The sequence below is a fragment of the Oncorhynchus nerka genome, linkage group LG23 (assembly GCF_034236695.1).
Source record: "Oncorhynchus nerka isolate Pitt River linkage group LG23, Oner_Uvic_2.0, whole genome shotgun sequence".
In the NCBI taxonomy this organism is placed as follows: Eukaryota; Metazoa; Chordata; class Actinopteri; order Salmoniformes; family Salmonidae; genus Oncorhynchus; species Oncorhynchus nerka.
In genome coordinates this window covers 44,638,391-44,710,479 of record NC_088418.1, presented here as the reverse complement: position 1 = coordinate 44,710,479, position 72,089 = coordinate 44,638,391, and the positions used below count along the sequence as shown (strand labels likewise).

Below are 72,089 nucleotides of genomic sequence, written 5' to 3'. Positions count from 1 at the left end.
TCAAACCACATACCCAAGCCAACTCACATTTGGCTTCTGTCATGGCTGCCAGTATTTCTTGAGGAGCAAGCCAAAAATGAGGCCAAATCCGAGTGTGCATTTCCCCTTTAAAATTAAGTCACTCAAAGACTTCCTGCCTGTCAGCCTTGCGTCACTATGTATCCCTCCACCCCTTTCCCCCTGTTTTTATCCTCACCCAGACTATGATTAAGAATGGGGAAATGGTGCTCAGCAGTTGACTGGGCATGAAGAATTAGGTAATTAGTCCACTGGGCTGGGAAATAAGAAAAATGGCCGGCCACAGCCATCACTTTCTAGCTGCTTAAACACAAGGTACGCTCTGTGTAGTTGCATTCCACCTTGTGATGTGCTGTGTTCCACTGTTTTTTCACAAGCCAGGTAAATAAAGACAAGAGACATAGCACAGAGCACAAGCAGGAAATGGTATTTCATCAAATCAATTCAAATGTATTTATATAGCCCTTCTTACATCAGCTGATATATCAAAGTGCTGTACAGAAACCCAGCCTAAACCCCCAAATAGCAAGCAATGCAGGTGTAGAAGCATGGTGGCCAGGAAAAACTCCTTAGAAAGGCCAAAACCTAGGAAGAAACCTAGAGAGGAACCAGGCTATGAGGGGTGGCCAGTCCTCTTCTGGCTGTGCCGGGTGGAGATTATAACAGAACATGGCCAAGATGTTCAAATGTTCATAAATGACCAGCATGGTCAAATAATAATAATCACAGTAGTTGTCGAAGGTGCAACAAGTCAGCACCTAAGGAGTAAATGTCAGTTGGCTTTTCATTGCCGATCATTGAGAGTATCTCTACCGCTCCTGCTGTCTCTAGAGAGTTGAAAACAGCAGGTCTGAGACAGGTAGCACGTCCGGTGAACAGGTCAGGGTTCCATAGCCGCAGGCAGAACAGTTGAAACTGGAGCAGCATACTTAAATTCACACAGGGCCCCGGATAAGACAGGAGAAATACTCCAGATATAACAGACTGACCCTAGCCCCCCGACACATAAACTACTGCAGCATAAATACTGGAGGCTGAGACAGGAGGGGCCAGGAGACACTGTGCCCCATCCGATGATACCCCCGGCGAGGGCAACAGGCAGGATATAACCCCACCCACTTTGTCAAAGCACAGCCCCCACACCACTAGAGGGATATCTTCAATCACCAACTTATCATCCTGAGACAAGGCCGAGTATAGCCCACAAAGATCTCCGCCACGGCACAACCCAAGGGGTGGCGCCAACCCAGACAGGAAGATCACGTCAGTGACTCAACCCACTCAAGTGACGCACCCCTCCTAGGGACGGCATGGAAGAGCACCAGCAAGCCAGTGACTGCGCCACTGTAATAGGGTTAGAGGCAGAGAATCCCAGTGGAGAGAGGGGAACCGGCCCGGCAGAGACAGCAAGGGCGGTTCGTTGCTCCAGAGCCTTTCCGTTGACCTTCACACTCCTGGGACAGACTACACTCAATCATATGACCTACTGAAGAGATTCAGTAAAGACTTAAAGGTTGAGACCGAGTCTGCGTCTCTCACATGGGTAGTGTTGTGGAAATAATCAGAATTTGTTGGTAACATATGTAAGATGTTTTATATTCATCATATGTTTGTAAGTTACTTCTCATCAGAATGGTATTTTTGTATAATACTGTGGCGAGGTTGCAGTTATCTGTTCTATGTCAAGATTAAGTTGCATGGGCCGCAGAGAGGGGAGAGGTCAAGGGATCATCAAGCGTGTATCTCTTGGCTTCACAATGTCTGTGTGCCAGTCAGTGTGTCTCTGTGATCTTGTCAAGATAGGATGGATTTGATATATGCCTGTTGATATGGAGGGTTGGTTTATGGTTCTGAGTTTGAGAGAGGAGACAAAGCTGAACAATGAATTATGCCAATGCTGTCTTATCCTGTGTATCTTTGCTATAAAGGATCCCATTTTGCCATTGTGTTGAGACTCTCAACTTTTCATTAGAGATACTGAACTGTTGAAAGTCAAAATGCTATTGCAATGTGGAGGGGGCTCTCAAAGAATTCACTGAGAGATACTGAATTACCTGAGAGTCACAGGATTGTGATAGAGCTCATATAATTAAAGATGGACTTTGATAACTAACTCTGACGTGTGTGTGGTTTGCTCCCATGATTTGGTAAATAGAGGAAATTTCCACGACAGTAGGCAGACCATTCCATAAAAATGGAGCTCTATAGGAGAAAGCCCTGACTCCAGCTGTTTGCTTAGAAATTCTAGGGACAATTAGGAGGCCTGCGTCTTGTGACCGTAGCGTACGTGTAGGTATGTACGGCAGAACCAAATCGGAAAGATAGTTAGGAGCAAGCCCATGTAATGCTTTGTAGGTTAGCAGTAAAACCTTGAAATCAGCCCTTGCCTTAACATTTCATCCAGGTTTCTGCCCCTGTTTGTGTGAGTCACTCACTCTGTGGGCTAATGGATCAATTGTGCAGCAGGATTAGTCAGGAGAATGGTAAATAAGAGATGTGATCTCAGACAGAACACCCTATTCCCTATATAGTGCACTACATTTGACTAAAGCCCACAGGGCTGTGGTCAAATGTAGCGAGCTAAATAGGGAGCTATATATATTGTCTTCTCAACATTGTCACGACATCTCTAACAACTCACTCTCCTCCTCCTGCTGTGATAGCAGGGTTGTTGTGACTCAGTGCAATCAAACAAGTCAAATACTGTACAGGAAAGATGTACAGAAAAACAACATATTGCACATACTTGCTGAGGGAGATAAAAAAACTGCTTCCCAAATGGCACCCTATTCCCTATAAAGTGCACACCTTTTGTACACTATATAGGGAATAGGGTGACATTTGGGACATAGCCCCCACTCAGCACAGACAAACCCAATGTCGTCGATTCCCATCAGTGTGGCCTTTGGCAAACTGCCAGTCCCAATGAGAGGGCTCTGACCCATTGAGTGATCCATCGTTCATGGCGTCTATTAGGTCAGTCTCGGGACATCAAAATGGCAATGAAGCTTTAACCTTTAGCCCTCTTCCTGTCTTGGCTGAATTGAATTACAGCGCTGAATTGAAGTTGGGAAATGTTATTCACAAGGTCGACAGGGCTGGAATATCTGAGGTTCTAAGGTGCAGAAACACTTGGCTGTCTGCCTCTAACTCCTTCCTGTCTCTCAACCCTTATTTTCCCTCCTCTTTTCTCTCTGGTCTGTGTTTCTTTTTATTCTTGTCTGCTTGTCTTTGTCTGTCTGTGTCTTTTTTGTCTTTATTTTGATCACCTCTCTTCCCTTTTCTCTCTCTCTCTCTCTCTCTCTCTCTCTCTCTCTCTCTGATGACATTGTGTGTGGGTATGATGATTGTTTATCTCAAATAGACAGCCTTGAGGTCCAGATTAATCTTCTGCCCAGGGTGAGAGAACAAAGCGGAATAGGGAAGAAGATGAGGGAGGACGTAAGGGGACACTTGGGGGTCAGTGGGGGAAGGAGAGGGGAGAAGGCGAGAGGGGACAGGATGGGGAGGAGAATGATGGTGTATGAGGGTCAGTGAAGGCTGTTAGGGGTCAGGAGGGTTGAGTGAGTGAGCACTTCAAATCTGCACTAAATCAAGAGAGTGAAGCAGAATCTACTGTTATTGCCAAAGGGTCAAGTTGGTTTTATTCAGATTTGATTCAGATTGTCAAGGTTGCGAACCTTCTTGCGCATCAAGAAGGACACAGGGAGATCAGAGCCACGGACAACAGGCACATGAAGCGAATGATGAAACGTGATTACATTGTGAGAGCAATTTCACAGAGACAGAGGAGAGAGAGAAACGGAAGACAGAGAAGGAGAAAATGAGAGAGAGAAAGAGAAGGGGGCAGACAGAGAGAGAGTGAGAAAGAGAGATAAAGAGAGAGAGGAGGAGGTGAGACAGACACCTGAGATGCAACTGAAATTTTGCTGGTGGGGAGAGAGCGAGAGAGGATGGAGGAAGCTTGCCTTGAAGTGCTGGGCATCTTATTCTGACCTGCATTATCTGAATTAGCCCATCAGAATTATACCTACGGAGTAGCGTCTTCTATGGAGGAACTTTGAATGTCTTTTAATGTTGTACTAGAGAAAACGTTAGCTAGCTAACAAGCTTGTGTGTGCAGAGCAGCACTAGAATTCAAAACCTTTATGTAGTTAATAAATACAATGAGAAACGTGATAACTATAGCTCCGACACCTGAGGGTAAACACGATGCCAAAGACTAGGCTTGACAGCTTCGCCACTGGAAGGACATAAGTACAGATGTAGGCCCAGTGGCAGTGATCAATGTGAAGAGCGCCAAAGCGATGTGTGGCACTGTGTGTGTGTACTGTATGTGTGCGTGTGCGCGTGTAAGTGCATGTGTGTGAATGCGTGTTAAAAGTAGTATAGTGAAGCGAGGGAATTTGATTCCACTTTTTCATTCAGCCGCAGCACGACGTACTGTAGGGCAGAGAGAAAGGTCAGTATCGAAGCAGCTAGAGAAGACAACAGTTGAATGCACATTTCTATTTAAGAACTACTGTTTCTATAAATGTATGCTTCCAAGAATAAGAGCACATTGTCCGCTACAGTAGTTCTCTGTTGAAATGGGCTGTACCTTAAAAGCACAAACATTTCTATACAAATGAACTAGTGCTCTCGGGGTGGCAGGGTAGCCTAGTGGTTAGAGTGTTGGACTAGTAACCGGAAGGTTGCAAGTTCAAACCCCGAGCTGACAAGGTACAAATCTGTCGTTCTGCCCCTGAACAGGCAGTTAACCCACTGTTCCTAGGCCATCATTGAAAATAAGAATTTGTTCTTAACTGACTTGCCTGGTTAAATAAAGGTTAAAAAAATAAAAAATACAAATCTGTAACATCGAATGAAGCTTACACTGCATCTGCTATATTCCAGATTTGACAGAGGTTTGATACCTCTGTCCCTGCTATCCATCATCTCTTCGTTCTACCTTATGAATGAGCATAAAAAGCCCCTTTCGCTTTCATCTCCCTCAAAATGCAAATGACAGGCAGAACGGTGGCAGTCAGGGGCCTTCAGAGCTGACCATTTGCATAGCGACTGTCACCGGGGCCGTGCACTCTAATAGAAACCCTCTGACAGTGATAAAGAAGACGGTGGAGAGACAGACCAGCAGGAGACCCTCTGTATTTGAACCTTTATTTAACAAGGCAAGTCAGTTAAGAACAAATTCTTATTTACAATGACGGCCTACCAGGGAACAGTGGGTTAACTGCCTTGTTTAGAGGGGCAGAATGACAGATTTTGACCATCTCAGCTCGGGGATTCGATACAGCAACCTTTAGATTACTGGCCCAACGCTCTAACCACTAGGCTACCTGCCAGAATGCAACCTTCACAAAGCCTTAATATAAAACCACAGCAGGTATGATAAGAGTGAGCCGACCTGGCACATGTTTCTTGAGGAATCAGTATGGAAAAATGTCCACATAATAACGGATTTGGATTCAAAAGCCACCAACTAAAGGGATTGATCAAAAAAACAAAAAGCAAACTCTGATTTTTTGACACATTTTTCTGTTTAAGAAGAAGAATTTATTTAAAATGTAGCCGGTGTGAGTCACTGAAAACACACACGACAACAGCAAGTCACAGCGTGTGTTAATCTCTCAAAGCAGGACCCCGATCTCTCCCCCTCTCCCTCTCTATGGCTACATATCTCATCTCCTCCTTTCTCTTTTTATCTGCCTGAATAACAGACAAATAACGGGAAGCGGATTGGAGGCTGCCCGCCTAGATCAGACGGCTTTCAACCACATAACCAGCAAGGAACTCTGAGAGAGATACAGTGCCTTCAAAAAGTATTCATAACCCTTGACTTATTCCACATTTTGCTGTGTTATCGCCTGAATTCAAAATGGATTAAATATCTTTTTTTCTCAACCATCTACACACAATACCACATAATGACAAAGTGAAAACATGTTTTTTAATTTTTTTTATTAAATACAGAAATATATCATTTACATACAGTACCAGTCAAAAGTTTGGACATACCTACTCATTCAAGGGTTTTTCATTCTTTTTACAATTTTCTACATTGTAGAATAATTGTGAAGACATCAAAACTATGAAATAACACATATGGAATCATGTAGTAACCAAAAAAGTGTTAAACAAATCCAAATATATTTTATATTTGAGATTCTTCAAAGTAGCCACCCTTTGTCTTGCTGACAGCTTTACACACTCTTGGTGTTCTCTCAACCAGCTTCACTTGGAATGCTTTTCCAAAAGTCTTGAAGGAGTTCCCACATGTGTTGAGCACTTGTTGGCTGAATTTCCTTCACTCTGCGGTCCAACTCATCCCAAACCATCTCAATTGGGATGAGGTCGGGTGATTGTGGAGACAAGGTCATCTGATGCAGCACTTCATCACTCTCCTTCTTGGTCAAACAGCCCTTACACAGCCTGGAGGTGTGTTGTGTCATTGTCCTGTTGAAAGACAAATGATAGTCCCAGTAAGCGCAAACCACAAGGGATGGTGCATTGTCGCAGAATGCTGTGGTAGCCATGCTGGTTAAGTGTGCCTTGAATTCAAAATAAATCACTGACAGTGTCACCAGCAAAGCACCCCCACACCATCACACCTCCTCCTCCATGCTTTACGGTGGGAAATACACATGCGGAGATCATCCGTTCACCTACTCTGCGTCAAATTTAGACCAAAGGACAGATATCCACCGGTCTACTGTCCATTGCTCATGTTTCTTGGCTAAGTCTTCACTATTATTCTACAATGTAGAAAATAGTAAAAATAAAGAAAAACCCTAGAATGAGTAGTTGTGTCCAAACTTTTGATTGGTGCTGTAAGTATTCACAGCCCTGAGTCAATACTTTTAAGAAGTCTTCTGGGTACGTCTCTAAGAGCTTTGCACATTTGGATTATGAAACATTTGCCCGTCGTTCTTTTCAAAATTCTTCAAGCTCTTTCAAATTGGTTGTTGATCATTTCTAGACAACCATTTTCAGGTCTTGCCATAGATTTTTAAGTAGATTTAAGTCAACACTGTAACTCGGCCACTCAGTAACATTCGACCATGAACAGGGTCGAATACTTATTGATTTAATTTTTTATTAATTTGATTTGCTGGTCATTTACTAAAGTTACCGGAACTTTCAGTCATTTTGGTAATTAACAGGTAATCTATGGCAATCTATGGTTTGTAAGGTATACATAAATAACGACATAAAATGTAATAATGCATAGTATTCATTTGTGTCCATATTGTCCATTAGTTTAGACCATATTGGTTCAATGATAAAAGCATCTAATCAACAATGGCATTTTTTTCAATTAACTCTGCAACTCTTGTAAACTACTGAATTTAGTTCACAACTGCCACCTGCCACCTGCGCCAAAACATTTAGAACAAACACATATTGACATAGTAAAAAAAATGTAAGTGTGTAAAAAAAATATAAAGGATATTTCATGCTGTTACCCTCATATTAAACATCAGTGGAATTCACTAAATTGATGGTTTGCATTTAGGATCCTGTTTTCCAGCTTTTTCATTATATATTTTTGAATTGGAAATCATCTTATTTGATTACTTTCTATATTTGAAATGTGAAAAGGCCACACAGAAGGACAGAGGTAATTACAGACACCTGTGATAATCTGAAGTACCACAAAAGGCCACTAGATGTCATGTGATAAAATTCCCCAAAAATGTAAAAGTTACCAAAATTCTTGAAAGTTACCAGCAATATGCCCTCTCTTTGCAACCACAACTTGAGATTAAACCATGCATAAAATATGGATGAAGCAATTAATCAAAAAAGAAAATTCTAAAAGGAGACAAGTAGAGAATTATGAGGAGCCTTTAAATGGCTTTTTGCAGACATTGTGGGAGCCACTAATTGGAGTAAAGCACAAACACACACACACACACACACACACACACACACACACACACACACACACACGCACACACACACACACAGTCTCCAGACACAACAAACACATCCTAAATGAAATAAAACATGAAAAGAACATCCGGAGTACACAGTTCAAATTGAGCATTTGGAAGTCAATGGATTCTGAAAGGTTCCATAAATATCACCTGTTCTGGGACATGTAAATCAATGTTGATGAGACTAAGTTTTGGCACTTAATCAGATGTTTGCCAAGGATGTAGTGTAATCCATTCAGATATGATCACCGAGCGGGCGCCCATCTGACCATGGCCGCGGGCCACTTTAATAAGGAGCAGGGAGCCTGTCCAGGTGAATAATGATTTGAATGACACACACACACACACACACACACACACAAGCACGCACGCACGCACACCACAACAACAAATGGAGCCAATTAGCGGGGGCAGTGAGAGGTTCACCTTATAGCTGAGAGTATAGAGAGCAGACAATTCCATCACGTCATACCTCATATATGTACAGTGTACCATTAGAAGGAACACACACAGACCAGGTGCCGATACAACGGATCTCATAGGACCAGAACAAATGCAGCATGACAGCTCCTAATACATCATATTATGTGTCCCTTGTTTTACAGTGACCTGCACAAAATGGACCGGTCGTAACATGCATCATTATGGAAACACAATGACCCTGAAAAAAGCACTATCAGTAGAGCATCAACAGTGAACATGGTTTCAAAATAGGTCGGCATGTGGGAGGGGAGGTGACAATAGGAGCAGGAGGGAGAGCAGAAAGAAATAGAAGGAGCAGATTGAGAAAGAGACAAGAAGCGAAAGAGACACAGAGAAACAAATATGTGGAAAAGGAGATGCAGGCACAGATATTGAAAAATAAAGTATGTGCAGTAAAGGGCAGGAGGGAACATTAAGAAAACAGAGAAACTATGACAACCATCAAGGGACCCAGGAAGAGAAGTAGAAATGGAAAAAGACACACATTAGCTATGTTTCCATCCAATTGGCAACAGATTTGTATTATTCTACAATCCGCATTAAAAACAAAGGCACATTTCCCTACCAGAGATTTGTTTCCATCAAACAGACTTATTGTGGATAAAAAGCTGTGCGTGATGACGTAGTGCACATCAAAATAACTTTTGCAGTTAAATTCCCATGTACCGATTCAAATAATACATGTTAAATGGGTTTCCATCGCATTTTCAACTCTACTGATGGCTTTGTCAAAAACAGTAGCATTATACACTGTGTACAAAACATTATGAACACCTGCTCTTTCCCATGACAGACTGACCAGGTGAATCCAGGTGAAAGCGATGATCCCTTCTTGATGTCACTTGTTAAATCCACTTCAATCAGTGTAGATGAAGGGGAGGAGACAGGTTAAAGAAGGATTTTTAAGCCTTGAGACATTGATTGAGTATCAAATCAAATCAAATCAAATTTTATTTGTCACATACACATGGTTAGCAGATGTTAATGCGAGTGTAGCGAAATGCTTGTGCTTCTAGTTCCGACAATGCAGTGATAACCAACAAGTAATCTAACTAACAATTCTAAAACTACTGTCTTATACACAGTGTAAGGGGATAAGGAATATGTACATAAGTATGTGCATCGTTCAGAGGGTGAATGGGCAAGACTAAATATTCAAGTGCATTTGAACAGGATATGGTCATAGCTGCGGGAAAGGGTATATAACAAAGTATTGAGATAAACTTTTGTTATTGACCAAATACTTATTTTCCACCATAATTTGCAAATAAATTCATAAAAAATCCTACAATGTGATTTTCTGGATTTTTTTTCTCATTTTGTCTGTCATAGTTGAAATGTACCTATGATGAAAATTACAGGCCTCTCTCATCTTTTTAAGTGGGATAACTTGCACAATTGGTGGCTGACTAAATACTTTTTTGCACGACTGTATATATATATATATACACACAGTACCCAGTGGCAATCTTAGCATGTAAATCTTGGTGGGGCAAAAAATAGAAAAGTGGGATGCATGCCAGCAAAGCCACTACACAACACTAAACAATACATTAATTGCACTATAACGGTGACAAACGGTGCCAACAAACTGTTAAGGTCTACATGAAGTTGTCCCAACAGCAGAGTCCCAACAGGTGTCCCACACCTTACCACTGCTACACCTGGCTATCAGCGGAGCCTTGTCTGGCAGCGAAACAGTTCATTCAGCCTCATTTACTGCCTTTAAAAAAAAACAGCTGATATGGCTTCTAATGACAATTGAGATGTACAACTATGGCGTAAGGGGATGACAAGCGGATAAGAGGCAATCCGTAATTCCGATTAAGACATTAAATGAGCGAGCTAGTCAATATAGCTATATGTTTAGCACTTTTGAAATGTACAGTGACAGAATTCAGTATGGGCTGTTCTTCATGGGTAACTTTTGTCATCAAAATCTGGCATTCTCTAGATTTATGGTGCTTTCAATACAACTGGAGGCCGGATTTACAATTACGACTTGGATGACCATTCAAAACATATTTTCCCCAGTAGTTTAGTGGGACTATCATTTGTTTTTCAACAGGACAATGACCCCAAACACACCTCCAGGCTGTGTAAGGGCTATTTGACCAGGAAGAGTGATGAAGTGCTGCATAAGATGACCTGGCCTCCACAATCACCCTCAGAGCTACAAAATGGTATATCATACATGACAGTTGAGGAACAGTGGGAAAGTCATTTTTGCTTTGAAAGATGATAAACTTGTAAACTCACTTTTGAGAAAAGGGCCTTTGAATGTTTTGGTAATACTATTGTAGAGCCTTTCATTGTCTACCCCCATTCAGCATCGTTCACACCCTCTTAAGCTTTAGCCCCACCCATCTCTTTAAGGGTTGATCAGAATGTACTAACAGCAGTCAAGCACCCAAGCTAACTTGCCAGCTACTTCCAGACATCTAAGTAAGAGAGAACATCTCACTGAACATTACTCACCCTGGCAGAGCTGGTTAGGCTGTTATGTTATCCAGAGCGTTGGTGACTGTGCAACTGTGCTGTCAGATTGTCTGTTTGTAAATTCAGAGCATTTTGTGTTCAGAGCGCACACCGGACGCTCTGGCTGATGAGTTTACTGATGTTTACTGACACCCCGCCATATTCAACTGGCGTTGAAGGTTCGTAAATTCATCAGTTATTCTGCGCTCTCAGGCACACTCAGACGAGAGTGATCTGGAATCGGAGTAGATGGCCAGACTGAATTTACGAACGCACCCAAAATGGTTGCTTGCATAGTGGAGTCTTTCGTTAAGACATGTAGCTAGCTACATAATAATCACAACTCGTGACCTTACTACCCTGCATGAATCTGCAGGTTGCTAACCAACCAGGTTCAATGTTAGCTAGCTAACATTAGGCTATAGCTAGCTAAGCAAATGGCTCCGCGATACGAATAATAAGGTCATACACATAACGTTAACTAGCGAGCCAGCCAGTTAACGTTAGCTAGCTAGGTAAACAATGAACCATAATCACAACTAATGATGTTACAACCCTGCATGAATCTGCAGGTAGCTAACCAACCAGGTTCAATGTTAGCTAGCTAACATTAGGCTATAGCTAGCCAAGCAAATTGCTCTTTCTGTCAAAATTAGAAATGTGTAATATCTGAAAATGTAGCTAGCTAGACTATCTTACCCATATACTGTACATCATTCATGGTTGGACGCGTCTCCTGTTGGATGCCATGGTTGCCCTTAGTTTGAAGACGTAATCCGGAGACAGGTGTTTTCTCAATCTCCTTAGCTATCATCCTCAAATTCCACTGATTTCAAAACTCAGTCCTCCAGAAAGTGGAGAGCAACACTTATGCAGTTTTAATACACAATAAAAAAATAAAGCAGCATTAGACAGGATTACCTAGACATACTGACCAGCTCAAATAGGCAGAAGCCGCTATATGGTAGACCAATCCAAACTCATCTCTTGGTATGACCAGCCCACTCATTATCTCAGCCAATCATGGCTAGCGGGAAGTTTGCTGCCTTTTTTTGGGCTAAACCAACTAGGCTCGTGATTTAACAATTTGATTTGTATTTACAGATGGCATACACGTTATTATCAAGTCACATGAAAGCTCACATGTTTGAGAAGGCATTTCTGCCTCCCAAAAATGCGTTTTGATAAAAAAAATATATAATGTTCGGCTCTCATGTGAAATAGTGACTCGCAACATACGCCTAGTTTACTGAAACGGTCACATATGTGGGAACTCCTTCAAGACTGTTGGAAAAGCATTCCTCATGAAGCTGGTTAAGAGAATGCCAAGATTGTGCAAAGCTGTCATTAAGGGTGGCTAATTTGAAAAAACAAAAATATAAAATATATTTTGATTTGTTTAACAATTTTTGGTTACTACATGATTCCATATCTATTTCATAGTTTTGATGTCTTCACTATTATTTTACAAAGTAGAAAATAGTGAAAACAAAGAAAAACCTTGATTAAGTACTGTAGGTGTGTCCTACATATACTCCTGGTTGAGTATATACTGTATAATTATAAAAAACACATTTTCCACAAAGGTAGTGCGCTGGGCCTTTACTAGTCCTGTATTAGCAGACTGATATAGCTGTCTATAGAGCAGGCAACAAAATACATTCTGGAAAGGAACAAAGAGGCAGGAAGCCAGGAAAGAGGCAACCAGACAGAGAATAGAGAGGGGTGGAGCTAGTCAAACGTAGGCGATCTCTGTGGAAACGGCTTAAGCGGAGAGATAAAAGGGGTGAGTGAAGAGGTGAAGGAGGGAGAGGTGGAGGAAGAGGAGGGCTCAGAGACTCAGCTCTCCTATCTGTGTGTGGTGGTGGGGGGCGGAGGGGGGAGGGGGGTCCGGAGGAGGGTGGGGAGAGAGGTGGATGAGCATTTCGCAGCTTCGCTCTCACCCCCTTCAAACATGCAGTTTACATCTACAAGTTTTCATATGACCCCTTGCTGAAATCTGTCAATTAAAAAGCAGAGCTATTTAGAAGGGCAGGAAGTGATTTAATAGATCAAACACACTCGTCTGACACTTTAACTTCTTCTCTCTCCTTTCTTCTCGCTAAGTAAACCTTAAACATGTAAACGGCAACGACGCACATGTGTAACAGAACCTCATTGCAGCCTTGAGCTGTGATAAAGACCCTCAGGCACACATTCATCTTCACGTGTTATCTTTAAAACCAGAGATCAAAGACAGACAGGAGCTGCTGTTTGAAGTCTAATTAAACTATCGTTCTCCCCCTTGGCTTGCGAGCGGCCGACGGCGAGCAACACCGTAGACTACATAGAACAGGGTGCCATTTGAGACACCTCCATAGTGTAATCAGTGCTGCTTTTATTTATGTTTTACTTCACCTTTATTTAACCAGGTAGGCTAGATGAGAACACCTTTATTTAACCAGGTAGGCTAGATGAGAACACCTTTATTTAACCAGGTAGGCTAGATGAGAACACCTTTATTTAACCAGGTAGGCTAGATGAGAACACCTTTATTTAACCAGGTAGGCTAGATGAGAACACCTTTATTTAACCAGTTAGGCTAGATGAGAACACCTTTATTTAACCAGGTAGGCTAGATGAGAACACCTTTATTTAACCAGGTAGGCTAGTTGAGAACACCTTTATTTAACCAGGTAGGCTAGATGAGAACACCTTTATTTAACCAGGTAGGCTAGATGAGAACACCTTTATTTAACCAGGTAGGCTAGATGAGAACACCTTTATTTAACCAGGTAGGCTAGATGAGAACACCTTTATTTAACCAGGTAGGCTAGATGAGAACACCTTTATATTAACCAGGTAGGCTAGATGAGAACACCTTTATTTAACCAGGTAGGCTAGATGAGAACACCTTTATTTAACCAGGTAGGCTAGATGAGAACACCTTTATTTAACCAGGTAGGCTAGATGAGAACACCTTTATTTAACCAGGTAGGCTAGATGAGAACACCTTTATTTAACCAGGTAGGCTAGATGAGAACACCTTTATTTAACCAGGTAGGCTAGATGAGAACACCTTTATTTAACCAGGTAGGCTAGATGAGAACACATTCTCATTTACAACTGCGGCCTGGCCAAGATAAAGCAAAGCCATGCAACACAAACAACAACACAGAATTACACATGGAATAAACAAACATACTGTCAATAATACAATAGAAAAAGTCTATATACAGTGTGTGCAAATGAGGTAGGATAAGGGAGGTAAGGCAATAAATAGGCCATAGTGGCGAAATAATTACAATATAGCAATTAAACCCTGGAGTGATAGATGTGCAGAAGATGAATGTGCAAGTAGAGATACTGAGGTGCAAAGGAGCAAAATAAATAAAATAAATAACAATACGGGGATGAGGCAGTTGGATGGGCTATTTACAGATGGGCTATGTACAGGTGCAGTGATCTGTGAGCTGCTCAGACAGCTGGTGCTTAAAGCTAGTGAGGGAGATATAAGTCTCCAGCTTCAGTGGAGACTTAATATTTTTTTGCAATTTGTTCCAGTCATTGGCAACAGAGAACTGGAAGGAAAGGCGGCCAAAGGAGGAATTGGCTTTGGGTGTGACCAGTGAACTATACCTGATGGAGCGTGTGCTACTGGTGGGTGCTGCTATGGTGACCAGTGAGCTGAGATAAGGCGGGGCTTTACCAAGTAAAGACTTATAGATGACCTGGAGCCAGTGGGTTTGGCGACGAATATGAAGCGAGGGCCAGCCAATGAGAGCATACAGGTCACAGTGGTGGGTAGTATATGGGGCTTTGGTGACAAAACGGATGGCACTTTGATAGACTGCATCCAATTTGCTGAGTAGAGTGTTGGAGGCTATTTTGTAAACGACTTCGCCGAAGTCAAGGATCGGTAGGATAGTCAGTTTTACGAGGGTATGTTTGGCAGCATGAGTGAAGGATGCTTTGTTGCGAAATAGGAAGCCGATTCTAGATTTAATTTTGGATTGGAGATGCTTAATGTGAGTCTGTAAGGAGAGTTTACAGTCTAACCAGACACCTAGGTATTTGTAGTTGTCCACATATTCTAAGTCAGAACAGTCAGTAGTGATGCTGGACGGGCGGGCAGGTATGGGCAGCGATCAGTTGAAGAGCATGCATTTAGTTTTACTTGCATTCAAGAGCAGTTGGAGGCCACGGAAGGAGAGTTATATGGCATTGAAACTCGTCTGGAGGTTAGTTAACACAGTGTCCAAAGAAGGGCCAGAAGTATACAGAATGATGTTGTCTGCATGAGGTGGATCAGAGAATCCCCAGCAGCAAGAGCGACATCATTGATGTATACATAGAAAAGAGTCGGCCCGAGAATTGAACCCTGTCGCACCCCCATAGAGACTGCCAGAGGTCCGGACAACAGGCCCTCCGATTTGACACACTGAACTCTATCAGAGAAGTAGTTGGTGAACCAGGCGAGGCAATCATTTGAGAAACCAAGGCAAACACACAAACCAATCAAAAACCAGACCCTTACTGTCTGTCGATGAACATTCCATTCATGTTTAAAGGAAAGAATAAACCAATAGAAGTAGAGCTCTGTAGAGGATAGAGCAAGGTTGGACCTAATGGAAATGACTCACTCTGTCATACTGTTCTAACCCAACACATGGAGAGCAGAGAGGAGACACTATAAGCTCATCTGACTCAGAACAGAGAGTAATAATTTGGTACTCACACACAAAATAACCCCAAATCATACCTTCCTGTCACAGTAACCTTCCAATATACTGTCACTGTAACCTTACATTCTACACGTTTTCCCTGATTTCCAGACGTATGTAGGCATCCTGGAGTACTGCAATGTGACTTCAAGCAGAACAGCTCCCAGTTGAATTCAATTCAACAACTGTCTCATCTACAGAATAGCCCGTCACTTAGAGCAGGGATGGGCAACCCCCCTTTTGTAGGCCCATGGATCCATTTCCAAAACACTCAGCCGGGGTCCCAACAGTTGAGAGTTAGAATAATAGAATACACAAGGTGCCATTTCGAAATGTGGTTGTGCATCAGCAGTTTACCTCTTGTTGTGCCTGTCACTCAATTAGCTCATGTCAGCTAACATTTTAGGATTGGTAAATGAGTCTAGCTAGCTATCTAAATTTGTAGTAATCGTGGTTGAAATGACCGACCAGTGTGCACCCATTGATTTTGTTAGTCTCTCTCACTCCGCCCCGTGGATTTTCTTTACAATTGCATGAAATTAGTTATAATAATGGCAAAATCTTCTCTCTGCCCCATGGCAAAATGTGTAGCATTGCAGGACATTTACTCTAAAACGTTGTTTTTCTTTCCGCTGTCAAGCGGGGGCTGCTAAAATGTTTGCCCGCAAGGTGGGGGGAGCCCCCCCAACAAAATTTCACTTAGGGCCCCCAAAAGGCTAGGGCCAGCTCTGACTGCATGTGTGGGTATGGATGTGGGTACGCAGATCCGCGGGCCACATAGGGGCAAGGGGTCAGAAGAGACAAAGTGTCACAGTTATAATTTCCCTCTGTCACGGTGCTCTACTATGACTTGCAGTGGGGTTACTCCCTCACAGCTTAAATGCAGGAAGCGGCAGCTGAGCCTGCCTGACATGTCCAGGGAAGGTCTGACTCCCGGATTAGCTATGTGTGATTTCCATTCTAAGGCCAGGTTGAAGCTTTCAATAAGAAACATTCATGTGTTGAAAATTCCAAATTGTTTGCATTGTCAACTTACACACAGCACTGACACACCCACTTACCCTACCAGACATGCCACCAGGGGTCTTTTCACAGTCCCCAAACCCAGAATGAATTCAAGGAGACGTACAGTATAATACAGAGCCATGATTGCATGGAACTCCCATCTCATATTGCTCAAGTGAACAGGAAACATGGCTTTAAAAAACAGATAAAGCAACACCTCACAGCACAACGCCTCTCCCCCATGTGACCTAAATAGTTTGTGTGTATGTACTGATAGATCCTAAGAATGTAAAGGTAATATATGAACATCTAAATAACACATGTAGGCCTAGAATAGTAGGTCTCTTTGTTGAGTCAGTATAGAACCTTTAAGTTATATCTTTCTTGTTTTAAATTTATGTAGTTCTGCCCTTCTCTATTACTGTTCTATGTCATGTTTCATGTTCTATGTGGACCCCAGGAAGAGTAGCTGCTGCTATCGCAACAGCTAATGGGGATCCTAGTCAAATACCAAATACCAATTCCACAATCCATCAGGTCTGACCAAGGCAGCCAGGGAAAGGTTAGGTTATCAACCTGTAATGGATTTCGCTGGCGTTTCTCAGGGTGCTGTTTTCCCTTCTTTCCCGGTCTTATAAGCCTCGGTGCAGACTCCCTGCTTTATTTCTGTCTGCCTGGAGTATAGGACATCCGGGGGCTGCGTTCTGCAGCTAAAACTCACCTGATAGGATCAAACACACTCACAGGGAGCGTGGAGTGGCCCAAATGTTTAACACCCTTTCCCAGGTCCATTTCACACACGCCTGGCTGTCACAAGATAAGGTTGCAACCCCCTCTAACACACACACGTCAATACATAGTAGTCAATAATACACACACACACACACACACACACACACACACACACACACACACACACACACACACACACACACACACACACACATGAATGAGCATATGTATGTATGTTTTCAAGAACTCTCTGGTTTGCCCTCCACTATTGAATAATCCTGACATAGTAGTCAATAACACACACACACACACACACACACACACACACACGCTGACACACACATGAATGAGCATATGTATGTATGTTTTCAAGAACTCTCCGGTTTGCCCTCCACTATTGAATAATCCTGATTTCAATTGAGATGAGTACAAGACTCACTACTCTCCTTAGGGCAGATCACTGACAGGCAAGTGTTACTCACGCTTAAAGTGCTCACCCTTACAGCCACTTCTATTTAAGCGGTCATATTGGTGAGACTCGTTGAGATATACGCGTAGTTAATTTTCTATGGTGGGTTCCATGGAAAACCAAATAGAATGTAGAACCATGTCTATTCTACGAGTTCTATTTTTGTAGCTGGCAAGAAGCCCTGAATCACTGATTCAGGTACAGAGGCAGTAAAAGAGGGGTGGAGTCAGAACATAGCGAGACCCAGTGATAGGGCAGCAGCTGTTCTGTGAGAGTGAAGGGAGCGGGTAGGGGTGCACAGCAGCCTTTAACTGTTAACCAATCACAGAGGCATCAGGCAGATCATGAGTAATTAAGCAAGTGATGGTCCCTCAGCATCCAGAGAGAGAGGGAGAGAGATGTACAGAGAGACGGACAAAAGTGAGGAAGGAAAAAAAGAGAGAGAGAGAAAATAGAGAGAGATAAATAGAGAGAGCGAGGGAAAGAAAGAGAGAGAGAGAGCGAGACAGAGATACATTTAGAGAGTGAGAGGCGAGAGTTTGTGAGTTTTGAGCACACTCTCTGTGGCTGAGTCTTTGAAAAGGGAGACGATGTGGGCTCAGTCATGTTGTGTCATATCATAAATGTGAAGGCAGGGGGACAAGTTTCTGACAGACGGCTCAGCAATAGTAAAACTCTGCACAGTTGCGGCGCGGGAGGAGATGGAGTAGTGAATAGTGAGTGTGAGTGCGGAGCGGGAGAAAACAGCTGTTGACGGACAGTTTTGTGGAGCTGAGTGAAGGAAAGCAGCGGAGCAGACAACATCAGGGCTGACTGAGACAGTTTGGACTGGGAACCTCGGAGTGACAGGGATAACAGGATTGATAGACTTCATGGGGTCAAAGGCTTGATGTTGATGTGAGTACGTTTTTTTTTGCCTTTTGTGCTATATTTGTTGTTCTGTGTTTTTGGATTGTTTTACTCTTGTTGAAAATCAAGTCCTCTAATACCAACACAAAAAAAAAACTGTGTAATTGATACAAAGGTGATGACAAAAAAAAGTCCAAATAAAAAAGATTTGCAGAAAATGGTGAAAATGGTTATTGGAAAATGGTGATATGATTCTGCATATTAATACATAAAATGGTTGTTATACCCAAATGTTCAACAGTAATAAACAAGTCATTTGAGTTTTCAAAATGGAAAAGCACACTATTGGTATAGCACAATATTTTTTCTTCCCAAAGATTGTCCTATTAAGGAGAACGATTATAATTATTTCTTAATCAAAACAGATCAGGCATGATTAGTATCAAGACAGAGAGAACGGGTGCAGAACTTTGTTGTCCTCTATCTAATCATCTTAAGGGTAGCATCTCTAATCACCACTGAGTTTGACATCAAAATATATTGCACCCTTATTTGCACCATTAAACATCTCTGTGGAGAGTGCATACGTGTTGCCTTCGACCAATAAGACAGCACACTGCTGGCCTCCTCTGACCAGTGTGAGCCTCAAGGGAAGGGGGGGTAGTGTCAGATTCTGTCTGTGAGATAAGACCCCCCAGGGTGGCATGGTGCACAAAAGGAAATAACCACAGAGCCTTAAAGCCATCGAAAAACCAGCAGTTACTCATTTAGTACTTCCCGGGACAATTACAGAATTATTCCACGTAGAAATGTAGTTCATAGAACACTTGTTCTCTATTAGTGTGAGGGGTGAGAAAGACCAGCGTCCCAACTATATTTCAGTATTTCCATTTCTAAGAAACCAAGAGACTCTAGCCTACTGGAACACGCTCCCATGGCGTGCTCCTACTGTCTCCTGCTACACACTACAGCACAGCCACATGTAGGGCATACGCAGCATCATAACCCCTTGTTAATACAGTCCTGGCTCCGTTTCGATCTTCTCTAAACCCAACGCCACCACGCTTCCTAGTAAGCAGCTGTTGGCACAGTTGGTCGCAGCAGCTCCGGGGGCTTAATTTGGACCCCCTACCACCCAGGCCACCACCCAGCACCACCCAGCCCAGTTTGATGAGCTCTGGATGGGCTCCAACACAACGATAAAGACCTTTGCGTCAGCCACAACTGGTGAGCCACATGTGCAATGGATACGGAGCGATAACATGGGACGGGACAGGCGGTTCGCAAAAACACAGTTAGCTCTGGACAGGACAGGGTTCCAAAACACAGTTAAAGGACAGGACAGGCGGTCAGCAAAACACAGTTAAAGGACAGGACAGGCGGTTCGCAAAAACACAGTTAAAGGACAGGACAGGCGGTTCGCAAAAACACAGTTAAAGGACAGGACAGGCGGTTCGCAAAAACACAGTTAAAGGACAGGACAGGCGGTTCGCAAAAACACAGTTAAAGGACAGGACAGGCGGTTGAGCAAAAACACAGTTGCAATGGACAGGACAGGAGCAAAAACACAGTTGGGACAGGACAGGCGGTTCGCAAAAACACAGTTAAAGGACAGGACAGGCGGTTCGCAAAAACACAGTTAAAGGGCAATGAAAACATAAAAGAGGCTAATTCAGCAAACATTTTTTTGATATTGATAAACACAAAATAAGATTTAATTTCTTATCTGTCAGACTGTCAGTAGACTATATAGAGCCGTCAATGAAACTGATGGATAGCAGACTCTGGAAAACAGCAATGCTTTAACGGAAAAGACTACCCAGGTTACATAAACTACGCCTAACTCGACGTCCGAACATTTAATGAGCAGAAAACTAAAGATAAACAACTTTCTTCTTTAGACAAGCTTTACCTTCTACTAGGTTCCCAAGGCACCACACTGTGCAGCTCTCTTTAACAACTGTCTCATGCGTGGAAAGATTTCCCAGACCCTCCCTTTGACAACCATGTGTTTATATTATTTAAGTTGAACTTTTGATACTTAAGTATATTTAAAACAAAAATACTTTGACTTTTACTCAAGTAGTATTTTACTGGGTGACTTTCACTTTTACTTGAGTCATTTTCCAATAAGGTATATTTACTTTAACTCAAGTAGTATTTTACTGGGTGATTTTCACTTTTACTTGAGTCATTTTCCAATAAGGTATCTTTACTTTTACTCAAGTATGAAAAGTGGGTACTTTTTCCGCCACTGGTCAACAGCAACATCTTGACTGTTGTATAAAAACGGCACTTTTTCTTTTCTACTAGCACTTTTGCTAATAACTATTTTATTGAGGGAAAATGTACTTACTATGACGGTGATATTTAGTTGGCTCGCCTAGCTATCTTAATCATCCATCACCTGCCACGACCCTGTCCAATTTAAACCTTCATGGAGGGAAGAGTAGAGAAAGTATGGTTGCGTCCCAAATGGCACGCTATTCCCTATGTAGTGCTCTACTTTTGACCAGTTCTGCACCTTATGGTGAACAGGGTGCCATTTGGGACACACTTGAAGAAACTCAGATTAAGCCCTCCATAAATCCATATGTCAGGTGAGCTACGGGTTGGTTCTAGAGCACCGAGCATCCTAATACGTCCGCCTGCCATCTCATTTGCTATTGTTTCGATGAACACGATAATTTCAGAATCAATGGGAGGTGCACTGCTCACCTACATGCCATTTCTGGCATCATTGGTATGTATGCAGCCTCCAAGTCAAGATTCAATCAAGCCACGCTCTACACATTCCCCAACATCCCATAAAAAAAAGTATTGATAGACGAAGTCATGGCCATATATCCGCTTCCATGCTACAGAATCCCCTACTTAAGTCCTGTCAGATACCCCTGACAAACTTAATCTTCCATTCACAACTGTTGATAGATAAACATACACACACACATACATACATACATATATGTATATATATATATATATATACTAGCACATATATATATATATATATAAGACTCATATATAGGACATACCTTTCTCCAAGAAGACCTGTCAGATCAGTAGGCTAGCAGTGAACAGTGACCAGTGGTGGCTTGTTTGGTGACTCATTGTAATGGTTGGAATTAAATGAACGGAACAGTACTAAACACATTTCAAACACGTTGTTTCTTTGTTTCTATGCAATGTGCTTGATACCATTCCATTCCATAACGATGAGCTGTCCTCCCCTCACCAGCCTCCACTGAAACAGACCATGTCCTGTTTTCAGACTGACTGGCTGAGACATGCAGCACATTATTTTTTTTGAGCATTTGACGCCTGTTGCAGACATTTTTTACAACATCTGTGGTCTCGCATCACTTGGCGTGGACAGAGAAATGACGTTTCTATATCACGGAGAAATCACCTCTCAATAAATCTCTCACAGACCCGTGATGATTCAAATGGGTCCTCTCCTCATGCAAAAAGACAAGCAGCTCATTAGCCAAGTAAATTAAATCTGAGGCCCCGGATCAGCATCATCTTTATGACAAAGGACGTTTCTAGGATACCGACCGGCTCGTCGTGTGTGTGCGGAGACTGGAGAGACACAAGTGTCCAGTTGTTGCTGCTACAGTAGTATTAAAAGACAGCCGAATACTGACCGGCAGACATCACACCGCAGTAGGCTGACGATGTACATTTTGGGGGATTTTAGCGGGTTGTTTGGCACGGCTAGGGTGATGTGTTTGATAAATGGCAGCAGCAGCACTAGTGGTGGCGAGGCCTGCGGAGAGTGGTGTTGGACAAACGACCACAGAGAGAGAGAGAGAGAGAGAGAGAGGAGAAAAGGGAAGAGAGAGAAAGAAAAAGGGTTAAGAGAGAGACCACCGAGAGAGGGGGTGAGAGAAAAAGAGAGCGATAGGATGAAAGGAAATGATTGATACAGGAGGGAAAGGGTCGAGAGAGAGAGAGAGAGAGCGAGGGGAAGGAAGAACTACAACCGGTGATTAGGATAGAGAGTAAGAGAGACAGACAGACAAGAGAGTGAGATAGAGGGCAAATACAGGTCAATGCTGCTGGGGGGGGGGGGGGGGGGCACTGTATTGGTATGCAGATGCACACACACATAGGCAAACACATGTCATACACACTCCATTCCAACCGCATATGAGCTAATAGATGTGACAGGAAGCTAACACATTGCACATACACACACCTGCAACATGAAATGATTATGTCACAAACAGATGCTTTTAAATGGTTTCGTGTTCGTGTGCTTTACGCGAGTCTAAACTTAGCGTGTGGAACAACACCTAAACAATGCTACCTAATATAATGTTTACATACCCTACATTATTCATCTCATATGCATACGTATATACTGTACTCTATATCATCTACTGCATCCTTATGTAATACATGTATCACTAGCCACTTTAACTATGCCACTTTGTTTACATACTCATCTCATATGTATATACTGTACTCGATACCATCTACTGTATCTTGCCTATGCTGCTCTGTACCATCACTCATTCATATATCTTTATGTACATATTCTTTATCCCCTTACACTGTGTATAAGACAGTAGTTTTGGAATTGTTAGTTAGATTACTTGTTGGTTATTACTGCATTGTCGGAACTAGAAGCACAAGCATTTCGCTACACTCGCATTAACATCTGCTAACCATGTGTATGTGACAAATAAAATGATTTGATTTGATTTGACCTCGCCCCTGGAGTCAATACAAACACCCAAGCTGACAATCATGCTATCATCCTCTCCCAATACACATTATGTTGTCTCCATGTTAGCTGTTGCCTGTGTTCCCGCCTGGCTAATTGACAGTTCAAGTGTTGAGGGTGACGGACTGAGACAAGACGAGATGCAGCCAGTCTGATGTGTTAGGTGCTGTAAGCTCACACACCCATGCAGGCAGGGCTCACAGGACCAGTCCTTTCGGTCATTTCCTTCATGTAAATGGGTTGAAGAAATTACCACTTAGACTATCAACACCTCTTAAAATGCCATTACACTTCTCTCTCTCTCTCTCTTGGCTTGCAATTCTTATCTTTCTACACATATTGTTAACCCACACACACTACTCAGACAAGCAAACACACACAACAACAACTCACAGACTTACATCTGACCCCGGCATGTCTGTTTCTGTTTTCTGATAGCTCCTTGCCCCATCTTCTACTCTTGTCTCTAATGTGTCCCAGCATGCTCTCTGGCCCAGCGATAATGGCCTCTGTGAACAGAAATGCTGTAAAAAAATATATTTGTAAAGGCATTTAAGCAACACAAAAGGATGTCACGGGCTGTCTCCTGTTCAAGTATATCTCAGAAACAGCTAAAAACACTATTAAGCAGCATCTGCTGTCAAACTTTGGCATTCAGAAAAAGTTAGTTTCAGGCTAGGCTTCGGTTGGAAAACAAATTGACATTCAGCAACATAAGGCCATATCTATGTTTTGTCAAGGCTGCTTGATTTCCCGCTTATATCTCTCTTCATCGCTTTCACTCTGTTTTCCTCCTCTCTCTCTGTCCATCTCTCTTCCCTCTTCCTCTCTCTGTCCCCGCTCACTCCCTCTGTGCTATGGGCAAAGCTGGCGGGTGATTTACAGTTTTTCTCAATTGCTAAAACACAATTTTTTAAACCTTGCTCCATTTCCTGAAAACATTAAGCACAAAACCTCATCTTCATGCACTATTTACATAATCTCTGACTCCTCTCGCAAAATGAAACATTCGCCTCGAAACAGTTCAAAATCTAACACTACTCTCAAATCATTAACAAAGGGATCAAAATGATTGTAACGGCTTTCTTGTGGAGAAGGAGAGTCAGACCAAAATGCAGCGTGATGATGATTCATGATATTTTAATGAAGGAAAAAACTATACATGAAGAAACTACAAAATAATGAAATGTGAAAACCGAAACAGCCTTATCTGGTGCAAACACAAAGACCGGAACAATCACCCACAAAACACTCAAAGAATATGGCTGCCTAAATATGGTTCCCAATCAGAGACAACGATAAACACCTGCCTCTGATTGAGAACCACTCCAGACAGCCATAGACTTTGCTAGATACCCTCACTAAGCCACACACCCAATACCTAACAAAACCCCAAGACAAAACACACCACAATAAACCCATGTCACACCCGGCCTGACCAAATAAATAAAGACAAAAACAATATACTTCGACCAGGGCGTGACAATGATATACACTCTCAAGCAGTCAGTAAACAATACACCGAAAAATAGAAAACACATTGTTCAAAACCTACAATTCTCAGGGAATCAAAAAAAAAAATCATATTTTTCCGTCATTATCTTTTGATGAACGAAAACATGTTCTATCATAGTAGCTCAAAATTGATCAGAAATGACTCTGCTTAGCTCTTTGCAATTTTGTTTTTTGTTCTTCCTCCTCCTTGTACCCCTATTTTTACAGTACTGTACCCTGCATCTCACAAACTTGTCCTTTGTCTCTGTGATACTGTAAATCTTGTTCTTTGTTGATATGATCCTGCAACCAGTCAACATCTATTGAGCAGTCAGTACTGTTAATAAATGGAAAGCACAATGTTCAGGGCCATACAATTTGTTCATTGTACAGTATACAGCCTACAATGCACTGTACTACAGTATACAATACTAAAAGGGACAAAAAGGAGTAAACATGTGATCAATGTGGTTCTTCTTGTCTTTGGGCTGGGTCAGGCCAGAGCACTTCGTCGACATCACAAGCAATATTGTCCCTCCTGAGGCAACAGGGGAAGAAATGCACCAATTTGTAAGTCGCTCTGGATAAGAGCGTCTGCTAAATGACTTAAATGTAATGTAAATGTAAGAAGCCTCTTGTGTGCCGTATCCAGCCCTGACATGATTCCTCACCTACTGTATATCACCACAGGCTAAATCCATGGCTTGCAGCAGATTTACTCTGGTGTAGAGTTGTCTATCATACACTTTCCATCTCCAAGAGGAGAAAAACTCCTCAATCGGATTCAGGAAAGGCGAGTATGGAGGGAGGTACAAGTTCTTAAACTGCCCATTGATGTTAAACCATTCCCTTACCTGAGCAGCTCGGTGGAAACTGACATTGTCCCACACTATCACATAGGTGGGAATGGGATTCTCATTTAGCTCTTGACCCTGCTGCTCTTGAACCTGCTGCTCAAATAAAATATATCTTAGATTGGCAATAAATCTTAGAAAGTACTGGGTGTTATATGGCCCGAGTGTAACATGGTGATGTAGAACACCATGGTTGCTGATAGCAGCACAGATTGTGACATTGACACCTCGTTGACCAGACTTCAACAATGGCCCGCTGTCCAATCATGTTTTGGCCTCTCCTTCTCCTCTTTGTTAGATTGAAGCCTGCTTCATCGACAAAGATGAACTCATGGGGTCTGTCCAAGGATTCCAAGTCAAATATTGTCTGTGTAGAAATACAATATACTTTATGTAGGATTTTGTAAGTCGTACAGAGACAGTGCTGGGCTTCTGATTCACATACATTGTATGTACTGAAGAGTAATGTCCTTCAAATAGTATGTGTTAGTACTGTAGACAATCTGGATTACAGTAAGTGTTTCTGAATGTACACTTAGTTGCACATACTGAGCTCGCAGTTCTTTCACCCTTGGTGAGTTGCACTCAAAAGGTACTCTGTATACTTGTTTCATTCGCATCCTGTTACGATGGAGGACACGGTCAATTGTGGAAATGCTCACACTGTCGATTCCCTGGAAGTGTTTGTTGTCTTGTATCACTCGTTCCTGGATTTCTCTGAGTCGTATTGCATTATCTTGAAGGACCATGCCAACTATAATGGCCTTTTGCTCCCGAGTGAATATAGCTGTCCTTCCACCTGCATGTGGCTGCCTTGCAATTCTACAAAAAGTAGTTGTGCAGTGACAAAACATATTCATGCAGTACAATACATACAGTGATTAACTTTACAAATGTATATTGAAACAGCTGCATATAGTGTAGGACAGTAAATTTGCAATTACAAAAATACAGTAGTATACTGTACCTGTTCTCTTCTCTGAATGTCCTTACTATGGTGGACACAGAAAATCGGCTCAAAATTGGGTTGCACTCTAAGTCCTGCTTCCCTCATTGTCAGTCCATGGACAAGAACATGGTCTATAACTGTTGCTAAAATTTCATCAGATATTTCTACTCTTTGTCTTCCTCTTCCTCTTTCTTTGCCCTCCTCCTCCTCTTTCTTGCCCTCCTCCTCCTCTTTCTTGCCCTCTTCCTCCTCGTCATCGCCCACCTCGCATACGCACTCGTCCTCGTCCTCCCACATTGTTTCTTCTATCCATTCTCAGACTTTCTCCTTCCCACCTTCAACAACCTGTTTGCTCTCTGAACTGGCTTATAATGGTTGTGTCGCATCATTCGAAACAGGTTAAATCAATTTTGAGTGGTTGTGTTCAATCAATGACATGTATTGTCTATTCGTATTTGATTGTTGCCACTTGTGTTTACCAGTATGCATGACATGTGCATTAGAGTGCAGAATGTGTTTTGAGAATGAGAATGTGTTTAGAGTTTTGCTGAAAAGTCTAAGTGAGATCTTCAAATGGTGTTTTACCATGTCAAATGGTTTAAGGTATTGACAACAGACTGCATAATTAGCCAAATGAGTCCAGGCAACTGAGAACTTTGTTCAGCCAATGGGTTTTTAGTGTTTTAGCAATTGAGAAAAACTGAGCTGGGTTGGGCAGAAACACACCAGCATCCATTATTGCTAACAAGCCAGAGACAGCATCAATACATCAACCTAAGTCCTATGAGCACCACTTATCAGTGGCTGTCATGTAACGTAAAGGTGCAAAGTGGAGGTATATAATTACATAATTCCATTGTTCCTTTTTAAGAAGAATATCCACCATGGATTAGATTAATTGACCATAATTACTGTAATGGTCTCGTGTTCAAGGGCTGTTGAAGGTGTGTCGGTGCTCATGTTGGCGTGTCCAGAGGTGTGGGGGAGTAGCCGTGGTTGGTTGTGTGATGTATTTTCTTACAAAGAAATGATCACTGAACAACATCTCCGAACAACAGCTGAAAGTTCCTACAGCAATACAGATACACAATGACAGTGGGAAGACATTCGCGCTTCCGATGTACCATCGGTAGTTCATCCTTTCCGGTCACAATCACAGCATCTGTAAGGAAACACTTGAAACTTGCAACAAAACAATACTTAGCCTATATCAAAAATGCTCATGTGTCAACTTTATTTGACAGGGTATGCATGCAGAGATTCCACTTGCCCAAATTATAGTAACACAACAAGAAGTTTCATGGTTATCTAAAATATTTGCTGTTTAAATGAGGGCAGCAGAAGTGAAAATCTACCGATAGGTTCCTCAGTAGCCGCTACTGTAATGCGTTTTCGTGTGAGTCTCGCTCTCCCGACAATGTTCACCTGAGACTACTCACCTTGATAGTGGGACTTTGGTAGGTAGGTCATCACAGTTGGGCTGTAATGACACTTCTAGAGAAATCCCATGTCCAATTAAACAGGAATTGGAGCCGAACAATGTCCAACTCTGACAGCCTGACAGGCAGAGCGAGAGGGAGGAATGTTGCTTTGACTAATGGTCTTCCGACTGGGCACAGACGTCAGTTCAATGTTTTTATTTACATTTGGTTGCGCTGTCAATCTAACGTGAATTCAACATGAAATCAATAAAAATAAAAATCACCATGTCGTTGGATTTAGGTTAAAAGTTGGGTCAAAAAACATGAAATGCCCTGATATAGATGGCTTATTGTCAATCTAATCAGTTTCCCACATTGATTCAACATCGATTTTTTGGGGGAGGGGTTGAAATGGCGTGGAAACAACGTTGATTCAACTAGTTCTCGCCCAGTGGGTTGTTTGTGCACCGCAGAGTGGTTTTGCCCCGGGGGTTGAGGTGTTGTTGTAAGAGTGGCGATGGCTGTCCACGTCCTGCTTTATCAGTCCATTCCATCTGATCTGATGAACCTCAATAACTCCCACTTTATTCCCCTGTCTTGTTTTTTCCCTTTGCGCCGCTCTCATTCTAAGCTGCAAGCTCCCGCTTGGTTTGACATTTAAGGCGGAACGCCGAGTCCGCCGACCACGTAGATGAATTACCTGCTACACAGCAGGCCTAGGAAATGCTTTGTGTGTGTTTGTGTGCATGTGTGTGTGTGTGTGTGTGTTTTTTGTCCAGATTGCTCTTTTGAATTTAACCAAGATATTAAACACAGCAGTGAGCTTGAACACCCTCCAGATCACAATTCAAATTTCCACCATGGATCAAAATTCAAAAGATCAATCCGACTCTGCTTGGGACAAATGCTTCTATTTGGCAAACTGTGGCTATTATCAGGAGAGATCCCTGAAATAGGAACATCCTCAATATAATCACCAATGAATACATCTGGACTGCCCAGATGTGAGAAGAAAATCATTTTTGGACCAGAGCCATAGACACACAGAACATGACAAACTCTGTCTGTACATACAGTCATGTATCAATTGCGCAAAAACAGTTTGAATCAATGTTTTTTTCCACATCATAAAAATGTTTTGATGACGTCGAATCAACGTGGAAAACTGATTGGATTTGCAAAAAGTAATTCACTTAATTAAGGGAATTTCATATTTTTCTTCACCCAACTTCTCACCTAAATCCAATGACATGGGACATTGTCAGTTGATTTCACGTTGAAGTCACATTAGTTGACAACTCAACAAAGGTAAATCAAAACTAGGCCGAACTAGTTCTCCAAAATTGGATAAACAACAAGCACTGCTTTCATACCTCATCTATACAAGTGAAATGAGCTGGGACAGTTCGAGTGGGTCTTTTTGTAGATTGTGCGAGCTCTCATGGGTGTCATGGCAACCCTCGCCTGTAGCCCGCAGGAGAAAAAGACAGTTCCATATCACAGGAAAAACTGCTCTGATCTGGAGCACGCTCAGTGGGGAGACTGTGGGAAAACAAGATGTGTTGTTTCAGAACAACATGCAAAACAACAATAAGACAGGGAGGGAGGCTGCACACGATGAAATCTGAATTATAGTTAGAGTTAAAACTATGACACGAAAGAGGGGCCAAGGGAATAGTAATAAACTTTCCTTTAAAATCTGTCCTAAAACTGAAAAGCATTTGGGGAATATATCAACAGTAGACTAATGAAGCAAATACCAAAGGATCATTTTTGGGTGGAGTTTTCCTCTAAACTGCACTGATGTGAAAACACAGATGCCTACTGTACCATCACTTCGGATGAAAAATACCGGTCACTCTGGGCTACTGAGTTGCAACACAATCAGCTTTTTTTTACATCCCACCTCTTCCATGGCAGGTGTGATCTGTGATGTCACTCAGGGAGACGAGCATGACTGAAGAGTCATCTCTATAAAACATGGATGTCACGGGTCTCAGCGAGGGGAAGCAGTTGGCTGACACACACACGCTAAACACGCGTGGTCTAGAATCAGCGGTCAGGACACACATCACGCTCTGCCCGTCTCCCGACCTCACTTCATCAAGGTATGAACAGATTTGGCAGGACTTGCACACTATCACAGATTACATGTGAGTAAGACCATTAAACAGGTTAACATCAGCAAGGCCGTGGGGCCAGACAGAATACCAGGACGCATACTCAGAGCATGCGCTGATTAGCTGGCAAGTGTCTTCACTGAAATGTTCAACCTATCCCTGACCCGGTCTGTAATACCAACTTGTTTCAAGCACACCATCATAGTCCCCGTGCCCACGAATGCCAAGGTAACCTGCCTATAGCCACCTATAGCCATGAAACGCTTTGAAAGACTGGTCATGACTCACATCAACACCATCATCCCAGACACCCTGGACCCACTCCAATTCGCATACCGCCTTAACAGATCCACAGAGGAAGCAATCTCTATTGCACTCCACACGGCCCTCACCCACCTGGACAAAGGGAATACCTATGTACGAATTCTGTTCATTGACTACAGCACAGCATTGAACCGTATAGTCCCCTCCAAGCTCATCACCAAGCTCAGGACTTCCTGACGGGCAGCCCCAGGTGGTGAGGGGAAGCAACAACATATCCGCCACTCTGACCATCAACTCGTGGGCCCCTCATGGGTGTGTGCTTAGTCCCCTCCTGTAGTTCCTGTTCACCCACGTGTTTGCGGTTGACAAAACGGTGGTAGGACTGATGACAATGAGGCACCCTTTAAAGAGGAGGTCAGAGACCTGGCAGTGTGGTGCCAGGACAACAACGTCTCTCTTAACGTCAGCAAGACAGGAGGAAATGGAGGTGCGAGCACTAAAGAATGAACAAGGTCATACACACCCACACAGTTATGAAGAGGGCACAACAGGGCCTCTTCCCCCTCAATAGGCTGAAAAGATGTGGATCCTCAAAAGCTCCACAGCTGCACAATTGAGAGCATCTTGACTGGCTGCATCACCGCTTAGTACGGCAACTGCAAGGCACCCGAGCGCAAGGTGCTACAGAGGGTGGTGAGTACGGCCCAGTACATCCCTAGGGCCGAGCTCTCTGCCATCCATGACTTCTATACCAGGGGTTGTCAGAGGAAGGCCCAAATAACTGTCAAAGACTACAGCCACCCAAGCCATAGACTGATCCCTCTGCTACCGCACGGCAAGTGATACCAGTGCACCAAGTCTGGAACCAACAGGACCCTGAACAGTTTCTACCCCCAAGACCTCAGTACCTCCAGGCTCTGATCAGGCCCTACACCCAAACAAGGGCACTGCGTTCATCCACCTCTGGCCTGCTCGCCTCCCTACCACTGAGGAAGTACAGTTCCCGCTCAGCCCAGTCAAAACTGTTCGCTGCTCTGGCCCCCCAATGGTGGAACAAACTCCCTCACGACGCCAGGACAGCGGAGTCAATCACCACCTTCCGGAGACACCTGAAACCCCACCTCTTTAAGGAATACCTAGGATAGGATAAAGTAATCCCTCTCACCCCCCCCCCTGAAAAGATTTAGATGCACTACTGTTCCACTGGAGGTCATAAGGTGAATGCACCAATTTGTAAGTCGCTCTGGATAAGAGCGTCTGCTAAATGACTTAAATGTAAATGTAAGACTGCTAAGCAAGACTGATAAATAGCTAATCAAATGACTACCCAGACTACCTGCAAATACCCTTTTTTGCACGAATTCTCTTGCACTGACTCTATGCACACACACTGGACTCTACCCACACACACACACACACACACATACTTACACTGACACCCCACCACACACATACACTGCATACCCCCACGCACACATAACACGCGCACACATGCATACTGACGCCCACACACACACGCGCACACACACACACACACACGCGCACACACACACACACACACACACACACACACACACACACACACACACACACACACACACTTTTACACTCACCACATATGCTGCTGCTACTGTCTATTATCTATTCTGTTGCCTAGTCACTTTCTCCTACCTATGCAGATGCCTTATTCACACCCTTTGACTTTTTCCACATTTTGTTGTGTTACAGCCTGAATTTAAAATAAATTACTTTGAGATTTTGTGTCACTGGTCTACACACAACACCCCATAATGTCAAAGTGGAATTATGTTTTAAAGAAATGTTTACAAATGAATAAAAAGCAAAAAGCTGACATGTCCTGAGTCAATAAGTATTTAACCCCTTCATTACGTTCATTACGTGCTTAACAAGTCACATAATAAGTTGCATGGACTCTGTGTGCAACAATAGTGTTTAACATGATTTTGAATGACTACCTCATCTCTGTACCCCAAACATACAATTATCTCTAAGGTCCCTCAGTCGACAAGGGAATTTCAAACACATATTCAACAACATGTGCCTCGCAAAGAAGGGCACCTATTGGTACATGGGTACAAAATAAAAATAATCAGACATTGAATATCCCTTTGAGCATGGTGAAGTTGTGAAGTTATTAATTACACTTTAGATGGTGTACCAATACACCCAGTCACTACAAAGATACAGATCAGCGTTCAACACCATAGTACCCTCAAAGCTCATCACTAAGTTAAGGACCCTGGGACTAAACACCTCCCTCTGTAACTGAATCCTGGACTTCCTGACAGGCTGCCCCAGTTGGTAAGGGTAGGTAACAACACATCTGCCACGCTGATCCTAAACACGGGAGCCCCTCAGGGGTGCGTGCTCAGTCCCCTCCTGTACTCCCTGTTCACCCATGACCCCATGGCCAAACACAACACCAACACCATCATTAAGTTTTCCGACGACACAACAGTGGTTGGCCTGATCACCGACAATGATGAGACAGTCTATACTGAGGAGGTCAGAGACCTGGCAGTGTGGTGTCAGGACAACAACCTTTCCCTCAATATGATCAAGACAAAGGAGAGGATTGTAGACTACAGGAAAAGGAGGACCGAGCACGCCCCCATTCTCATTGATGGGGCTGTAGTGGAGCAGGTTGAGAGCTTCAAGTTCCTCGGTGTCCACATCACCAACAAACTATCATGGTCCAAACACACCAAGACAGTAGTGAAGAGGGCACGACAAAGCCTATTACCCTTCAGGAGACTGAAAAGATTTGGCATGGGTCCTCAGATCCTCAAAAAGTTGCATCACCACCTGCTATGGCAACTGCTCGGCCTCCGACCGTTCGCAAGGCACTACAGTGGGTAGTACATCACTGGGATCAAGCTTCCTGCCATACAGGACCTATATACCAGGCAGTGTCAGATGAAGGCCCTACAAATTGCCAAAGACTCCAGCCACCCTAGTCATAGTCTGTTCTCTCTGCTACCGCACGGCCAGCGGTACCGGAGCGCCAAGTCTAGGTCCAAAAGGCTTCTTAACTGCTTCTACCCCCAAGCCATAAGACTCCTGAACAGCTAATCAAATGGCTACCCAGACTATTTGCATTGCCCCCCCCCCTCCCATTTTAATGCTGCTCCTACTCTCTATATATTATCCATGCATAGTCACTTTACCTCTACCTACATGTACATATTACCTCAATTACCTCGACTAACCTGTGCCCCCGCACATTGACTCTGTACCGGTACCTCCTGTATATACCCTCACTACTGTTATTTTACTGTTACTCCTTGATTATTCTTTTTTTATTTTTATTTTTTATTTTTTATACTTCAGTTCATTTTAGTTAATACTTTTTTAACACTTATTTTTCATGAAACTGCATTGTTGGTTAAGGGCTTGTAAGTAAGCATTTCACTGTTGTATTTGGCACATGTGACAAATACAATTTGATTTGATTTTGATTTGATTTGATACCGGCGTCCTTCATGGAAGGAAATGGCTCTAGGATTTCACCATGAGGCCAATGGTGATTTAAAGCACAGTTACAGAGTTTAATGGTTGTGCGAAAACTGAGGATGGTCATCAACACTGTACTTACTCCACAACACTAATCTAAATGACAGAGTGAAAAGAAGGAAGACGTACAGAATAACAAATATTCCAAAACATGCGTCCTGTGTGGAAAAATCCAACACAACAGGAGTTTTAATATTTTGTGCATGGTGGTGGGCTGCATCATGTTATGGGTATGCTTGTCATTGGTAAGGACTAGTGAGTTTCTTTGGATAAAAATACATGTAATATAGCAGTCTGCTTTTCAACAGACACTGGAAGAGGAATTCACCTTTCAGCAAGACAATAACCTGAATCACAAGGCCAAATCTACACAGGAGTTGCTAACCAAGATGACATTGAATGTTCCTGAGTGGCCTAGTTACAGTTTTGACTTAATTCGGCTTGAAAATCTATAGCAAGACTTGAAAATGGCTGTCTAGAAATGATCAACAACCAACTTGACAGAGCTTAAAGAATAAAATATATATATATATCATGGGAAAATATTGTACAACTCAGGTGTGAAAAGCTCTTAGAGACTGATAGAGGAATTCTAAATTCCTTTATGTTTTATTGCCAAAACCAATTCGCACTCATTTATAATTCATTAATGAGTTGCAAGTTCATTAATTATGCATGAAGTAGATTGAGACCAGTCTTAAAAGCCAAAGGTAAACAGTGTTTATTACAAGAGAGTACTAACCGCATACACATTTCCACAGGTTATAAACTGAAAATGACGTCAGCGTTTTCCAAATGTTCTATTTACAAGTAGAGGGGCCCTCTAGCTCTTGAGCCTTCGCGTTATCAGCACGAAGTCAAGGCCAGTCAGTATAAATCAACATTCTCGACAATCTGGAGATGGCCCGTTCCCACCACCTGGAGATTTGTACAACTGAATGAACTAAGGAACAGACCTTCATTGTTACTACACTCCTGACTACATTATATACAATTGGGAAAGGGAGCAAGAGAGAAAATTCACATGTACAGTACATTATAGCATTTGGACTAGTCAGTTCTGATTGGAATGTATACATAATTAGTCATTTCAACCATAATTTCCTCTATCAGAGACTTACCCAAAAAGACTCACAGCTGTAATCGCTGACAATGATGATTCTAACATGTATTGACTCAGGGGGTTGAATACTTATTTTATTGAGATATATTAGTGTTTTATTTTTGTTTGTTTAATAAATGTTCACATTTTTCTTCCCCTTTGACATTACAGAGTATTTTGTATAGATCAATGATAAGAAATACAATTAAATCCATTTTAATCCCACTTTGTAACACAACAAAACATACAAAAGTCAAGGGGTGTGAATACTTACTGAAGGCACATACACACCACAGCAAACACTCTCCTCTCGCCTCCTCCCTAGATGTTAACTTCAGAGCGACAGTGCAGCCCGGGACCTCCATCATCGACATGGTCAATGTGACGACATCACCCAGCAGCAATGCCACCCCAGAGGGTCTGACTGAGAAGGGGCTGGTGGTCCTGGGCCAGAGGAAAGAGTATGATTACAACTACTTTGCCCTGGTGCTGGGTGTGCCGCTCATCCTGATCATCATCCTGGGCAACGTACTTGTGTGTCTGAGCGTGCTCACTGAGCGCTCCCTGAAGACGGCCACCAACTACTTCATCATCAGCCTGTCTGTGGCCGACCTACTGCTGGCTGTACTGGTGCTGCCCCTCTATGTCTACTCTGAGGTGAGGGAGGAGCGGAGAGTGTGTTAGTACTTCTACACCTGCATTGCTTGCTGTTTGGGGTTTTAGGCTGGGTTTCTGTACAGCACTTTGAGATATCAGCTGATGTACGAAGGGCTATATAAATACATTTTATTTTATTTTATTTGTTAGTATGTGTGTCTGTGTGCGTGCGTGTGTGTGTGTGTGAGCGTGCGTGCGTGCGAGTGACCTTCCCTCCATGACCTCTTAAATTGGGTGTCAGGTAGCCTAGTGGTTAGAACATTGGACATCGAAAGGTTGCTAGATTGAATCCCCGAGCTGACAAGGTAAAAATCTGTCGTTCTGCCCCTGAACAAGGCAGTTAACCCACCGTTCCTAGGCCGTCATTGAAAACAATAATTTGTTCTTAATTGACTTGCCTAGTTAAATAAAGGTTAAAAAATTCAAACATATATATATATTGAAGAAACACATACTGTAGTTTTGTCCAATGTACCTGCCCTGTCTGTCTCTTTGTAGTTTAAAGTCCATTGCCGACAGGACTGACAACCTGTTGTTGGTGTTGTTGTCGTTGTTGCTGTGTTTCCCAGTTCCTGGGTGGTACCTGGACCCTGAGCACATACATCTGTGATGCTCTGATGACCATGGACGTCATGCTGTGCACCGCCTCCATCCTCAACCTATGTGCCATCAGCGTGGACAGGTGAGTCCTTCTGTCTCAACTTCGCCTGGACACTGTGGTAACACATGGCTGTCAGTTCACACTAGTTTTCAATACCACAATACCCTCTCTGACCTGTCTAGTTACGGTACACTGGACTCTGAAACCAAGTAACAACTCATGTCCACCCACAGGGCACAAACTGGTTGAATCAACGTTGTTTCAATGTAATTTGTCAACATATTGTGATGTGGAATATACGTGGAAAATACATTGGATTTGAAAAAAGTAATTAACTGTTGTTCTGAGGGCTACATTTCTACCATAGGATTACGTCATCATGGTAACCAGCTTGTCAACATAGGGATTGTATATAAACCTTGAATTTGTACCTCTAAAACAGTGTCAGATCTTCAGTGTTATATCTGCTGTCCGAATAAAATAAAAACAATAGGCTGGGCAGCACCTCCTACTGGAGAATTGATCTATCTACAGTTACACAGTTACAGTTAGCTCACTGGTCACCATAGCAGAACCCACCCATAGCACGCGCTCCAGCAGGTATATATCACTGGTCACCCCCAAAGCCAATTCCTCCTTTGGCCACCTTTCCTTCCAGTTCTCTGCTGCCAATGGCTGGAACGAATTGCAAAAATAAACCAATGAAGCTGGAGACTCATAACGTTAAGCAGCTCACAGAGAACCTCACAGATCACTGCACCTGTACATAGCCCATCTGTAAATACCCCATCCAACTACCTCATCCCCATACTGTTATTTATTTTATTTATTTTGCTCCGTTGCACCCCAGTATCTCTACTTGCACATTCATCTTCTGCACATCTATCACTCCAGGGTTTAATTGCTATATTGTAATTATTTTGCCACTATGGCCTATTTATTGCCCTACCTCCCTTATCCTACCTCATTTGCACACACTGTATATAGACTTTTTCTATTGTATTATTGACAGTATGTTTGTTTATTCCATGTGTAATTCTGTGTTGTTGTTTGTGTTGCACGGCTTTGCTTTATCTTGGCCAGGTCGCAGTTGTAAATGAGAACTTGTTCTCATCTAGCCTACCTGGTTAAATAAAGGTGAAATAAAACAAATTAAAAACCTTTGGTGTCCCATCCAGGGTTTTTAACCAAGCCCTATAACGTTGATATTTGGTACTAACTATTACCAATGTGCTATCGTGAGAATGATTGTTGAGAGATCTCCACTTAAAACAAAAAACAAAAGAGATTCACTGCTGCTATCGAAGTCATTAGAAAAGGGTAGGTTTAGCAGAGTAAATCAAATGTGACCATACTCGTATCACTCATATATCATAAATGATGTTATTTAGGCCTATAAGCTATAGGATTTGCAAAGTCATCCACAGCTATTGTTTTATTTCAACCCAGAATTCAACAAAAAATAGACAATACAATAGGGCTAGGGTTTCAAGCTCTGGTTGATTTCTAATTGAATGATATTTAGTGATGTTGAATTGTGTAGTTGGTTGTCAGCACAACCAAATATCAACATTTGAAGGAGATGCATTTTCTGCTTGGATAGTTCCATTTGTGTCACTGACTTAGTCTGCCTTTAATTCCAGTTTGTCTACAAATTAACAATTGATACGTTGGATTCACATGTTCATCTCAAACAAAATCAAAGTGAAACTTGATTTAAAGTGCTTTTAAAGTTTGATTTGATCTAGTTCTATTCTTTAACATAGACAAACTGGAATTAAAGCCAGACTAAGTTAGTGGCACAAATAGAACTATCCAAGCAGAAGATCATGTTGATATTTGACAACCAAACACAATTCGATATTACTTTTGTAGTACAGTGAATAGCCTAAAGTTAGGGCTATCTTACAAACGAATGTAACCTTAAACGAGTAACACATACGTGGCCACGTTGAGGATACTGCAACTATGAATGTATTCTCACGTAATCATTCAAGCGTGCATATTCAAAATGGCATGCATAGCTCGTCGCAGGTCTGTGGAGATCATCACAATTTCTGTAATTATCTGTGCAGAATCTTGAACAGCACTGATCACTTGCACCATGTACTTTTAATGTCATCTCAACTGCAATCCAGGTGATTTGGTTATTAGATGAAGCACAAATTAAACATGGTTTGGCACTGGATTTTGTTTGTGCCTTTAGATGGTTGAAAGCCTCGTGACACAATGGATATTCAACTACTTTTGGCCCTCTTTTGGAGTGGGTGAATATGGGTTGTAAAATGTCTTTGATCAACATGTCAACCAAATACGGCCCAATTATCCACGTTGAAATGACGTGTCTCCAGTACGATTGATGAGTTAACAAAAAATTGCAAAGAACTTACTGCAATATCTCTGAGTGATTGGTCGAACAAGGAAAAGATTGATAACACAAGCTTTTCTTCAAAAAGTTTCTTCAAGAAATACCCTGTGTGGTATTCTTTATTCCCACTTATGAAAGCAACACAGAGAGCCATTAAAAACACCAAAAACAATATCTTCAACTTGCAAGTTCAATATCTCTTTCTAATGTCTGTAGCGAGCTCTGTAGCGAGCTCTGTGGCGAGCCCTGTCACTCACAGTAATCCCCCAAATCATTCTGCCAGTCTGTGAGAAGAGCGTAGCGAGACCATTAGCAGACATCACACAGTGAATGCTAACTGATGGCTGTGGTCTATAGGAGGCTAATGGAACCATAGCTCTGGAACCCCCTCATCGACCCAATCATCAAGACCCACTAATTACTCAACACAGCGAGAAGCAAACTCACGCCAACCACCCAGGGGACTCAACCCAAAACAACATCGAAGGGCTCCAATAGTTTCTAAGGCAAAGCAAAAACAAACCAACTGTAAAATATAAGATAAGCATTCAAAGGGTTCCACACAGCACACACTTCCTGCTAGTTAAATGTTATATCCCTAGCGTTGTGCGGCTCGTGAGACTGACAGGTTCTATAGCGTTGTGGTGTTGTTAGATTTCACAATGTAATTCATTCAACATGGTATCTAATCAATAGATTGAGATTCATTGGATTTATTAGACAGGAGAAGTAGGGTAGAGCCAGATTGTGGAGGGTGGAGTTGAGTGGAGTTATGAATGAAGGTGAATATTATTGTAACTTTATCTGTGGCATTCTAGTGCCTCCACATCTAAGTTCACTTTGAAGGAGGATCACAGAACAGCTTTGAACAACTTTCAGGTTTTTCAAATGCTTCCAAAACAGCCACTATGTCCTCTGAGTATTTCCCTACTGTATTGGCCTGTTTAAAGTCCCTCCATGTTAAATTTATGTATTTATGTATTGTAAATGTAGACTATGTTATTTACTTTGATCCGTGTCCCAGCAGGTACATAGCCATGATGGCAGCAGTGCCCCTGAAGTACAACAGGTGTGCTCTATGTATTTGAAATGTATTTTATCCCCTGATGTGTGTGTCCCTGCAGGTACATAGCGGTGGTGGTGCCACTGAAGTATAACAGGAACCAGTTCAGCTTGCGGCAGCTGGTCCTCATTACGGCCACCTGGGTTCTCTCCCTGGGCGTCGCCAGTCCCGTCATCTTCGGCCTCAACCAGGTGCCGGGCCGCGACCCCACCGTGTGCAAGCTGGAGAACGACAGCTTCGTGGTCTACTCCTCCGTGTGCTCCTTCTTTGTGCCTTGCCCTGTCATGCTCTTCCTGTACTACTGGATGTTCCGGGGGTTGAGACGCTGGAGCTCAGGCAGGAGCCGCTCCCAGCTGACGAGGGGAGGAAAAAGGAGCCTGTCCCTGCGCCTCAGCTCCGCTCTGCAGAGGGAGAACGCAGGGGTCAGGGCGGGTGCCAAGGAGAAGGTGGTGTACCTCATGCCCACAGCTCTCAGCCCGATGTCACCGTCGGCTGTATCGATGGCGTCGCCCACAGCGACCCTGGGGGTGGAGGACAAGCAGCAGGATGGTTTGGGGGCAGGCGTGGCGGAGAGCGACCCCATGACTACCCAGATGGACAGCGTTTCGGACGCGGACCCCACGGAGAGGCCAGCTAGGCAGGGGAAGAGCCTGAAGGAGAATGGGCTGGCCCACGCTAAGGATAATAAGAGGGGGCGCCGTAACAGCAAGAGTAGCAGAGTGAGTGGGAGGGAGCGCAAAGCCATGAAGGTTCTTCCTGTTGTAGTTGGTAGGTATGTGTGTGTGTGTGTGTGTGTGTGTGTGTGTGTGTGTGTGTGTGTGTGTGTGTGTGTGTGTCTTCCAAGGTTTACACAAATCATACCAACAAAGCTAATTTAGCATCGTTGTTGCAAGAAAACAAGGGGGTTGCGGTGAGCTTAAATAGTATTCATTACATAAACATGGGGGGACATGGAAATGAGGGGTTCCTGATTGTTGACACATCAACTAGGATTAAAGCGCATGGCTGTTTGTGATTGTTGCTGTTTCGGTAATCAATGCCTGTACTGGAGGATGAATGGTTTCACCTCTTCTCTAAGTATACAGTATATCCAGCTTCTCATGTCATAAAGCAGTGTTTAAGGCTATATTGAGGCATTTTCGTGAGACGGGAATTAAAACTCCTTCCCTGAAAAGGTACTCCTCTGACTAGACATTCACGTTATACTACATGGTGTCAGAGGTAGGAGGACAGGCTCACGTTCGACTAAGATGGTGGGCTATGGCGAAGTTTGACCCACCGCAAAACTTTAGCTTTGATAAACCGACGGAATGGATGGATTGGAAACAACGTTTTGATGAGATTCAAAACCGTGGACCCAGTTGGATCAGGGAGATCAAAAGTACAGGTCAGTTCCCTCATGTCATGGGCAGCGAGGCCGAGAACATTTTCTAATCGCTCACCTCTGCATCAAAGTCTGCTTTCTCATCCTCTGAAAACTCTTTTCCCAAACGGAGTGCCTGTCTCTATCAACGAGTACAGCGACCTGGGGGAAAAGGCAGAGACATTCATCAGAGCCCTTAGCGAGCTCTCAGAGCATTGTGACGTTGATGCGAATAGAGATCAGCATATTCAGAACCAAAGTGTTGTGGGCATACTGGATAAAAGGACTGTGTCCTACACTGCAGTTGATGGCAGATCTCACGTTAGCAACTACAGTCCGTCAGTCAGAGAAAGTTAGCACGCAAGTAAGCCAGCAGGGAGAAGCCGCGTGCTATGTGCAGGAGATTGCACGGGGGGCACAAGAAGATTGCAAAACGGCGAAATGAGAACAGAGATTCAAAGGACACGGAGAGCGCAGAAGGAAAATGCCGCAGGTGTGGGAAAATGTAACATAAAGAGCAGGAAAGATGTCCAGCTTTCAACTGGACATGCAACAAGTGTCAGTAAACAAGGCATTGGGAAGGAATGTGTCACACAAAATCAGTTAGTGAATTTATTGTTTTCAGATCCGTTAGCAATGCCGATAGGAGTGATGACCAATGGGCAGTGCAATTTGTCATTGGTGCAACACCTGTAAAATGTTTAATTGACACTGGAGCAGATGCTAGTGGGGCGGCAGGTAGCCTAGTTGTCAGAGCATTGGGCCAGTAACCGAAAGGTTGCTGGATTGAATCCCGAGCTGACAAGGTAAAAATCTGTCATTCTGCCACTGAGCAAGGCAGTTAACCCCACTGTTCACCGGGCGCGGTGGATGTTGATTATGGCAGCCCACCGCACCTTTCTGATTCCGAGGGTTTGGGTTAAATGTGGAAGACGCATTCAGTTGTACAACTGACTAGGTATCCCCCCTTTCCCCAGTGTAATGCATGAAGAGACATTTGATATGCTCATTCCAGAGAAAACACTGTAGACAGAGTGTGAACAACTAACTCAGCCGGTCAACAGCAGCCGAGATTGGCCTGGTGAAACGCATCGAATGACGCATTTGAAGCATATGGAGAACGTGGCTTGCTCAACACAGCCAATGAAAACACAACTGAAAGAGAACACACAGCCATATGCAGTGCACACAGCACACAGAATCCCAATATGCAGAAGGTGTAAGAGGAGCTGTGCAGAATGGAGGAAAATGACATTGTGGAGAAGGCGATGCAGCTAACAGATTGGTGTGGACCCATGGTGCCTGTCCTGAAGAAAAAGGGAAAAATATGTGTGGGTTTGAAAAAGCTTACTGAAGCAGTGAAAAGGGAACAGTTCATTCTACCACCTCAGCAAAGCTGAGCGGAGCCAGAGTATTCTCAACAAAGGGATCCGGCAAGTGGCTTTTGGCAAACACCCCTACACTGTGACAGCAGAAAGTTGACAACCTTTAGTACACCTTTTGACAGGTACTGTTTCTGCCGTCTGCCGTTTGGGATCTCGAGCCCTCCAGAAATCTTCCAAAACAAAATGGAGACATTGCAAGGCCTTAAGACAGCCCCCGTTTTTATGGATGACATTTTGGTATATGCTAATACTATTGAGGAGCACAACGAGTGACTAAAAAGAGCCCTGCAGAAGATTGAGTCAACGGGACTAAAGTTGAACAGAGAAAAGTGAGTCCTCCAGGGACACCTCATTGACTCATTAGGAGTCAGGTCTGATTCAGAGAAAGTGGAGGCCATCAGGCAACTTTACCCACCAGAGAACTTGCAGGAGCTGAAGAGAGTTCTTGGGATGGTTAAATAACTAGGGAAGTACATCCCCAACCTTTCCACAGTGGGTCAACCACTGCATGAGCTCCTGAGGTCAAATCAAATCCAATTTTATTGGTCACATCCACATGGTTAGCAGATGTTAATGCGAGTGTAGTGAAATGCTTGTGCTTCTAGTTCCAACAGTGCAGTAATATCTAACAAGTAATCTAACAATTCCACAACAACTATGTACATATAAATATATGGATGAGCAATGGCCGAGCGGCACAAGATGCAATAGATGGTATAAAATACAGTATATACATATGAGATGAGTAATGTAAGATATATAAACATTATTAAAGTGGCATTATTTAAAATGACTAGTGATCCATTTATTAAAGTGGCCAATGATTCAAATCTGTATGTAGGCAGCAGCCTCTCTGTGTTAGTGATGGCTGTTTAACAGTCTGATGGCTTTGGGCGTGGGATCACGCACAGCAGGCGGCGTCCCAGCGCCTCAAAGTACTTCTAACGACTTCCCCAGTTCCTGACGTTCGAGACAATTCGAGAAATATCTATACGGCCTGGAGGTTTTCAAGCCAGTGACCACAAGCCCTTGGTTCCACCAATGAACAGCAAAGACTTGGATAATGTGGCTTTACGGTGCCAGAGACTACTCCCGCAGCTCATGAGGTTCTAACCCACGGGGGAGTACGCGCCAGGCAAAACGTGGGTCGTGGCGGACACACTTGTCAAGGAGTCCGTTGACACTTGCGGAAGAGGAAACTGACACGCACACGGACGTGGAGTGTTACATGGCAGCCGTAATCAACAACATACCTTTTACACAGACAGAAGAACGGAGAGCATCAGAGTTGCCACCGCAGCAGATGGTAAACCACAGACAGGGATCAAGTACATCAGGTCAAGACTGGCCTGAACATGTGAGTAAAAACCCCAGTCACAGTCCGAGATTTTTATTCAGCGAAAAGTGAAAGAGTACAATGGTATGGTCACAAGAGGGAATCGCATACTAGTACCACAGACACAGTGGGCAGGCAATCTTGATAGAATACACAACGGACATCAAGGTCTGACTAAACGCAGAGATAGGGCCAACGCCTCAGTATCTCATCAGAGCTAAAGATAAAGGTTATGTCAGTCTCGTTGTGAGCTTCGAAAGGAACAGCAAAGTGAGCCACTCATCTCAACGCTGTTCCCTGACAGGCCATGGAAAAGAATTGCTCTGGATCTATGTGAGCATAACAAACAAAACCATCTGATTATATCTGACTATGACTCCAGATTCATTGAGATACTACACATGCCTACCACCACAGTACACAGGTCGCCCTGAAGCTGAAAGGAACCTTTTCAAGGTATGGGATTGCAGATGAGGTCGTTAGTGACAATGGGGCCCCAATTCCCTAGTTCCGAGTTCCAAGAAATGGCAAAGCAGCTTGAGGTTAAGCACATTACTTCCGGCGCGCACAACCCTCAGGGTCACGCCGAAAGGGCAGTGCAGACAGCGACGAGGATTCTGAAGCAGAAAGACCCACTGGTTGGTCTCATGTGCCACAGATCAAACCCAATGCACGACAACGGGAGCAAGCCCAGCAGAGCTCCTCATGGGTAGAGAAATCTGAATGAAACTCCCAACGTTGGAGAGAAACCTCCAACCTAAGTGGCCCAACAAAAACACATCAGGCTAAAGGACGCCGTAGAAAAGAGGAAACAAGCCTTCTACTACAACCAGCCATCACGGGGCGAGACCATTACAGTTGCTACTGCCAGGAGAAACAGTGCTCACCGAAACGAGTAGACGACACCTGCAGGGGTAACAGGGGAAAGCACCACACCCAGGTTTACGTCGTCGAGATGCAGAAAAGAGGAACACTACGACGCAACTGTCGCCACCACCAGACAGTGCCTACCCCAACTAAAGGTTTAACGCCTTCTTCTCCTGAAAGAAGAGAAAATAGTCTACTGCCAGACAATGGTCAGCAAGAGACTGTTTCACTGACCTCGAGTGACACCACAAAGACTGCTTGTCAAGGACTTTTACTTACCAAGTATGGAAGGGTTTGTAAACCAGTTGTCAGACTGGACCTGTAAAGAACAACTATAGGAACCAAGAGACATTAAAAAGAGACACTACAGATCAATATACAGGGGGGGTACATGTGAAATGTTGTTCTTTCAAAACCTTTTCAGTAACATTGTTTCTGTGTATTGCTATTCTGAAGTGCGGTTGCTTTCATTATGGTTACACTCATTTGTAGAAGGTGTTAAAAGGCAAATGTGTTAAAGTTAAAGGGGGAGATGTCATAGTATGCACCACAGTGGGAGGTCATAAAGCAGTACCTTAGTTATCTTGAGTCTTTCCGGTGAGACGCGTATCAAAACAACTTACCAAGAATGGCTGTAGCACGACAAAATGTGGCTGTAGCACGACACAATGTGGCTGTAGCACGACACAATGTGGCTGTAGCACGACAAAATGTGGCTGTAGCACGACACAATGTGGCTGTAGCACGACACAATGTGGCTGTAGCACGACACAATGTGGCTGTAGCACGACAAAATGTGGCTGTAGCACGACACAATGTGGCTGTAGCACGACACAATGTGGCTGTAGCACGACACAATGTGGCTGTAGCACGACACAATGTGGCTGTAGCACGACAAAATGTGGCTGTAGCACGACACAATGTGGCTGTAGCACGACACAATGTGGCTGTAGCACGACACAATGTGGCTGTAGCACGACAAAATGTGGCTGTAGCACGACACAATGTGGCTGTAGCACGACACAATGTGGCTGTAGCACGACAAAATGTGGCTGTAGCACGACACAATGTGGCTGTAGCACGACAATTGTGGAATAAGTCAAGGAATGTGAATACTTTCTGAAGACACTGGGGAGACGATGGTGTTAGACGATGTTGTTCCTCCACAGATTTAGCAGGATGTGTTGAGCACTATGCTAGTGTTGTTGTTCCACAGATTTAGCAGGATGTGTTGAGCACTATGCTAGTGTTGTTGCTCCACAGATTTAGCAGGATGTGTTGAGCACTATGCTAGTGTTGTTCCTCCACAGATTTAGCGGGATGTGTTGAGCACTATGCTAGTGTTGTTCCTCCACAGATTTAGCAGGATGTGTTGAGCACTATGCTAGTGTTGTTGTGAAAAATAGAGGAATGAATAATACCACCCTCCACAGTATAGTCTCTTCCCACAATGCTGGACCTATTTGCATACTGTACTAATGCAGGACCGCATCTATCCACTGACAAACCAACTCCTGCTGTGTCTGAACAGACAAAGCAGGGAGAAATAGAGTCCGTAGTCTATGTGTTGTGGATCTAAGCTGTGTCATACCATATGTGTGTGTGCGTGAACAGGTGTGAGTGTTGGCACGTGCTGAATGAGTGGAAAATATGACATACACACACCCGTTGTCTACGTACATCTACGCACATCTACTCGGAGCAAGTCGCTCACACCATGACTGGCACAGGCCATGTGTACAGGCAGAGCTGACTAACTTTACTCAGTGTGACAACGTTATCATGGCATGTTTGCTGGAAAGGTGATGAAGTGTTACCAGCTAGTTAGCTTGCGACCAAATATAGAGTCAACAAGTGATGTAAGTGTCTGTAAGGCCTCGTACATTATGGTAATGCAGATCGCAGTACAAGAGAAGGACGCTATATCTCCTCGGAAACAGCCACTTGATTGCAATCTTCTACCATGGTTCACATGATCTGTGCAAACACTTTCTCATGCCACATGCATCTGTTCTACACACCTGCACACAGAAAATACAAATCCAGTAACTTTATATGCAGTGAGCTACAGTCTGCCTGTCATAGACAGCTTTCCCTCAATGGGACGTCACATAATATTTACCATCTCACGTTAGACCAACATACTTGTATTAAACACAACCTCTATAAGCGGTGTCTGTCATGAACACCTTTTCCTCAATGTCATAGCACATTGATGTTTACCATCTCACATTATGGTAATATACTGTAGTTTTCTATCCCTTGCCATGTATTGATTCATTGAAAATACTGACTGCTTCACCTTTTCCCTCTTCCTCCCCCTTTTCCTCCCCCCTCTTCTTCTCCTCCCCTCCCCTCCCCTCCCCTCCGCCTCCTCCCCTCCTCTTCCGCCCTCTTCTCACCTATACCAGGTGTGTTCCTAGCCTGTTGGACGCCTTTCTTTGTGGTACATGTGACCAACGTGCTGTGCGTGTCCTGCAAAATCAGCCCCACTCTGATCTCCGTGGTAACGTGGCTGGGCTACGTCAACAGTGCTGTCAACCCCATCATCTACACTGCCTTCAACGCAGAGTTCCGAAATGTCTTTCACAAACTTCTCTGCTGTCGAGCATGAGGCCTGAGTTCTGAGATCTCTTTGACAAACTATTCATTGAGATAGAACAACAATTATCTTTATGGTTCAACCTGAGACCTGAATTCTAGAATGTTGCTCTCGGGCCATGAGACCTGAATTAAATGATCTTTCACAAAACTCCTCGGTTGCTGGATGTGAGAGTGACTTCTTTACCCAAATGGGTTTTCCTGGATTTAAGTGCTGGCAGAACGTGAGGTTGTCAAAATGGATGAACAATACAGGGGACAACATGACAGGATTTGACTGATGCCTTAGTTGACATATTGTGAACTGAAAGACAGTGGCTCACTGTCTCTGATGTTTCTACATTGAAGTTGATACTGTGCGAAATATTGCTTGGTTACAGAAGATGGTGAATACTGTTAATATCATAGCCCAAAGGCATAAAATATGTGAACAACGTGCACACTTAAGAACATCTAACTATTTGATGTGTGAGTTTTGATCTCTCTCAGAATGAAATGTTGATGTTATGTACGGTTCTCAGTTTTGATTTAATAATGTGCAGGTTTTCTGTATTGGTATTGCCTTTCATTTTCTTTCGAATTGACTTTGTCTCCATTTATCCTGAGGATTTGGGAGACTTTAGGGACATAGGGTGGCTCAAGAGGAACTTCAATTACACAGCAAACATAGTTAAATCAAAAATGCAAAAAAACACTCCATTTTCTATCTTGTGGATGACAGACATTGCCTGTAGATAATATTATGAACATTTACGCCACCAGAAGGGACAAATGACAGACTTCAGGGCCAACATTGTGGGAAGAACTATTCAAGATGATGTCATTTGTAAAGTTATACTACGACCTATTTTGACGAAAGTGCTGTGAATGTGACAAATGTAAACAACTCTCTTTGTCGTCGATGGAAAAATAATAAAACATGTTCCATATGATGATACTAAATGATACGTAGTGTGATACTTTACTATATGATGCGTATGATGATGCGTATGAGGATCAAATCAAATCAAATCAAATCCAATTTTATTTGTCACATACACATGGTTAGCAGATGTTAATGCGAGTGTAGCGAAATGCTTGTGCTTCTAGTTCCGACAATGCAGTGATAACCAACAGTAATCTAACTAACAATTCTAAAACTACTGTCTTATACACAGTGTAAGAAGATAAAGAATATGTACATAAGGATATATGAGTGAGTGATGGTACAGAGCAACAAACAGTAGATGGTATCGAGTACAGTATATACATATGAGATGAGTATGTAGACAAAGTAAACAAAGTGGCATAGTTAAAGTGGCTAGTGAAACATGTATTACATAAGGATGCAGTCGATGATGTAGAGTACAGTATATACGTATGCATATGAGATGAATAATGTAGGGTAAGTAACATTATATAAGGTAGCATTGTTTAAAGTGGCTAGTGATATATTTACATCATTTCCCATCAATTCCCATTATTAAAGTGGCTGGAGTTGGGTCAGTGTCAATGACAGTGTGTTGGCAGCAGCCACTCAATGGTGGCTGTTTAACAGTCTGATAGCCTTGAGATAGAAGCTGTTTTTCAGTCTCTCAGTCCCAGCTTTGATGCACCTGTACTGACCTCGCCTTCTGGATGATAGCGGGGTGAACAGGCAGTGGTTCGGGTGGTTGATGTCCTTGATGATCTTTATGGCCTTCCTGTAACATCGGGTGGTGTAGGTGTCCTGGAGGGCAGGTAGTTTGCCCCCGGTGATGCGTTGTGCAGACCTCACTACCCTCTGGAGAGCCTTACGGTTGAGGGCAGAGCAGTTGCCGTACCAGGCGGTGATACAGCCCGCCAGGATGCTCTCGATTGTGCATCTGTAGAAGTTTGTGAGTGCTTTTGGTGACAAGCCGAATTTCTTCAGCCTCCTGAGGTTGAAGAGGCGCTGCTGCGCCTTCTTCACGACGCTGTCAGTGTGAGTGGACCAATTCAGTTTGTCTGTGATGTGTATGCCGAGGAACTTAAAACTTGCTACCCTCTCCACTACTGTTCCATCGATGTGGATAGGGGGTGTTCCCTCTGCTGTTTCCTGAAGTCCACAATCATCTCCTTAGTTTTGTTGACGTTGAGTGTGAGGTTATTTTCCTGACACCACACTCCGAGGGCCCTCACCTCCTCCCTGTAGGCCGTCTCGTCGTTGTTGGTAATCAAGCCTACCACTGTTGTGTCGTCCGCAAACTTGATGATTGAGTTGGAGGCGTGCGTGGCCACGCAGTCGTGGGTGAACAGGGAGTACAGGAGAGGGCTCAGAACGCACCCTTGTGGGGCCCCCGTGTTGAGGATCAGCGGGGAGGAGATGTTGTTGCCTACCCTCACCACCTGGGGGCGGCCCGTCAGGAAGTCCAGTACCCAGTTGCACAGGGCGAGGTCGAGACCCAGGGTCTCGAGCTTGATGACGAGCTTGGAGGGTACTATGGTGTTGAATGCCGAGCTGTAGTCGATGAACAGCATTCTCACATTCTCACGTATTCCTCTTGTCCAGGTGGGTTAGGGCAGTGTGCAGTGTGGTTGAGATTGCATCGTCTGTGGACCTATTTGGGCGGTAAGCAAATTGGAGTGGGTCTAGGGTGTCAGGTAGGGTGGAGGTGATATGGTCCTTGACTAGTCTCTCAAAGCACTTCATGATGACGGATGCGTATGATGATGCGTATGATGATGCGTATGAGGATGCGTATGATGATGCGTATGCCATATTTTCCCTACGTACGAAACTGAGAACACTAGTCGCAATCAGAGTTAAATCATTTCAGCCCAAATGACATAGATAAAAATCTATTTGTCCATGTCACTCAGAGCGATACGGAATGTTGGTCGATTCCCTCATCAAAAGCCACAGAAGACACTGCCATATTACACAACACAGGAAATGACCATTACATGTGAAATGATCCATGTCTGTTATCTACAAGGGGGAGAGAGAAACTCAATCATGCAATTTCACCTCAAGCGTTAAGGCTTGAGTGCTGGGCTTAATGCGGTGTCTTTGCTGTGGCTGGTGGACACAGCTCTCACCCAGCTAGAGGAGCACATACACCCAGAGATAGGGAGCTGAGATTTGGACCAGTGAGTCATACTTAGTGACCAGCCACCATGTATGAAATCAATCCACGTAGATATGATCCACAGCCAGCCACCGACCGACCACACTAGCAATCTTCCCCACAGCAGGCCTGAAAGCCAAGGCAGAGCAACAAGAGTGATAAATCACAGTTTGTCGTTTTAATCTCTGGCCATGCTATGATGACCTGTCACAAGGAAATGTGACTCTACTTAATTTGTATTTTATTTAACCTTTATTTAACTAGGCAAGTCAGTTAAGAGCAAATTCTAATTTACAATGAAGGCTTACCAAAAGGCAAAAGGTCTCCTGTGGGGACGGGGGATTAAAAACAAAAACAAATTCAATAAAATGATAGGACAAAACACACATCATGACAAGAGAGACAACACAACACTACATAAAGAGAGACCTTAGACAACAGCACAGCATGGTAGCAACACAAGATGACAACAAAATGGTAGCGACACAACATGGCAGCAACACAACATGGTATCAGCACAACATGGTAACAGCACAAAACAGGGTGCAAACATTATTGGGCACAGACAACAGCACAAAGGGCAAGAAGGCAGCGAACAATACGTCACGCAAAGCAGCCACAACTGTCGACGATTTTGAAGGTTTTCCTACTTACATAGCATGTAGAGGTCTGTAATTTTTATCATAGGTACACTTCAACAGTGAGAGACAGAATCTAAAACAAAAATCCAGAAAATCACATTGTATGATTTTTAAGTAATTAATTAGCATTTTATTGCATGACATAAGTATTTGATACATCAGAAAAGCAGAACTAAATATTTGGTATAGAAACCTTTGTTTGCAATTACAGAGATCATACGTTTCCTGTAGTTCTTGACCAGGTTTGCACACACTGCAGCAGGGATTTTGGCCCACTCCTCCATACAGACCTTCTCCAGATCCTTCAGGTTTCGGGGCTGTCGCTGGGCAATACGGACTTTCAGCTCCCTCCAAAGATGTTCTATTGGGTTCAGGTCTGGAGACTGGCTAGGCCACTCCAGGACCTTGAGATGCTTCTTCCGGAGCCACTCCTTAGTCGCCCTGGCTGTGTGTTTCGGGTCATTGTCATGCTGGAAGACCCAGCCACGACCCATCTTCAATGCTCTTACTGAGGGAAGGAGGTTGTTGGCCAAGATCTCGCGATACATGGCCCCATCCATCCTCCCCTCAATACGGTGCAGTCGTCCTGTCCCCTTTGCAGAAAAGCATCCCCAAAGAATGATTTTTCCACCTCCATGCTTCACGGTTGGGATGGTGTTCTTGGGGTTGTACTCATCCTTCTTCTTCCTCCAAACACGGCGAGTGGATTTTAGACCAAAAAGCTCTATTTTTGTCTCATCAGACCACATGACCTTCTCCCATTCCTCCTCTGGATCATCCAGATGGTCATTGGCAAACTTCAGACGGGCCTGGACATGCGCTGGCTTGAGCAGGTGAACCTTGTTTTCTTTGAGATTGTGGTCCCAGCTCTCTTCAGGTCATTGACCAGGTCCTGCCGTGTAGTTCTGGGCTGATCCCTCACCTTCCTCATGATCATTGATGCCCCACGAGGTGAGATCTTGCATGGAGCCCCAGACCGAGGGTGATTGACCGTCATCTTGAGCTTCTTCCATTTTCTAATAATTGCGCCAACAGTTGTTGCCTTCTCACCAAGCTGCTTGCCTATTGTCCTGTAGCCCATCCCAGCCTTTGCAGTTCTACAATTGTATCCCTGATGTCCTTACACAGCTCTCTGGTCTTGGCCATTGTGGAGAGGTTGGAGTCTGTTTGATTGAGTGTGTGTCTTTTATACAGGTAACGAGTTCAAACAGGTGCAGTTAACACAGGTAATGAGTGGAGAACAGGGGGGCTTCTTAAAGAAAAACTAACAGGTCTGTGAGAGACGGAATTCTTACTGGTTGGTAGGTGATCAAATACTTATGTCATGCAATAAAATGCCAATTAATTACTTAAAAATCATACCATGTGAATTTCTGGATTTTTGTTTTAGATTCCGTCTCTCACAGCTGAAGTGTACCTATGATAAAAATGACAGACCTCGACATGCTTTGCAAGTTAGGAAAACCTGCTAAACTGGCAGTGTATCAAATACTTGTTCTCCCCACTGTAGGTGCTGGGCAAATAAATAATACTAACACAGAACAAGAAGGGACGCACACTGTTCAAGCTCCCAATTCACTGCCTTATTGACAACGTGTCCATCCGAAACGGAAACTAGTCAGGTCAAACACACTGAGTGTTCACATCCCAAAATATTGTAATGACCTGACTAGATCATAAATGAACAATTGTCCAGACAGAGGCCTGAGCTTGCGAATTGACGGTTTATTGAACCAACTTTACACAGGCTACTGTTTGGGCCGTAGCACACGCCAAATAGATAACCCACAATCCAACCGTGACCTTCTCTTGTGAAGCCCAGATGTAAGAGAGAGAGAACAAAGGCTGAACCTGGTCTTAACTTCCAATGCCCAACCCCCCCTCCACGCCACTCCGCCAACCACCAGGATGCCCGGCATCAGAACATTCCAGGCATTCCCGTGATTGGCAGATAGCAGGTTGATTGACATGTCGGACCCCGCGAACACCGGGTACTGGTCAGTACAACACAACCACCTCCTAGCCTAGCACATAACACACAGCTGTCTGTGCGGGTCGCTACACAGCCCCCCCACCACAAAGTCCCTCGTCCCCGAGGGAACAAACAAAGTCTCTGAAGCGACCCGGAGGTCTCCTTTGCCTGCGTGGCCGTGATGGTCGCAGAGTGCCCCTCTGGGAACCAGGGGATGAAGGCAGGGATATGGGGGACAAGGAAGCGGGAACGGGTAATACAGTCCGTGGTTCTGGGGAACCACGCGGTGACACAGGGGGGGAGACAGGGGGAGTGGGCTGTCTGGAGCCTTGTCTGCGGCACCTGAGGGTGGGTGCCTGGAGAATGTCATTGCCAGAGAGGGGAATTGTGGGGGTTCCTGGGGTTTGGGGAGAAGAGGCCCCTCTGTATGGGGCTAACCTGTCCCGGTGCAGTGCCACCTTTCTCCCCTGGGAGGAAGCTGCACCCGGTACACAACCTCCCCTACCCTCTCCAGGACACTGCAGGGTCCCACCCAGTGACTGTCCAACTTGGGGCATCTGCCTTTTTTCCTTAGGTGGCTGTAGACCCAGACCAGCTCCCCAGCCACAAAGTGCCTTCCCCGGGTGTGCACGTCATAGTTCCTTTTCTGCCTCACACCTGCATTCACCAGCTGCTCTCTGGCGAAGGTGTGGGCTGTCTCCAGGCGGTCCTGGAGTCTCCGGGCATACTCCGGCCCCGGAGGAACATGAGGGCTATCCAGGGGCCGACCAAACGCCATCTCCGCAGGGGTGCGGATCTCTCCCCAGCATGAGGAGGGCAGGCGTGCAGGAGGTGGAGTCTTGGACAGCGGAGCGGCATGCCATGAGGACCATAGGCAGGTGCTTGTCCCAGTCACGCTGGTGTTTGGAAGAGACGATGGCCAGCTGCTGTCCAAGCGTTTTGTTGAAGCGCTCCACAAGGCCATCACTTTGAGGATGGAGAGGAGTAGTGCGGGTCTTGTGCATACCCAGCCTCTCACACATGGTGGCGAACACACGGGACTCAAAGTTTCTGCCTTGGTCGCTGTGGATGGACTCTGCAGCTCCAAACCTGCTGAACATCCCTGCTGTCAGGGCGTCGACGATGGTCTCTGCCTCCTGGTCAGGCAGAGCATAGGCCTCGGGCCATTTTGTGAAATAGTCCATGGCCGTGAGCACCCAGCGGTTTCCACTGTCTGTGGTGGGGAACGGCCCAACTACATCCACTCCCACCCTCTCCATGGGAGCCCCCACTGGGAACTGTTGGAGCTGAGCATGAGAGCGGCCTGGGGGCCCTTTCTCGCTGTGCAGTTGTCACAGCGGCGACAAAAGTCCTCCACATCCCTCTTGTGCTGCCCCAGTAGAAGCCCTGACGGAGACGGCGCAGTGTTTTTGTGACCCCAAAGTGTCCAGTCCCCACCCCCATGAGTACTCTGGAGCACAGCCTCCCGCAATGCTTTTGGGACCACCACCTGCCACCTCTCCTCTCCCGTAGCTGACTCCTTCCATGCCCGCTGTAGCACGCCATCAGCCAGCCGCAGTCTCTCAAACTTCGACCACAACCCTTTGGTCGCGAGTGAGAGCGCTGTCACCTCTTCCCATGGTGGCCTCACCTGCGCCTCTACCCACTGTAGCACTGGCTGTAGGTCTGTGTCCCGTCCCTGCTGCTGCCGCCATTCAGCCACGTCGACAGTCTGCAGCTCACAGCAGACAGGCCCGCTCGCCCGACACACTGTGGCACAGACACCCTCCTCTGCCCGCAGCTCTCTCTCCCGTCCCTCTCTCCGTTCACAGTGGCGGCAGCCGTCTGCAGTACAGGGCCGACGGGACATGGCGTCGGCGTTGGAGTGGCGTGCCCCTGCCCTGTGCACCACCGTGAAGTCATACGGCTGAAGCTCCTCCAACCAGCGTGCCACCTGCCCCTCTGGCTCTCTGAAAGACATGAGCCACTGGAGAGCAGAGTGGTCAGTCCTTACAGTAAAGGGCAGACCACCCAGGTAGTACTTGAAGTGTTTGACGGAAGCCACAACAGCCAAGAGCTCCCGCCGGGTGACACAGTAGCGGCGCTCATGTTTGTCAAATGTTTTGCTGAAGTACGCCACCACTCTCTCCCCCTCTGGCCCCACCTGGGCCAGCACCCCACCCATGCCCACATTGCTCGCGTCTGTGTCCAGGATAAAGGGCAAGGTGAGGTCAGGGGGGGCAAGCACGGGGGCCTCTATCAGTGCACGTTTGAGGGTGTTGAACGCCTCCTCACACTCCACTGTCCAAGTGAAAGCCTTGTCCTTCGGCAGCAGGCGGTTCAGTGGAGCAGCAATGCTTGAGAAGCCCCGTACAAACCTCCTGTAGTACGAGGCCAGGCCCAGGAAGCTCTTCAGCTGACGCTGGTCGGTGGGGGTGGGCCAGTCTCTGACAGCCCCTACCTTGTCCTCCATGGTGCTGATCCCCTCCTTCCCCACTCGGTGGCCCAAGAAGGACACCTCTCTCCTCATGAAGTGGCACTTCTCGGGGTGGAGCTTCAGACCTGCGGCAGCCACCCTCTCCAGCACACGCCGTAGCGCCCCCAGGGCTGACTGGAAGGAGCTGCCATGGGCCAGGATGTCATCGAGGTATACCAGACACTGCTGTCGGGGGATGCCATCCAGCACCCTGTCCATCAAACGCTCAAAAGTAGCTGGAGCGTTGCACAGGCCAAAGCACAGGACCTTGAACTGCCAGTGTCCTCTGTTAGTGGAGAACACAGTTTTGGCTCTGGCCTCTGGGGAGAGGGGCACCTGCCAGTAGCCACTGCGGAGGTCTAGTGAGGAGAACCAGGAGGACCCCCTAACCAGGTCCAGCGACTCATCGATACGTGGTATGGGGTATGAGTCCTTCCTGGTTACCTCATTCAGCCGCCTGTAGTCCGCACAGAACCTCAGCTTGCCCCCCTTCTTCGGAACCATGACGACTGGCGCCGCCCAGGGGCTGTCTGAGGGCTCAATGAAGTCTGCCCGCTGCATCTCCAACACAGCCTTGTCTGCCGCCTCCTCACGTGCCAGCGGGATACGGCGGGGACGCATCTTGATGGGTCGAGCATCACCTGTGTCGATCTCATGCTGCACCAGAAGAGTCTGACCCACCTCTTCCTCACTCAACGCAAAGCTGTCTCTGAATTCAAACAGCAACTGCCACAACCGTTCCTGCTGCTCAGGGTCAAGACCAACACAGTTCCTCCCCCATATCTCCCTCACTGCAGACAGTGTCCTCTCCTCTCCCATCTGGGGTAGCTGGGCTGGGGGGTGCGGCCCGGGCTCACAGAGGGCTGTGTCATGGGGGTAGCTGGGGGAATGTAACACACCGCCGTAGGTGACAGGGGGACTGGGGAAAAGTCACACACAGCTGTGGGGGAGGGGCGCAGCCATGAGTCTCTGCTGCTTTAACTGTTGGAGTAAAGGGTTTGTTGGGTTGAGTGAATGTGACATTAGGGGGGGCCATGGTGACTTCCGTCCCTCCCTGGAAGCTCAGTGTGCCCCTATTTAGGTCTAACTGGCAGCCTGTGCTCCTAAGAAAGTCCAACCCCAGGATACAAGGGTCCTGCACAGCCGCCACCCACACAGGATGACGCACAGTCCTGCCCCCTACTGTCAGAGTCATTATTCCCTTCCCTTTCATGGGTGCCAGCTCACCTGTGACTGTGCGGAGCTGCACAGTTGTAGGCTCACACTGAGTCCAACCTGGCACAATATCTGGCCTCACCAGGGTTACTGTGGACCCAGTGTCCACCAGGGCGGAGCAGGGCACCCCCTCCACAGTGACAGGGACATGACAAAAGTCCCCAACACAGGTCCGGCCCACCACAACAACAGGCTCCCTCCGCTTGCCCTCGTCTGCTTCTGGGGGAAGTGGAGCCTTGCTTCCCGTCTGTGCCGGTGGGCTCCTCCTGAAGATGATGGTGGTTGGGATAGAAAGCCAGGGGTCCGCACTACCCGGTCTATGCGGACCCCGAGCCGTTTCCCTGAGCTCTGGGGGACATGGGGCAATCTCGGCGCAGATGGCCTGGCTGGCCACAACCCCAGCAGACCCTGGGACCAGGGCTTGTGTTTCGTGCCGCCTGTAGCGACACAGCCCGAATGAGTTCTGTCATTTCGGCCAGCCAAGCAGGCTTTTCCGGCTCCGGGCTGCTCTGCCCCCAGCTCGCACAGAGGGTGTGTCTCCCTGCACCCCCACCAAAGCCCCAGCTGAAGCCCCAGCCCACACCAGCTCCCTCTCCAAAGCCATCTCCAAGGCTGTCTGCAATGACTCAGGATGAGCCAGCTGGGTCTGTATGCGCAGCTCCGTAGGGGAGAGCGCCTGTATGAACTGGTCCCGTGCTAGCTCGCTCTGCACGGAGGGGGCATGTGAGCATATGCCCGCCGAGAGAGGCTCTCAATGTCATTAGCTAGCACCCGTAGAGGCTCTCCAGGCTGCCTGCGTCTATTCCTCAGTTCGGAGCGCAGTAGCCCGGGCTGTACACACTGTCCATAGCGCCTCCTCAGTGCTCCCACTAGAGCACCATAATCATGCCTGTCCTCGGGGCTAATCAATATCAAACAGGACAGAGCTTCATCCGTGAGGCATAAAGCCAACTGCAGTGCCCTTTCTTCATCCGACCACCCCTAAAATGAGCTAACAGTTCAAACTGAGCATGAAAAGCTTCCCAATCCGCCTTACCGGAATACTTCGGGGTCTTAACAGATACGGACGCAGCCGGGAACTGGGCGCCGCCATGTTTGTTTACATCCTGAGCCCCAGAATCCTCGTCACGCCGCGTCGACGCCGCCACTTCGGTCCGCCCACCAGAATCCGCGCGAAATACACTCGACGAAGCACTCATGCCCGCTTCAGCCACCATCACTCTAACGTCCTCCCTCAAGCGGCCTCTGCGCTCCGACGCCCTGGCGATCTCCTCAGACAGAACCCCGACGTCCATTCACACGCACCTCCTTGGCCATAATCGTCCCCTACCTCCACCTTCACTTTCGGATTCCCTCGAAGCATTTTCAATCCCCGTTCTCACCTACGGTAGCTAGCCACATAAGTCAGCTAGCTAGCTGGCTAACTTGTATCAACGTTTTTACTTCTGACACCAATGTAATGACCTGACTAGATCATAAATGAACAATTGTCCAGACAGAGGCCTGAGCTTGCGAATTGACGGTTTATTGAACCAACTTTACACAGGCTACTGTTTGGGCCGTAGCACACGCCAAATAGATAACCCACAATCCAACCGTGACCTTCTCTTGTGAAGCCCAGATGTAAGAGAGAGAGAACAAAGGCTGAACCTGGTCTTAACTTCCAATGCCCAACCCCCCCTCCACGCCACTCCGCCAACCACCAGGATGCCCGGCATCAGAACATTCCAGGCATTCCCGTGATTGGCAGATAGCAGGTTGATTGACATGTCGGACCCCGCGAACACCGGGTACTGGTCAGTACAACACAACCACCTCCTAGCCTAGCACATAACACACAGCTGTCTGTGCGGGTCGCTACAATATATACATTTCACCTCACATGACCATTGTGGGCATAACAAACGTTTGTATATCTCTAATAATTAAATAACAATGAGATGGGTGCATGGAATGGTTCCAGAACATAATATATATTTACAAAATGACCAAGTGGGTAACGTGGAAGGCTAGACAAATCAAAGTGAAGTAACATATTCAGGTAAGAAATGGTCTGATATCAAACTCTTGATTCAGACCTGTAGGAGACATTGTACACAAACGGTGAATACAATACAATTATCTTCTCAATAATAGATGATCAGTTTCTCTGCCCCTCCTGGGAGTCTAAACATGTTCGATGCCAATGTGTCTCATAGAGCTAATGTTGTGACGAGCCTCCATGAAATGCGCTGCCACGGGGTTTCTCTGGTCAAGGGTCCTGATATGACTCCTGTGTTTTGCTATCCTTGTTTTCAGAGCCCGTTTTGTTTTTGCTACATATCATAGACCACAAATACATTTGATCAGGTATATCACATTTTTTGGGGGTGGAACACGTAATGATGCCCTTAGTCGTAATGGCCTTGCCCGTAAGCGCGTGATTGAACATTGTGCATTTGTTTGTGAAGTTACACTGCACCATCCGCCACATTACCGTCCGGCACATTGTCTAGAAAGGTACTGCGCAGCACTGGTGGAAGATCAGACCTCACCACCGTTTCACTGATGTTGGGGGAGCGTCTGAAGACTAGCCTCGGAGATTCTTTAAACGTCTTTTCCAGTTGTGGATCAGTGCTCAAGATGTACCCGTGTTTTTTGAATGATGCGGTCGAACTATCTACCAAGTGGGGAGTACTGAAGGAAGCATTGAACGCGTTGGTCAGGAGGGCGGAGAGGTTTGGGCGTGAGGCTGTCATCCCGGGTCATATTTTCACAACATTCCCTTGCGTCACTGTATTGGCAAATGGGGATGTAGGGTGGAACCCTCTTTTTTAGGGGTGTAGGGTGGAAGCTGTCTCCGCGTAACAGGGAATTCCTGTCCGTCGGCTTCCTCTATAGATCCGTACAGTTGAATGAACATGTCATTTTCAAACATGAAAAAGTTCGTAGTCAGAACAATCTCAGCCAGTTCAACAACACAGTTAGTGCTAGGGAATGTGCCAGGGGGTCGTTGACTGAGGTAGTGTGCCATGGCTTCTAGGCCTCCCTGATGGAGGATATTAGTATACAGTGATTCAACATCAAAGCAAGCCATAAGCATCTCTCCCCATTGATATTGTGCATTGTCTTGAGAGTGTTAATCACGTCCATAGAATTGCGTACATATGCAGGGTTTTAGGAATAAATCTACAAAAGCAGAAATATCTACAGTCAATGAGCCAATGGAGGCCACAATCGGTCTCCCTGGTGGCTTATCCAGTGGTTTTGGGGGATTTCTAGTAAGGCATTTGTGATGCTCCTGATTGGATAGTCAAAATATTATTTTGCATAATGTCTCCACTTTCCATAGGAGACTTCAGCTTGCAGTGAATCTCAACTTTGAACAGTGGTGTAGGGTCACGTGACAATTTCTGATACAAATTTGTGTTGTTCAATTGTCCCCAGATCTCATTCGCATAGTCATCACGGTTTAACAACACCACTATCAAAAGTGGAATCATTTTTTGAAACATCCAATGCTTGCCTCTTTTCTTTAGGGAGATTATTGTAGACTCTGTATTCTCGTTTCTCATTCAAAATCCCACAACACATCTTTTTCCACTAATCTGTATTATATTTCTAGGGAGAGATTTCAGTATATGGGTGGACAAAAAGTGGATTTAGCTCGAAAAGGGGACATTGAACAGAATGTGACTGGCAGAAATGGTGTTGTATGTGGAGGATGAGGGCTGCAGGAGATATCTCAGAGAGGGGGGAGTGAGGCCTAAGAGGGTTTTATAAATAAGCATCAACCAGTGGGTCTTGCAACGGGTATAGAGAGAGTTTACAGAAGAGGATAGAGTGCAGTGATGTGTCCTATAAGGAGCATCGGTGGTAATGGTAAAGAACATCTAGTCGTTCGAGAGCATCCATACCTGCCGATCTATAATCCGTAATCTAGCATGGGTAGGATGGTCATCTGAATCAAGGTTAGTCTGGCAGCTGGGGTGAAAGAGGAGCGATTACGATATAGCAAACCAAGTCTAGATTTAACTTTAGCCTGCAGCTTTGATATGTGCTGAGAGAAGGTAAAACCAAGAGATGACGCCAATAGAGATGGTCGACTCGCTTCAAGTCATGAGGAAACTATGCAGTATTTTTTTTTTTTTAAATGTATTATTCACAGACACCGATGTCTTGCTTCCAGACAAACGAAACGCCTTCTTTGCCCACTTTGAGGATAATACAGTGCGACAGACCCGGCCCGCTACCAAGGACTGTGGGCCCTCCCTCTCCTCCGTGGCCGACATGAGAAAGACATTTAAACGTGTTAACCATCGCAAGGCTGCTGGCCCAGACGGCATCCCTAGCCACGTCCTCAGAACATGGGCAGACCAGCTGACTGGTGTGTTTACGGATATATTCAATCGCTCCCTATCCCAGTCTGCTGTCTCCATATGCTTCAAGATGGCCACCATTGTTCCTGTACCCAAGAAGGCAAAGATTACTGAACTAAATGACTATCGCCCCGTAGCACTCACTTCTGTCATCATGAAGTGCTTTGAGAGACTAGTCGAGGATCATATCACCTCCACCTTACCTGCTACCTGCCACCGTAGACCCACTTCAGTTTCCATACCACCCCAACAGGTCCACAGACGATGCAATCGCCATCACACTGCACACTGCCCTATCCCATCTGGACAAGAGGAATACCAACAGTTGAAGTCGGAAGTTTACATACACCTAAGCCAAATACATTTAAACTTAGTTTTTCACAATTCCTGACATTTAATCCTAGTAAATTCCCTGTCTTAGGTCAATTAGGATCACCACTTTATTTTAAGAATGTCAAATGTCAGAATAATAGTAGAGAGAATTATTTATTTCAGCTTCTATTTCTTTCATCACATTCCCAGTGTGATGAAGTTTACAAACACTCAATTAGTATTTGGGACCATTGCCTTTAAATTGTTTTACTTGGGTCAAACGTTTCGGGTAGCCTTCCACAAGCTTCCCACAAATAGTTGGGTGAATTGTGGCCCATTCCTCCTGGCAGAGCTGGTGTAACTGAGTCAGGTTGTAGGCCTCCTTGCTCGCACACGCTTTTTCAGTTCTGCCCACAACTTTTCTATGGGATTGAGGTCAGGGCTTTGTGATGGCCACTCCAATACCTTGACTTTGTTGTCCTTAAGCCATTTTGCCACAACGTTGGAAGTATGCTTGGGGTCATTGTCCATTTGGAAGACCCATTTGCGACCAAGCTTTAACTTCCTGACTGATGTCTTGAGATGTTGCTTCAATATATCCAAATAATTTTCCCTCTCATGATGCCATCTATTTTGTGAAGTGCACCAGTCCCTCCTGCAGCAAAGCACCCCCACAACATGATGCTGCCACCCCTGTACTTCACGATTTGGATGGTATTTTTCGGCTTGCAAGCCTCCCCCTTTTTTCTCCAAACATAACGATGGTCATTATGGCCAAACAGTTCTATTTTTGTTTCATCAGACCAGAGGACATTTCTCCAAAAAGTATGATCTTTGTTCCTATGTGCAGTTGCAAACCGTAGTCTGGCTTTTTTATGGCGGTTTTGGAGCAGCGGTTTCTTCCTTGCTGAGCGGCCTTTCGGGTTATGTCAACTCGTTTTACTGAGGATATAGATACTTTTGTACCCTTTTCCTCCAGCATCTTCACAGGGTCATTGCTGTTGTTCTGGGATTGATTTGCACTCTTCGCACCTAAGTACTTTCATCTCTAGGAGACAGAACGCGTCTTCTCCCTGAGCGGTATGACGGCTGCGTAGTCCCATGGTGTTTATACTTGCGTACTATTGTTTGTACAGATGAACGTGGTACCTTCGGGCGTTTGGAAACTGCTCCCATGGATGAACGAGACTTGTGATTAACCTCAATTAACCTATCAGAAGCTTCTAAAGCCATGACATCATTTTCTGGAATTTTCCAAGCTGTTTAAAGGCAGAGTCAACTTAAGTGTATGTAAACTTCTGACCTACTGGAATTGTGATACAATTATAAGTGAAATAATCTGTCTGTAAACAATTGTTGGAAAAATGACTAACCGATGTCCTAACCGACTTGCCAAATCTATAGTTTGTTAACAAGAAATTTGTGGAGTGGTTGAAAAACTAGTTTTAATGACTCCAACCTAAGTGTATGTAAACTTCCGACTTCACCTGTATGTAAGAATACTGTCCATTGACTACAGCTTAGCATTCAACACCATAGTACCCTCTAAGCTCATCTGGTTGTGAAGGTAGGAAACAACAACACTCCACAAGGGTGTGTGTTCAGCACCCTCCTGTACTCTCTGTTCCCCCATGACTGTGTGGCCATGCACGCCTCCAACTCAATCATCAAGTTTGCAGTCGACACAACAGTAGTGGGCTTGATTACCAACAAAAACGAGACAGCCTACAGGGAGGAGATAACGATACTCGGAGTATGGTGTCAGGAAATTAACCTCTCCCTCAACGTCAACAAAACAAAGGAGATGATCGTGGACTTCAGGAAACAGCAGAGGGACCACCCCCCTATCCACATCGACGAGACAGCAGTGGAGAAGGTGGAAAGTTTTAAGTTCCTCGGCGTACACATCACAAACTAACTGAAATGGTCCACCCACACAGACTTTGTAGTGAAGAAGGCACAACAGCGCCTCTTCAACCTCAGGAGGCTGAAGAAATTTGGCTTGTCACCTAAATCCCTCACAAACTTTTACAGTATCATCGCCTGGTGACTGAAAAACAGCTTTTATCTCAAGGCCATCAGACTGTTAACCAGCCATCACTAACACAGAGAGGCTGCTGCCTACATACAGACTCAAATCATTGGCCACTTTAATAAATGGTTCACTAGTCCCTTTAACCTCTTAAGTCGACCCTCTACTTTTTTGAACATTCTGTTAAAAATCGCGCAACATTTCAGCGCCCTGCTACTCATGCCAGGAATATAGTATATGCATTTGCTTAGTCTGTGTGGATAGAAAACACTCAGACGTTTAAAAAACTGGTTAAATCACTGCTGTGGCTTTACCAGAACGGCATTTACATCGAAAAGCACAGGAAAAACTGATCACTGAAAATGGGAAAATATATCCATGCGCTACTTGAACCCATTGATAAACGTGAACCACAATTAATTGACTGAGGTTGCAGTACCTACAGCTTCCACACGGTGTCTAGAGTCTTGTCATTTCCCTTCGAGTTTTTTCTTGGTCAAACACATACAGGACACCGTATCTCCTCCGGTCTAGGACCGGATATTTTCGTTGAGTTTCTAGCCGGACATTTTTCCAGACGGACAGCTAATGATCTTTACATCGCCTCCTGATGAACTTTATCGCTTATTAACGTTTACTAATACCTAAAGTTGCATTACAAACGTATTTCGAAGTGTTTTGTGAAAGTTTATCGTCGACTTTTTGAATTTAAAAAAATGACGTTACGTTTTGAAACTATGTTTTTTTCGTTTATCACACAGTCTACATATAACGATATCTAGGCTTTATATGGACCGATTTAATCGAAATAAAGACCCAAATAGTGTTTATGGGACATCTAGGAGTGCCAACAAAGAAGATGGTGAAAGGTAATGAATGTTTTCTATTTTATTGTGCGGTTTGTGTAACGCCGAAATGCTAATTATTTTGTTTACGTCCCCTGTGGGTCTTTTGGGGTGTTGCATGCTATCAGATAATAGCTTCTCATGCTTTCGCCGAAAAGCATTTTAAAAATCTGACTTGTTGCCTGGATTCACAACGAGTGTAGCTTTAATTCGATACCCTGCATGTGTATTTTAATGAACTTTTGAGTTTTAACTAATACTATTAGCATTTAGCTTAGCGCATTTGCATTTCCAGAGCTCTAGTTGGGACGCAAGCGTCCCGAGTAGAAGCAACAGGTAAAAGAATGCCACTTTAATAATGTTGACATATTTACATTACTCATCTCATATGTATATACTGTATCTTATACCATCCATCTTGCCTATGCCGCTTGGTCATTGCTCATCCATATATTTATATGTACATATTCTTATTCATCCCTTTAGATTTGTGTGTAGTAGGTAGTTGTTGTGGAATTACTAAATTACTTGTTAGATATTACTGCACTGTCGGAACTAGAGGCTAAAGCATTTAGCTAAACTCGCATTAACATCTGCTAACCATGTGTATGTGACAAATACAATATAATTTGATTTGACAGTGTACCATCAAGCCATACTCCCAAGTACTTGTGAATACCTCAAGCTCTAAACCCTCAGAGGTAGTAATCACACCTGTGGGGAGAGGGGTATTCTTCTTACCAAACTACATGATCTTTGTTTTGGAGGTGTTCAGAACAAGCTAGGTTTGTTATTTTTTCTCCTTTATTTAATTAGGCAAGTCAGTTAAGAACAAATTCTTATTTACAATAACGGCTTACCAAGCCGATGTGATTCAGCCTGGATTCGAACCAGGGACTGAAATGACACCGCTTGCACTTTAATGCAGTGCCTTTGACGCTGCGCCACTTGGGAGCAAGTAGTTAAGGGCAAGGAAAGATTGTTGGACACTAAGAAAAGCTTTGTTGTAGCGTGTTTAACACAAAATCCGGAGAGGGGCCAGCTGAGTATAAGACTGTATCATCTGCATATAAATGGATAAGAGAGTGTCCTACTGCCTGAGCTATGTTGTTGATGTAAATTGAGAAGAGTGTGGGGCCTAGGATCGAGCCTTGGGGTACACCCTTGGTGACAGGCAGTGGCTGAGACAGCAGATGTTCTGACTTTCTACACTGCACTCTTTGAGAGAGTGTCACATGTGCTCCCTCTAGATCACCAGGCCGCTCGTTATGGCGCACACCTGTCACCATTGTTACGTGCGTCAGCGCATAATGACACTCACCCGGACTCCATCACCACCTTGATTATCTGCCCTATATATGTCACTCCCTTTGGTTCCTTCCCAAGGCGTCATTGTTTCTGTTTCAGTTTCATGTCTGTGCGTTGTTCATGTTTCTCGTTTTGTATTATATTTTCATTTATTGATTAAATTATTCACTCCCTGAACTAGCTTCCCGACTCCCAGCGCACATGTTACAGAGAGGTAGTTAGCTAACCAGGCCAAAGACCCCTCACAAACACCAATACTCCTTAGCCGACCCTAAAGGCAAAGGCAGTCTGAGGGACAATGGCCCACAAGTCTGTCGGACACCAGAGGTTTGCTAGAGTGTTATCGCACAAAAATACTCATAAACGGAAGGGATCACTGCCGCTACCTCGCTTTCCAACCAAGGTGCATGAATAGAGGAGCAAACTGAGGTACAGAGGAGATTCAGCAACTCTTGGAGAACAATTGAATGAAATAAAAAGGCTTCTTTATTGTTAAAAGTAGAACCAATGTGTTTCGGCTGTTGGCCATTTTAAAAACTGACAGAGGAGCTTTAAAGTACAGTATTTATCCTTTGACGACGGCATTGATAAATACTGTATCAAATCAAGGAAGGAATTCTATTAAGTTCATTTTTAATGCTTGGTACATTACAGAGATAATCTCTTCCATCTGGGCTCTTTGTCACTGACTAAATAAGACAGGGTATTGAACAGAGAAAATAGGTGAGAAAATCTATTCCGACCTGTTTAATCTGCTTCTCTCCAATCCCTCTTTATGCCTATTAACACTGCGTTTTGGAGAGCCCTACCTTTCAGTCTCTTTTCCTTTCAAGACCCGTGGCCCTCTTCAAATAGTCCAAAACTTTAATACATCACCAAGTCTTTGTTGTCGTCCATTTTCACTTTACTTAGATCCATCCATTTCATTCACATAAAAAAGTCATGTTCTATTATCCAAAACCATATATTCAATATGGAGGAACATTTTGAAAGTGAATTTCTTTCCAAAGAGGTTTTTCACATATTATCTTATTCTCACTCTCAATATTCCCTTATTCTCACTCTCTATGTCAAACCCAAATAGACCATCAGTAAAATGATATACAGTATGCTGCGGTCAGCGCACAACAGGAGAAGGGAACCAAAGTCAAGTTAACAGGGCCAAGCATGTACAGTTAGGCAGTCAGAGGGATTGAAGCCCAGCCGATTGAAGTCCAGAATGGTTGCACACATACAGAGAAGATATAAACAGGGGAGTCGGAATGCCTCACAGCTGTTATAAATCAAAACCTCGGCCCTCAGCATCTAATGATAGAAATAATTCAGCCTACAGTATACATTTTGTAACTTCATGGGATTGGATGTTCAATGTACAAAGCCGAAAGGGAAAATGGAATCAAAGTACAAGGATACAAGAATTCAAACTGTATCGATTTATATGTCAAACAAACTGGGCTGATATGTGATAAATGGAGGAGGAGAAGGGGGGGGGTCGACAGGAAGAGTAGGCCGTGTTTGGTTGTGGAGGAATGTGAAAAGGAAGGAAAAGTAATAACAAACAGTATGTATGGATTTTCTCAAAAGCTCAATGTCCTGTCTGTCTGTCTGTCCGGTTTCTGTATCTCCGTCCATCTGTCTGTCGTTCTGTGTCTGTCTTCCTGTCTCCCATCTTCAAGTTAAAAAGGTCATTTATTTTTTAAACTTGAAAACGATCACAGTATTTCAGCAATTAACATTTTTTTATGAAGTATTTTCTCTACTCACAGCTGGTGCTTAAAGCATTGGCATTCGTCCACACTTAAATGAACAGGAATGCATGAATGGACGGTGAAATAGACCGTTTAAATGAGCCCACAACTGATTATTGTCATTAGTTAAAATGCGAAGAAAATGCAATCTGTTCCTGGAAATAAACCCAGATGTTGTGAGACACGTACCGTACAACTTTTGACTTTCATTTAATTGAGAAGTAATTGCACATGTTATTCTGAAACATGTAGGTGAATGATTTTCATAGTTAAGTCAAGGAAGGCTGATTTAAGACCTGGGTACATTAACATTGGACTCTTCAGTGTCTGCTAACTCTTTTCAAACTTGTAACAAAGTGGCTTGCCAGTCTGTCACTGTGAAGCAGATGTTGCAACCAGCTCAACAACTTTGAGTATTATCAAAAAAAAGTATACTGCCTGTTCCCGAGCCACTGCCTGTTCACCCCGCTATCATCCAGAAGGCGAGGTCAGTACAGGTGCATCAAAGCTGGGACCGAGAGACTGAAAAACAGCTTCTATCTCAAGGCCATCAGACTGTTAAACAGCCACCACTAACATTGAGTGGCTGCTGCCAACACACTGACTCAACTCCAGCCACTTTAATAATGGGAATTGATGGGAAATGATGTAAAATATATCACTAGCCACTTTAAACAATGCTACCTAATATAATGTTTACATACCCTACATTATTCTTCTCATATGTATACGTATATACTGTACTCTATATCATCTACTGCATCTTTATGTAATACATGTATCACTAGCCACTTTAACTATGCCACTTTGTTTACATACTCATCTCATATGTATATACGGTACTCGATACCATCTACTGTATCTTGCATATGCCGCTCTGTACCATCACTCATTCATATATCTTTATGTACATATTCTTTATCCCCTTACACTTGTGTGTATAAGACAGTAGTTTTGGAATTGTTAGTTAGATTACTTGTTGGTTATTACTGCATTGTCGGAACTAGAAGCACAAGCATTTCGCTACACTTGCATTAACATCTGCTAACCATGTGTATGTGACAAATAAAATGTGATTTGATTTGATTTGATTTGAATGACTTTTGAAGCAATCCACAGCAATAGAAGCAATTTACGAGATGTCCCAGCTATATGGGGTAAAATGCTTTACATTGGAACTGTCACACCCTGATCTGTTTTACCTGTCTTTGTGCTTGTTTCCACCCCCCTCCAGGTGTCGCCCATCTTCCCCATTATCCCCTGAGCACTTATACCTGTGTTCTCTGTTTGTCTGTTGCCAGTTCGTTTTGTTTCGTCAAGCTACCAGTGGTTTCCCCTCTGTTTCTGTCTCGCTATTGTTCCTGTTTTCTTGTTTTTCGAGGTTGTGACCTTTTCTGCCCGCCCTGACCCTGAACCTGCTTGCCGTCCTGTAACTTTGTCCCACTACTCTGGGTTACTGACCTCTGCTTGACCTGACCCTGAGCCTGCCTGCCGTCTTGTACCTGAGCCCCACTGCTCTGGGTTATCGACCCCAGCCTGCCTAGACCTGTCGTTTGCCTGCCCCTGTTGCTGTAATAAACAATGTTATTTCAACACAGTCTGTATTTGGGTCTTACCTGAAATGTGATAGTAATGCTTTACGTTCAGGTTTCATAGCAGGGCATTTAATAGCCATCTCTGTGCCTGTCCTGGCTGGACTGTGGCCAAGGCTAAAGGACAGGACACTATGTTCTCACTACAAGGTCTGTTAACACAGTGAGGCTTTGTGCCCACTGCTTTCACACTGTTAAACTAAGAACTGCTGAGTGGGTTAAAGAGGGAGAGGTAGGCAGCTGTTTTCCCATTGATTCATGCTCCTCCTCATCCCTGGCTTTGTTAGAAAGACAATCCAATGTATTTCTCGCTCTTTCATTCACACTCTACTCCTCCTGAAATACATCTGTGAGGATGGTGGAGCATTGCCTAAACCCTCTTAGAGTCTGTGAGGAGCAAAGGGGGTGAGTCATATGCTCTGTCAAGCACCCCTCTATCTTAACTCCCTCCCTACTCCCGTTTTTCTCAATCTTCGGTTTAACAAACCACACCTATTTCATAGTTAAATCGTGTATTTTCCAGAGATCAAGTTGTACATGATTAATTCATTATTTTCCCCCTAATCAAGCTACACATGTACATTTAATCAGACTATGCAAGTCGATCACCACTGTCGAAGGCACAGCATCATCAACATCACAACCCTTGTTGGCGCCATGGCGTTGGTCCACTGGGAGCTACAGTCAGTCAGTGATTACATCGGCATCATTTAACAAACTCCCTATAGACTGAATGGACAAACAACGGCTTGGTGACGTATGGAGCAGAACGCAACCCCACTGCTGGGGGATCGTTATGCAACTGATCATAGTCTACCGTACTGTCACTCACCGACAATCACTCAGTGTCCCTAGGAACTCGTCATTAATAAACATAGGCCTAGCATCATCTCACACACGCCTTTCTCTCACCAATCAACACATCGTATCTATGAATACTTGAGATTCAATTTCATATGCTTTATTGTCCATCAAAATGTCATAAAACAGAAAATTGTAAGGACAGGATCATGTAAGGACGCAGTTTTTACCTATCAGACAGGGCCCTTGAGTGTCGAGCCTGGGGCCTTCAAGAAGAAGCTCTGAAAATATGTGGAGTACTATAACTTAGGGAAGAGAAAGGCGCCCTGGAGTTGTTATCAGCTTGGTTTTTGAAGCCACAACTGCAGGCAGACACTGGCAAGTTGGGGGAAACTTGAGTTTGTTGCTAGGTTACAGTATATATGTCAGGCACTGCAATCCTCTATGGAAAAGAGGTGCTGTGATTAAAAAGTTATAGTAATACAATTTTATGTCAAATTAGGTTGAGAGACAACTGAACCCTCTCAACAATTGCCGTGTAAGATGACAAAAATCCTATCAACCTCTTTGAACTTACACGTCAATGACTGAAAATAACTGGTAGGAAATTATCCAGACACAGGTAGCTGTGGTGTGGAAATATCGGTTGCATTTGAGGAACCAGCTGAATCATTAATGCCTTGAGCCTTAAGGTCCTTCCTTCAACACAATGTGTTGAGGGCAGAGAGGTTAGTAAAAAACCTTAATAAGCACACAGTAGACCACACATCACTCTCAGATTCATTGCCATAAAGAAGAACAGCAGCAACAACCACCATCTGATGAACAGGGTTATAGAGGAAACCCCGAACACGCGAGATTCTTGACCGTACCTTTTCTGTCAGAGAGTAAAATATATGTTACGGGTCTACCCCAGATCTAGGAGAGCAAATTATCATGCAGAGACACTGATGTGACCTTTGGTTTGGCCACAGCTCCTCTCATCCCTGCAGCTCCATAATTAATGCAAGACGGACTGTATTTTCCGAGATATCGTGTTAATCCCTTGTGTCTCCCTTTTCCAAAAGATTATAATGAAACATTTTGCCTGATTGCCTGATGTAATCATGTGTACAATTAATGTGGGGCCAAATTCTACACTTTTGACTACTTTAATGCACTATTATATGAGTGAATTTGTCCAAATACTTATCACTTCTTCCAATGGGAGGAGTAAATGCATAAAGTGCTTTCATTTCTAAAAGGTAAAACAGATATGTATGAAAATACCCTGAAATAAAAGGTGACATTCTGTACTGTCGCCTCATATTAAACATTTGATTTCAAATCCAAAAATGTTCAAGTATAGAGCCAAATTGAAACATTTTAGCGTCAATTGTCCAAATAAACACTGAGGGGAGTGTAGTAGTGTAACAGTATAACTTTAGACCGTCGCCTCGCCATACCCGGGCACGAACCAGGGACCCTCTGCACACCTCAATAACAGTCACCCACGAAGCATCGTTAACCATCACTCCACAAAAGCCGCAGCCCTTCAACTACTTCAACTACTTCAAGGTCTCAGAGCAAGTGACGTCACCGATTAAAACGCTATTTAGCGCGCACCACCGCTAACTAAGCTAGCCGTTTCACATCCGTTACAGTAGCAGTGGCACATATTCATGAAAAAAGTATCGAACTTGAAAAGTATAAGGCAGAACTTCTATTCTTCTGACTCTGCAATAACAACCCAGCGGACCCCATAAGAGCGCATTTTTCCCTGAAAGTAAGAACATTGCTATCAAACCCTTCCGAAGTTCACTTAAAGAAGATGAAGGCCAGGTAAACAGAATGCATGCATGAAACAGTAGAGGCTTACAGGCAAAGTATTTCATCGCTAGACAGAGAAAACATACACCCCAAACACCCTTGAACAAAGTGGCACTTTTAGTGATACACTGAATGTCTGTATACTACCTCAAAAAAACATACAGTCTTATGTGTGAGTCTAACGTTGAGCAAGCAGATCAGAACTACTAAGGGATTCGGTCCACACTCAAACAAAATTATTCAATAGTCTTTGTTAAAGTTAAACACAAAATAGGCAGAGAAACATACGCTTCTTGAATTAATTTATTAACATTTTAAACCTTTATTTAACTAGGCAAGTCAGTTAAGAACAAATTCTTTTTTACAATGATGGCCTACCCCATCCAAACCCTTACCCGGACGATGCTGGGCCAATTGTGAGCCGCTCTAATGGGACTCCCAATCACAGCTGGTTGTGACACAGCCAGGGATCAAACCAGGGTCTGTAGTGACGTCTCTAGCACTGAGATGCAGTGCCTTAGACCTCTGCGCCACTCAGGAGCCCA

General features: G+C 44.4%; 1 protein-coding gene across 1 annotated transcript; it reads left to right on the top strand.

Annotated features, from left to right (window-relative positions):
- Positions 1-35,478: 35,478 nt before the first annotated feature.
- LOC115106245 (D(4) dopamine receptor-like) lies at positions 35,479-48,293 on the top strand. Its single transcript, XM_029628806.2, has 4 exons — positions 35,479-35,804; positions 36,374-36,486; positions 39,898-40,604; positions 47,199-48,293. Exons 1-4 carry the CDS (start codon positions 35,520-35,522, stop codon positions 47,399-47,401), a joined length of 1,308 nt encoding a protein of 435 aa, XP_029484666.1. The 5' UTR covers positions 35,479-35,519; the 3' UTR covers positions 47,402-48,293.
- Positions 48,294-72,089: the final 23,796 nt, after the last annotated feature.

Coding starts and splice junctions, on each gene's coding strand:
- LOC115106245 (XM_029628806.2), top strand. CDS start 35,520: ATGGTCAATGTGACGACATCACCCAGCAGCAATGCCACCCCAGAGGGT. Junction 36,487..39,897: donor TGTGCCATCAGCGTGGACAG/GTGAGTCCTTCT, acceptor GTGTCCCTGCAG/GTACATAGCGGTGGTGGTGC. Junction 40,605..47,198: donor GGTTCTTCCTGTTGTAGTTG/GTAGGTATGTGT, acceptor CACCTATACCAG/GTGTGTTCCTAGCCTGTTGG.